General features: G+C 48.2%; 1 protein-coding gene across 1 annotated transcript; it reads right to left on the bottom strand.

The window, feature by feature from the left end:
- Positions 1-21,297: 21,297 nt before the first annotated feature.
- LOC139229706 (zinc-binding protein A33-like) lies at positions 21,298-56,511 on the bottom strand. Its single transcript, XM_070861235.1, has 6 exons — positions 55,903-56,511; positions 47,376-47,471; positions 47,049-47,282; positions 44,923-44,945; positions 44,719-44,834; positions 21,298-22,198 (listed from the first exon to the last, which is right to left on the bottom strand). Exons 1-6 carry the CDS (start codon positions 56,311-56,313, stop codon positions 21,666-21,668), a joined length of 1,413 nt encoding a protein of 470 aa, XP_070717336.1. The 5' UTR covers positions 56,314-56,511; the 3' UTR covers positions 21,298-21,665.
- Positions 56,512-71,111: the final 14,600 nt, after the last annotated feature.

Raw genomic sequence — 71,111 nt, 5'->3', positions numbered from 1 at the left:
TCCACAGGTTAACAACTCTCCTCATCTCGGTCCTAAATGGCTTACCCCTTATCCTTAGACTGTGACCCTTGGTTCTGGACTCCCCCGACATCGGGAACATTCTTCCTGCATCTAATCTGTCCCGTTTCATCAGAATCTTGTAAGTTTCTATGAGATCCCCTCTCGTCCTTCTAAACTCCAGTGTATAAAGGCCCAGTTGATCAAGTCTCTCCTCATATGTCAGTCCCGCCATCCTGGGAATCAGTCTGGTGAACCTTCGCTGCACTCCCTCAACAGCAAGAACATCATTCCTCAGATTAGGAGACCAAAACTGAACACAATATTCCAGGTGAGGCCTCACCAAGACCCTGTACAACGACAGTGAGACCTCCTTGCTCCTATACTCAAATCCCCTAACTATGAAGGCCAACATACCATTTGCCTTCATCACCGCCTGCTGTACCTGCATGCCAACTTTCGATGACTGATGAACCATGGCACCCAGGTCTCGTTGCACCTCCCCCTTTCCTAATCTGTCACCATTCAGATAATATTCTGCCTTCGTGTTTTTGCCACCAAAGTGGATAACCTCACATTTATCCACATTATACTGCATCTGCCATGCATTTGCCCACTCACCTAACCTGTCCAAGTCACCCTGCAGCCTCTTAGCGTCCTCGTGACAGCTCACACTGCCACCCAGTTTAGTGTCATCTGCAAACTTGGAGATATTACACTTAATTCCCTCATCTAAATCATTAATGTATATTGTAAATAGCTGGGGTCCCAGCACTGAGCCCTGCGGCACTCCACTTGTCACCGCCTGCCATTCTGAAAAGGACCCATTTATCCCAACTCTCTGCTTCCTGTCTGCTAACGAGTTCTCTATCCATGTCAGTACATTACCCCCAATACCATGTGCTTTAATTTTGCACACCAATCTCTTGTGTAGGACCTTGTCAAAAGCCTTTTGAAAGTCCAAATGCACCACATCCACTGGTTCTCCCTTGTCCACTCTACTTGTTACATCCTCAAAACATTCCAGAAGATTTGTCAAGCATGATTTCCCTTTCATAAATACATCCTGACTTGGACCAATCCTGTCACTGTTTTCCAAATGCGCTGCTATTTCATCTTTAATAATTGATTCTAACATTTTGCCCACTACTGATGTCAGGCTAACTGGTCTATAATTACCTGTTTTCTCTCTCCCTCCTTTTTCAACAGTGGTGTTACATTAGATACCCTCCAGTCCATAGGAACTGATCTACAGTCGATAGACTGTTGGAAAATGATCACCAATGCATCGACTATTTCAATGGCCACTTCCTTAAGTACTCTGTGATGCAGACTATCAGGCTCCAGGGATTTATCGGCCTTCAATCCCATCAATTTCCCTAACACAATTTCCCACTTTATAAGGATATCCTTCAGTTCCTTCGCCTCACTAGACCCTTGGTCCCCTAATATTTCCAGAAGGTTATTTGTGTCTTCCTTCATGAAAACAGAACCAAAGTATTTGTTTAACTGATCCGCCATTTCTTTGTTCCCCATTATAAATTCTGTTCCCTATTATAAATTCTAGTTGGTTTCTTGACGTATTGGTCCAGAAAACCATCCCTTATACACTCCAGGAAATCCTCCTCCACCGTATTGCTACCCGTTTCGTTAGCCCAATCTATATGTAGATTAAAGACACCCATGATAACTGCTGTACCTTTATTGAAGCATCCTTAATTTCCTGTTTGATGCCATTCCCAACCTCACTACTACTGTTTGGTGGTCTGTACACAACTCCCACTAACGTTTTCTGTCCTTTAGTGCTCCGCAGCTCTACCCATACAGATTCCACATCATCCAAGCTAATGTCCTTCCTTTCTATCGCGTTAATCTCTTTAACCAGCAATGCTATCTCACCTCCTTTTCCTTTCTGTCTATTCTTCCTGAATATTGAATACCCCTGGATGTTGAGTTCCCAGCCTTGGTCACCCTGGAGTTTTGTCTCCGTAATCCCAATTACATCATATCCATTAACAGCTATCTGCGCAGTTAATTCATCCATGTTATAACGAATGCTCCTTGCATTGAAACACAGAGCCTTCAGGCTTGTTTTTTTTAACACTCTTTGTCCTTCTAGATTTATGTTGTAATGTGGCCCTTTTTGATTTTTGCCTTTGATTTCTCTGCCCTCCAATTTTCCTTATCTCCTTTCTACCTTTTGCTTCTGTCACCATTTTACTTACTCTGTCTCTCTACATCGATTCCCATCCCCCTGCCATATTAGTTTAAACCCTCCACAACTGCACTAGCAAACACTCCCCCTAGGACATCGGTTCTGGTCCTGCCCAGGTGCAGACCGTCCAGTTTGTACTGGTCCCACCTCCCCCAGAACTGTTTCAATGTCCCAGGAATTTGAAGCTCTCCCTCTTGCACCATTCCTCAAGCCATGTATTCATCTGAGCTATCCTGCAATTCCTATTCTGACTAGCATGTGGCACTGGTAGTAATCCTGAGATTACTTCCTTTGAGGTCCTACTTTTTAAATTTAATTCCTAGCTCCCTAAATTCAGCTTGTTGGACCTCATCCCATTTTTTACCTATATCGTTGGTACCTATATGCACCACAACAGCTGGCTGTTCACCCTCACCCTTCAGAATGCCCTGCAGCCACTCCAAAACATTCTTGACCCTTGCACCATCCTGGAGTCTCGATTGTGGCCTCAGAAACGCCTATCTATTCCCCTTAAAATAGAATCCCCTACCACTATAGCTCTCCCACTCTTTTTCCTGCCCTCCTGTGCAGCAGGGCCATGAACTTGGCCACTGCTGCCTTCCCCTGATAAGCCATCTCCCCCAACAGTACCCAAAGCGGTATATCTGTTTTGGAGGGAGATGTCTGCAAGGGGACCCCTGCACTACCTTCCTACTCCTGCTCTGCCTGATGGTCACCCATTTCCTATCTGCCTTTGTAACCTTTACCTGCGGTGTGACCAACTCACTAAACGTATTATTCACGACATCTTCAGCATCGTGGATGCTCCAGAGTGAATCCATGCGCAGCTCCAGTGCCATCATGTGGCCTGACAGGAGCTGCAGCTGGACACACTTCCCACACACTTAGTAGTCAGGGACACTAGACGTGTCCCTGACTTCCCACATAGCACAGGAGGAGCATGACATGGGTCTGAGCTCTCCTGCCATGACTTAACCCTTAAATTAACTTAATTTGGCAACAATGCCAAAGGTTTATTAATGCCTTGGATAACACAATAGAGAGTCATACATCCGAGTTTGTCAATGACACAATGATTGGTGACATAGTAAGTAGTATAGATGGGAGCATAAAATTATAAAGAGACAGTGAAGGATTACATGAGTGGACACAACTGTGGCAGGTGGATTTCAATGCAGTTAAGTGCCAGGGCATCCATTTCGGACCAAACTGACAGATCCGAGTTTTATTAAATGGTGTAAAGCTGGAACAGTTTCAAGAATCTCTTTGTGAGATCTTTAATTCCAAATGGTTCGACATTTGACGCGTATTGGTGACAGTGGTTAAACAGTTATTCAGCACAAGCAAGGAACAATACAATGCATTTCATCAGCAGTTTACACGCTATAATTAAGAGATATACTACCTCATTTGTCCCTTTGGAAAAGTCGCAGTAAGAGTTGTCTGTACTCCTCTGACCAAGCCTCAGGCCTGTATTCGCCTCTGAATGTCTCAGAGAATTACTCGAATTCTCCTCAGCCTTCTTCTACACTTAACCCATGCGGCTGTCCCTTTCTTAAACCAATTCGTTCCATTCAAACCTATGGAGCTTCCCTCAGATCTGTCACTCAATTTATCTTTCTCCTCTGATCTCACACTGTCCCTCACCTTCTGTTACTTTCCACAGAAAATCACCTATTACAAGAGATGTTATCATGGCACACGGACCCTTCTTAGTGAAGCTCCCTTATCAGTCCAGTTTCTATGGTTGCATGAATGCCAGCCCCATCTAAGCCTTGTTTTTCTCAAGTTATTAAACTCCTCCCTTTCCAGGTTTTGAGACTTCATGCTTTTTGATTGTGTTTTGTTCATCGACAGTCGACTGTGATAAAGATGTCAAGCTGATCAGTGCTTTCCCCATCAGTCTTTTCGCAAAGCTGTTTACTTTACCTTGTAAGTTAATCCAATTGTATGCATGTTGTGTATAAGTATTAATAAACAAATTAGTAACTGTAGGCATATATATGGAAATAAAGAAAATAATAGAGAAATAAATAAGTGAATCAACTATAATGTTACTCAGTGGAAAACCAAATAGAGTTCGGGGTCCATGCACACAGACACTAAAATGTAGTGGTCAAGAACAAAAATTAATCAAAAAAGCTCATAGATTGTCAGTATTTATAACCAGACGGGTAGAATATAAAGGGGAGGACACTTTGAGGATTTTGATAAGGCAGTACTCCAGTCTTATCAAAGTGCTGATAAAATTGCTGTACTGTGTACAGTTCTGGACAACACACCTTGGCCTTCGAAAAAATACAGTGTTGATTCACCAGGGCTCCAAAGGTTAAGTTATAAGGAGAGATAACATAAAATAGGATCGTATTCCCTAGAATATAGAAGGTTAATGGGGATTTGATGTAGGTTTTTATGATTTTGAACTGATTTGGAGGGTTGATTGAGGGAAACATTTTCCACTGCGGGGGTGGGGGCGGGGGGGGGGAAGAGGACGGGGTGAGGAGTCGAGACAAGGGGCACATAACCATCATGTCAAGTCATTCAGGAGAGATGTTGGGAAACATTTCTTCATGCAAACAGCAGTAGTAATGTGGACGTCTCTCTCACAAATGTAGCAGATGCTAGTTCAATTAATGATGTTTAAATCTGAGGTCGATGCTATTATGACTGTAAGCAACTCCACTTGAACTGTGGTGACCTTAGTCCACTTATTACAACTCCTGAGTGAGAGTACAGCATGGTGAGCTCCTTTTTATACCTGGTTACCTGTCGTGTACAGGTGACCCCGAGGTCTCCACCAGTTGCACCCTCTGGTGGTACATGCATAGTGTATACAGTGTGAAGGTACATCCAGTAGTCTTATGTAACTGTACATTGAGTGTACAGGGAGAATACTTATGTTATACATACATAACATCACTCTCCCCTAAGTTTTGTGCCACTGGCCTTTGCATTGTGTGCTCTGGCCCTAGACTTGAGTGCCCAAAGCCCTTGCACTTTGTCTATGCTTTGGCTAGGCTCTCTCCCTGTTGACCCTCAAGTCCTTATTGCCACAACATTGGGAAATGGTCAGCAGTGGACGGTTTGAGATTGCAGTGGGGGTTGAGTGGGTTCTGGTGTGATCCATGTGTGTCCATGGCTACATACATTCATTCCCGCCCCACCCCCGCTACCCCCATACATAGACCATGTGTGTGGCTCAACACCTGCATGAGCATACATGTACAGAAAGAACAAAAAAAAGCATAGGATTAATTACATCACTGTTTGGGTTCTGCAGTAGTGGAACAAGTACATTTTACAGGTAAGGTACATACGTGGTATCACAGACTTTCCCCTGGGTTGTGTAGGTGCAGGTGGGTGAGGACGCTAGTTTCAGAGTGACCGGACTGTGTCCACGTTGTTCAATGCTGGCGCTGCACCCCCTGCCAGCTGGTGGGCTCGGATCGCTCACCTGGCTGAGTCTCAGGGCCTTTGCCGTTGCCTAGTGGTGGGTGGAGCCACAGGAGTGTGTGGCCTCCCTGTCCTCCTTTAAGGGCTGCGGTGTCTCTTTGCTGCTCTTCAGCGATAGTGGGAGCCTGGTCAACCCAGGTCCCATTGGGAAAGCTGGAGGGTGCTAGCCTCTTGCTCCCGGTACTGACTCTGGTGGCCAGAGAGGCAGAGCCAATCAGGGGCAGGGTACTGGTAGTGATGCCTTTGCTGTACACTGGTCGCTGGCCCTGCAGCTGGTATGCTCCCTCTGTGTGTGGCCATGCTCCCTGGGGCATCATATTGATCCCAGAGGCGCAGGCTACATGATCGGGTAGCCCGCTGGACCCTGGGTGCTTCCGACGGGAGGTTGCCCTTGGTTTTGTCGGCATGCATGTAGAACCCGGCATCGCACATCATCACTTCCTTTACTCTTACAATGCATTGGTTCCGACCGCAATCGCCCGACTTATCATGGTTAGTTACATTTACAAACTTGAAATTGTCAGTTTCATCTTTTACATATGCATCACTGGCATCGCTGTATAAAGAGTGGAACTGTCCCTTTAATTGTGATGGATTGCCGGTCTCCTTTAAGAGGGCCTTGCAATCTTTACCCCAATCCGGTTCACTGCTCGGCATCATGTGTTGCTCCATCAACGCTGCCCCTCGTGGTCTGGCCGCCGCCATCTTTACTTCAGGCGCTTCACCTCGTGGTTCAGGCGCCATCTTCTTTCTCTCCACGAGGTAGGCTGCGGCGATCCTTTTCTCCCCAGGTTCTGCCATGGAAGCAGGGAAGTTGCCTTCTGCACCGATTTTCTTCCTCCGGAGTCCTGCCACTGGAGCCTGGAAGGTGAGGTCAGGTCGTTTCGGCTGGGTCATCTCGCAGTTGGGTTGAGCGGTCTGGGTCGTCTCCTCGCAGTCAAGTTGAGCTGCTGGTTTTTCAGGTGCTGTGCTCGATCCAACTTTGGGGCCACGGAGGATGTCGATCGCTGGAGGTTGGAGGTTTTTCCAGTTCCAACGGATCTTTTTCATCCATCTTCTTCCTAATAGCGTAGGTAACTTGTGCATCGCGCCATCATGGGACACCTGGACATCCACGCTGCCAATGACTGGGATAGTGTCGTTTGTGTAGCTGAGCAGCTTCACTTGGATCGGGATCATTTTAGGTCGTTTGACTGGATTATCACAGAGTTTCTCAAAGACCACCTGATTCATCAGTGACTGGCTCGCCCCTGTGTCCACCTCCATTGTGACTGGAACACCGTTGATTTCGACTTCCATTTTCAACGGGGAACTCTTGGTGGTGCAGGTAAACACTCCGTACACCTCATCGTGGGGCTGAGCTGCCTCATGGACGTTTTCTTCATCATCGTGGAGTCCAGATGATCGACCAACTCTTCATCGACTCGGTGAGTACAATTTCTCTTGCACATTCACTGGAGGTGGCCCTTCATGTTACAGCCTTTGCATGCATAGTCTTTATAACGGCACTGGTGGGCCCTGTGATTTCCTCCACAGCGCCAGCATGGGGCTAGCCGGTTGGCCCCATGTGGCGGACTCAGGGTTGCGGGACTCGGAGTTCTGTTCTCTCTTCCCTGAGAGAGACTGCTTGCAGCAGCCCTGCCTCTAAAAATCACCAGTCAGTTCACAGTACTTGCCGGATTAGAATCCTGGGGATGAGACATCAGCTTGGAATCTCAGGCCGAGAACATGAACGCCTGGCTCACGTTAATTGCCTTCTGCAGGTTGACCATGGTGTCCGCAGAGAGCAGCTTGTGGAGAAGGCCCTCATGGTTGATTCCAGTAACGAAGATGTCCCGCAGTGCTTTGGTGAGGTGGTCGCCAAAATCACATGGTGCAGCCAATTGTCTGAGGTCTGCAGAATATGTTGCGATTTCTTGGCATTCGGGCCGCCGGTGGGTGTAGAACCGTTGTCTGGCTGTGAGGATGCTCTCTTTAGGTTTGAGCTGTTCCTGTATCATCGTTACGAGCTCCACATATGTTTTGGTCATTGTCTTCGCTGGGGTTAGCAAGTCCCTGACGAGGACACAGACGGTGGGCCCACAACTGCTGAGCAGCTCTGCGCTTATCAGCCAGCGAGGTCGGGTTGTCTCCCACCAGGTCGTTCGTAATAAAGAAGTGTTCGATCCTTTCCACAAAGGCCTCCCAATCTTCCCCATCGGCGAATTGTTGAAACGTACTAAGGTTAGCCATTTTCGCATGGAAATTCGTAATCTCGGCGCCAGTTATTCTGTCTGTAAGCACTCTAGTAATAACTCCACGAGGCGAGGTATTGTACTTGAACTGTGGTGACCTTAGTCCATTTACTACAACTCCTGAGTGAGGGTACAGCATGGTGTGCTCCCTTTTATACCTGGTTACCTGTCTTCCTTGGGGAAGAGTGACCATAATATGGTGGAATTCTGCATTGGGATGGAGAATGAAACAGTTAATTCAGAGACCATGGTCCAGAACTTAAAGAAGGCTAACTTTGAAGGTATGAGGCGTGAATTGGCTGGGATGGATTGGCGAATGATACTTAAGGGGTTGACTGTGGATGGGCAATGGCAGACATTTAGAGACCGCATGGATGAACTACAACAATTGTACATTCCTGTCTGGCATAGAAATAAAAAAGGGAAGGTGGCTCAACCGTGGCTATCAAGGGAAATCAGGGATAGTATTAAAGCCAAGGAAGTGGCATACAAATTGGCCAGAAATAGCAGCGAACCTGGGGACTGGGAGAAATTTAGAACTCAGCAGAGGAGGACAAAGGGTTTGATTAGGGCAGGGAAAATGGAGTATGAGAAGAAGCTTGCAGGGAACATTAAGACGGATTGCAAAAGTTTCTATAGATATGTAAAGAGAAAAAGGTTAGTAAAGACAAACGTAGGTCCCCTGCAATCAGAATCAGGGGAAGTCATAACAGGGAACAAAGAAATGGCGGACCAATTGAACAAGTACTTTGGTTCGGTATTCACGAAGGAGGACACGAACAACCTTCCGGTTATAAAAGGGGTCGGGGGGTCTAGTAAGGAGGAGGAACTGAGAGAAATCCTTATTAGCCGGGAAATTGTGTTGGGGAAATTGATGGGATTGAAGGCCGATAAATCCCCAGGGTCTGATGGACTGCATCCCAGAGTACTTAAGGAGGTGGCCTTGGAAATAGTGGATGCGTTGACAGTCATTTTCCAACATTCCATTGACTCTGGATCAGTTCCTATGGAGTGGAGGGTAGCCAATGTAACCCCACTTTTTAAAAAAGGAGGGAGTGAGAAAACAGGGAATTATAGACCGGTCAGCCTGACATCGGTAGTGGGTAAAATGATGGAATCAATTATTAAGGATGTCATAGCAGTGCATTTGGAAAGAGATGACATGATAGGTCCAAGTCAGCATGGATTTGTGAAAGGGAAATCATGCTTGACAAATCTTCTGGAATTTTTTGAGGATGTTTCCAGTAGAGTGGATAAGGGAGAACCAGTTGATGTAGTATATTTGGACTTTCAGAAGGCATTCGACAAGGTCCCACACAAGAGATTGATGTGCAAAGTTAGAGCACATGGGATTGGGGGTAGTGTACTGACATGGATTGAGAACTGGTTGTCAGACAGGAAGCAAAGAGTAGGAGTAAATGGGTACTTTTCAGAATGGCAGGCAGTGACTAGTGGGGTACCGCAAGGTTCTGTGCTGGGGCCCCAGCTGTTTACACTGTACATTAATGATTTAGATGAGGGGATTAAATGTAGTATCTCCAAATTTGCGGATGACACTAAGTTGGGTGGCAGTGTGAGCTGCGAGGAGGATGCTGTGAGGCTGCAGAGCGACTTGGATAGGTTAGGTGAGTGGGCAAATGCATGGCAGATGAAGTATAATGTGGATAAATGTGAGGTTATCCACTTTGGTGGTAAAAACAGAGAGACAGACTATTATCTGAATGGTGACAGATTAGGAAAAGGGAAGGTGCAAAGAGACCTGGGTGTCATGGTACATCAGTCATTGAAGGTTGGCATGCAGGTGCAGCAGGCGGTTAAGAAAGCAAATGGCATGTTGGCCTTCATAGCAAGGGGATTTGAGTACAGGGGCAGGGAGGTGTTGCTACAGTTGTACAGGGCATTGGTGAGGCCACACCTGGAGTATTGTGTACAGTTTTGGTCTCCTAACCTGAGGAAGGACATTCTTGCTATTGAGGGAGTGCAGCGAAGGTTCACCAGACTGATTCCCGGGATGGCGGGACTGACCTATCAAGAAAGACTGGATCAACTGGGCTTGTATTCACTGGAGTTCAGAAGAATGAGATGGGACCTCATAGAAACATTTAAAATTCTGACGGGGTTAGACAGGTTAGATGCAGGAAGAATGTTCCCAATGTTGGGGAAGTCCAGAACCAGAGGTCACAGTCTAAGGATAAGGGGTAAGCCATTTAGGACCGAGATGCGGAGGAACTTCTTCACCCAGAGAGTGGTGAACCTGTGGAATTCTCTACCACAGAAAGTTGTTGAGGCCAATTCACTAAATATATTCAAAAAGGAGTTAGATGAGGTCCTTACTACTAGGGGGATCAAGGGGTATGGCGAGAAAGCAGGAATGGGGTACTGAAGTTGAATGTTCAGCCATGAACTCATTGAATGGCGGTGCAGGCTAGAAGGGCCGAATGGCCTACTCCTGCACCTATTTTCTATGTTTCTATGTCTATGTGTACAGGTGACCCCTAGGTCTCCACCAGTTGCACCCTCTGGTGGTACATGCATAGTATATACAGTGTGAAGGTACATCCAGTAGTCTTATGTAACTGTACATTGAGTGTACACTTGTGTTATGCGTACACAACAGATACATTATTCCTAACCAAGGGTATTGAAGGATATGGAGCCAAACTAAGGGTATTAAAGGATTTGGAATACTCGATCTCATTGATTGGTCAAACAAATTCTAAGGGCCGGATGTCCCACTCATGTCCATAAATTCTTATGATCCAGCTCCACTATAGAGACTGGGCCAGCCCTGCTCTGACACCACTTAAGTGCCCCCCGCCTCTCATAATTACTGTCCCACACCAAACCCCCCCTCCACAAACACTGCCCTCTCCCTCTCCTGATCACTGCCCCCTCCCTCTCCCGATCACTGCCCCCTCCCTCTCCCCATCATTATCCCCTCCCTCTCCCCATCACTGTCCTCTCCCTCTCCCGATCACTGCCCCCTCCCTCTTCCGATCACTGCTCCCAATCACTGTCCCTCCCTCCACATCCCATCCACTGACCTCAGGAGGGAGAGAGAAAACAGGGAATTATAGACCGGTTAGCCTGACATCAGTGGTGGGGAAAAAGCTGGAATCAATTATTAAAGATTTAATAGCAGCGCATTTGGAAAGCAGTGACAGGATCGATCCAAGTCAGCATGGATTTATGAAAGGGAAATCATGCTTGACAAATCTTCTAGAATTTTTTGAGGATGTAACTAGTAGAGTGGACAAGGGAGAACCAGTGGATGTGGTGTATTTGGACTTTCGAAAGGCTTTTGACAAGGTCCAACACAAGAGATTAGTGTGCAAAATTAAGGCACATGGTATTGGGGGTAATATACTGATGTGGATAGAGAACTGGTTGGCAGTCATGAAGCAAAGAGTGGGAATAAACGGGTCCTTTTCAGAATGGCAGGCAGTGACTAGTGGGGTGCCGCAGGGTTCAGAGCTGGGACCCCAGCTATTTACAATATAGATTAATGATTTAGACGAAGGAATTGAATGTAATATCTCCAAGTTTGCAGATGACACTAAGCTGGGTGACAGTGCAAGCTGTGAGGAGGATGCTAGGAGGCTGCAGGGGGACTTGGATAGGTTAGGTGAATGGGCAAATGCATGGCAGATGCAGTATAACATGGATAAGTGTGAGGTTATCCACTTTGGTGGCAAAACCAGGAAGGTAGATTATTATCTGAATGGTGACAGATTAGTAAAAGGGAGGTGCAACAAGACCTGGGTGTCACAGTACATCAATCATTGAAGGTAGGCATGCAGGTACAGCAGGCAGTAAAGAAAGCAAATGGCTTGCTGGCCTTTGTAGTGAGGAGATTCAAGTATAGGAGCAGGGAGGTCTTGCTGTAATTGTACAGGGCCTTGGTAAAGCCACACCTTGAATATTGTGTACAGTTTTGGTCTCCTAATCTGAGGAAGGACATTCTTGCTATTGAGCGAGTGCAAGCGAAGGTTCACCAGACTGATTCCCGGGATAACAGGACTGATATATAAAGAAAGACTGGATTGACTCAGTTTGTATTCAATGGAATTTAGAAGAATGAGAGGGCATCTCATAGAGATATATAAAATTCTGACGGGATTGTACAGGTTAGATGCAGGAAGAATGTTGCCGATGTTGGGGAAGTCCAGAACCAGTCTAAGGATAAGGGGTAAGCCATTTAGGACCAAGATGAGGAGAAACTTCTTCACTCAGAGAGTTGTGAACCTGTGGAATTCTCCACCACAGAGAGTTGTTGGGGCCAGTGCATTAGATATATTCAAAAGAGAGTTAGATGTGGCCCTCATGGTTAAAGGGATCAAGGGGTATGGAGAGAAGCATGAATGGGGTACTGAAATGCATGATCAGCCATGATCATATTGAATGGTGGCGCAGGCTCGAAGGACCGAATAGCCTACTCCTGCACCTATTATCAATGTTTCTATGTTTCACCAATCGCGCGATCCCGCGCAGGCCGATCCCCAGCTCCTGCCGTGGAATAGTTTCCGGCAGTGCAACAAAGGGATTGCATGCAGATAACATTAGAGGGAACATTACATAAACATTGCATGAACATAAATTCAGATCGTAGTCAGGTACTATTTTACATACAGAACATGTATTGGATACTGCTTATAAATAGATCAAAGATAAAAGTTGAAAATATTGTATCTTCTGGTCTCTGTAACTCAGTGCTGTGAAATAGAACTGTTCCCTCTTTAGAGCCTGTGTTAGCATCAATTTCCCACCTCAGGCATCCTCATGTCCCGCTGCAAAGATGACTAATGCAGTCCCAACTGGCGCCAGATGAGAACTCCCCTGCCGTCGTACTCTGGATACAGGGAGAGGAAAGATGCAGCGCGGTGAAAGAGTTGTGGAGATGAGCAGCCATGACTAAAATAGATAGGTCATATTCTAGTGCGTAGTGCATTCTGGAAACCGACGTCCGCCATTGGGGCCCAGCCTCACGGAACGGATCCATTTAAGATCGGCTCAGGGAGAATCGCTTTTGCGAATTATTAATTTGAATGAAGTATTACTATGGTTTTTCCTTGGCTGCAGTTCGGGTCTGTCTCTGACCGATCAGAAGTGAAAGTGGATAGATGAATGTACAGCTCGAACTCCGGCTCGCGTTCTACTTCTGTCCCACCCAGCGGGCCGGCGAGAATGACTTCGCGGACCGGATATGGGCCGCGGGCCGTATTTTGCCCAACACTGCTCCAGACCCAACTCGCTGCCGACTACAACCCGTCTGGTGAAACATGGTGTGAGGTCGAGATCCATAAACGGAATCGTGTTAATGATTGCAGCCGCTCACCCTAAAACACAAAGTGCCTAAAAATGTCAAGCAGCTGGAAGCCATGACCAGTGTCAGTACTTCCTGATTGAAATTGCTGGTGTCCTGTTTCTGTGGGTGGATCCAGACCCGGTTCCCAGTCACAGATCACTCTTTGAGTCCCTGGAAGTGCTGCTCACATTTGGATGAAATACTATTAAATTCACAAAGAGAAAGCAGTCTGTGACGTTTCATTTTGCACCTTGGATCAGACTGAGAGACAAATAAGAACATAAGAAATAGGAACAGGATATATGGCCATATGGCCCCTCGAGCCTGCTCTGCCATTTAATAAGATCATGGCTGATCTGATCATGGACCCAGGTCCACGTCCCCCGCCCACTCCCCATAACCCCTTATCCCCTTATCCTTTAAGAAACTGTCTATTTCTGTCCTAAATGTATTCAATGGCCCAGCTTCCACAGCTCTCTGAGGCAGCGAATTTCACAGATTTACAATCATCTGAAAGAAGAAATTTCTACTCATCTCTGTTTTAAACAGGCGGCCCCTTATTCTAAGGTCATGCCCTCTAGTTCTGGTCTCCCCCATCAGTGGAAACATCCTCTCTGCATCCACCTTGTCAAGCCCCCTCATAATCTTATACATCTCCAATGAGTAGAGGCCCAACCTACTCAACCTTTCCTCTTAAATCAACTCCCTCATCCCCTTTCGTAACTATGGAAACCGAAACTGCACGCAGTATTCAAGGTGTGGCCTCACCCAATACATTATAGAGTTGTAGCAAGACTTACCTGCTTTTATACGCCATTTCCTTCGCAATAAAGGCCAAGATACCATTGGCCTTCCTGATCACTTGCTGTACCTGCATACTATACTTCTGTGTTTTATGCACAAGTATCCCCAGGTCCCGCTGTACTGCGGCAGTTTGCAATCTTTCTCCATTTAAATAATAACTTGCTCTTTGGGTTTTTTTCTGTCAAAGTGCATGACCTCACACTTTCCAACATTAAACTCCATCTGCCAATTTTTCCCACTCACTTAGCCTGTCTATGTCCTTTTGCAGATTTTTTGTGTCCTCCTCACACATTGCTTTTCCTCACATCTTTGTATCATCAGCAAACTTGGCTACATTACACTCAGTCCCTTCTTCCAAGTCGTTAATATAGATTGTAAATAGTTGGGATCCCAGCACTGATCCCTGTGGCACCCCACTAGTTACTGGTTGCCAACCAGAGAATGAACAATTTATCCTGACTCTCTGTTCTTTGCTAGTTAGCCAATCCTGTATCCATGCTAACCCTGTGAACTTTTATCTTGTGCTGTAACCTTTTATATGGCACCTTGTCAAATGCCTTCTGGAAGTCTAAATACACCACATCCACTGGTTCCCCTTTATCCACTCTGTTCGTTACATCCTCAAAGAACTCCAGCAAATTTGTCAAACATGAGTTCCCCTTCATAAATCCATGCTGACTCTTCCTGACCGAATTTTGCTTTTCCAAATGTCCAACTACGTTGCACTTTGCACCTTGGATCAGACTGAGAGACAAATGGGCATTGTGCTGAGCGTGGGGGGAGGGCGGGGCGAAAGGAGGGGATCAGACAGGAGACCAATGCTGATTTGAAATAAATCGATCTTTTGCATTGATTTTTTATGCAATGCCATCATGCAAAATGGTCCATTTGGGTCTTCATATCCAACATTGGAATGGTTGTCGTCTTTACCATCCGATATTCCGGGTCACCTGAGCGGAGAGCATAAAGGAAAATATTGCTCAGCGGATCATACCCCGGTAACTGAACACAAATTAATTTCAACTGAAATGAATGGGATGAAATCAGGTGGTTTCTGTTATCAGCATACGATCGATCCTCTGTGCCACAGTTTTCATTGTGCGCTTTGACAAGCAACACATAACACCCAGGCGAGAAAGACTAAAATCTACTTCATTGTATGCTGGAACATGCTTTCACCAATTGTATATAATTTTGGCAAATGTTGAGGTAAATCTGGGAAACATTTAGGTCTTGAAATTCAAAGGCATCTTCGATAGAATCTTTGCATGTTGTCACACACAATCTGACCATTCAGCGAATGGAAACCCTTTCTGTTGAGGGGTAAAATGTAGGGGTTTACCCAGCAATGTGGGCACCATCTGTGTACCTGGGAAAGCCAGTAACCTCATAAAACAGGGTGGCTATCTAGCTTTTGCCTTGCTGTGAAGTTAACATGAATTCATCTGTCTTTTTAGACCGGTCAGCCTGACATCGGTAGTGGGTAAAATGATGGAATCAATTATTAAGGATGTCATAGCAGTGCATTTGGAAAGAGGTGACATGATAGGTCCAAGTCAGCATGGATTTGTGAAAGGGAAATCATGCTTGACAAATCTTCTGGAATTTTTTGAGGATGTTTCCAGTAGAGTGGATAAGGGAGAACCAGTTGATGTGGTATATTTGGACTTTCAGAAGGCGTTCGACAAGGTCCCACACAAGAGATTGATGTGCAAAGTTAGAGCACATGGGATTGGGGGTAGTGTACTGACATGGATTGAGAACTGGTTGTCAGACAGGAAGCAAAGAGTAGGAGTAAATGGGTACTTTTCAGAATGGCAGGCAGTGACTAGTGGGGTACCGCAAGGTTCTGTGCTGGGGCCCCAGCTGTTTACACTGTACATTAATGATTTAGATGAGGGGATTAAATGTAGTATCTCCAAATTTGCAGATGACACTAAGTTGGGTGGCAGTGTGAGCTGCGAGGAGGATGCTGTGAGGCTGCAGAGCGACTTGGATAGGTTAGGTGAGTGGGCAAATGCATGGCAGATGAAGTATAATGTGGATAAATGTGAGGTTATCCACTTTGGTGGTAAAAACAGAGAGACAGACTATTATCTGAATGGTGACAGATTAGGAAAAGGGGAGGTGCAAAGAGACCTGGGTGTCATGGTACATCAGTCATTGAAGGTTGGCATGCAGGTGCAGCAGGCGGTTAAGAAAGCAAATGGCATGTTGGCCTTCATAGCAAGGGGATTTGAGTACAGGGGCAGGGAGGTGTTGCTACAGTTGTACAGGGCATTGGTGAGGCCACACCTGGAGTATTGTGTACAGTTTTGGTCTCCTAACCTGAGGAAGGACATTCTTGCTATTGAGGGAGTGCAGCGAAGGTTCACCAGACTGATTCCCGGGATGGCAGGACTGACCTATCAAGAAAGACTGGATCAACTGGGCTTGTATTCACTGGAGTTCAGAAGAATGAGAGGGGACCTCATAGAAACATTTAAAATTCTGACGGGGTTAGACAGGAAGAATGCAGGAAGAATGTTCCCAATGTTGGGGAAGTCCAGAACCAGGGAACACAGTCTAAGGATAAGGGGTAAGCCATTTAGGACCGAGATGTGGAGGAACTTCTTCACCCAGAGAGTGGTGAACCTGTGGAATTCTCTACCACAGAAAGTTGTTGAGGCCAATTCACTAAATATATTCAAAAAGGAGTTAGATGAGGTCCTTACTACTAGGGGGATCAAGGGGTATGGCGAGAAAGCAGGAATGGGGTACTGAAGTTGAATGTTCAGCCATGAACTCATTGAATGGCGGTGCAGGCTAGAAGGGCCGAATGGCCTACTCCTGCACCTATTTTCTATGTTTCTATGTTTTAAAATGCATGTGTGATACAAATCTGATCTCATGGCTTCCTCTTTCCTTTTAAAATTCTTGTTACCACAACCAAACTTCAGACAACACCAGAGGGAGATTACCACAGGCTCTTTATTGATGTACAGGGGGATTACAATTATCGAAGTCAGTTAATAGATTTCGAGTTTACTTTAGTTGAGAAATCATTTTACAATATTTACATCAATTATGATGAAAATAATTGACATGCAAAAAGGAGACACAATGAACCACGACATTCAGTAAATGGGTGAAAACAGAGTGTGATCCGATAGTGGGAGCAGGGTTTGAAATCCTTACCATTTACCTGTCTAAAGAGAGCAAAGCAAATAAAAAATACCAGAGAGCTGGCCTGTATAATCACGCAATTTCCTGATAATATTTTCATTACTAACTCCTAGATGCAACATCAGGACAAACCAGCAAGATAGCTGTGGGCGTGGTGGGAGAAAGTTCACGGGCGCTGTTGTTGGCCACACATTGAGATCCGGATCTTACTCAGGCCAACAGGGGCAGGTAAAGGAGAGAGGAAAGGAGCATCACTCACACAGAGGCATGAAGTTTCCCAGCAGAACCAGGGTGTATTCCAGCAGATGCAAGAAGCACACAGCAGAGGCAATAAGCATCCCAGCAGAAGCAGAGCGCTCACATGAGAGTCAAGACGCATCGCAGCGCAGGCAGGGAGGTAAAGAAATAAAACAAAGATGCTCTCATCTCCTGTATCTGCTCACAGCAGGTTACATTTCTGTATTAGCAGAGGCTCAATGCCGAGAGCATGCAGAAATCAAGGGCAGACAGCGGAAAGAGCGTGCGGCAAACAAGTCCCACCCACCCCTTCCCTCAACGACTATCTGCCCCATCTGTGACAGAGTCTGTGGCTCTCGAATTGGACTGTTTAGCCACCAAAGAACTCACTTCAGGAGTGGAAGCAAGTCTTCCTCGATTCCAAGGGACGGCCTATGATGATGATGATTGAGTAAAAGCAACTGAGATTTATCAAGTAAATTACATTCTGTTACAAAGAGTAATACTTAAAAATGATAGTCACAGCCTGTTCCCGATAGCGTCCTCTCGAGAGACCATGGCGCCGACCCCTTATCTCCTGTTGTCTTGATTCGCACCATCTTCCTGGTAGAAGAGCTGTTACTTTATACCCTTTTCCTCCCATTCAAATGCTATGAAAATCTACAGCTGTTTCAGCCTCACAATAGATCATATTGAGTCTACTGTTTTTTACCTTCTATGTTATCTCTATCTCCCTTCCCTCTCTGTGGCAGGAATACTTCTCTAGGAACAATTATACAGACCATGTCACACAGAATTATACTGAGCTTGGCTTTAAAAAATTACGGTAAGAAATAGTACATGCTGCATACCTTTATCTTATTGATTAATAATTTTGGCCTTGATCATTCAAGTTCTAAATGAAGCTGTATCAGCAGTTACAAAAATGGTTAACATAATAATGGCCCAATTTACCATGATGCTTTGCTTCTCAGCCTTAGGCCATTTTAAAGCCCAATTTATGTTATACGGCTATTTTCTATCATTTATAAGCGAGTTTTACATACAATCAATGCATGTAAATGAAGTTCCAAACATAAAGGTTATTCATTAATTAAAGACGTGTAAAATAAGCTTCTTAATTCTAACGTCTAACATCTGGCAATAGGCAATATCTTACAGGTGAGAATGTGGAACTCGCTCCCCTCGGATAACCATAGTATCCCCACCACTGTTCTGTGTGAGACCAGTTAACTCTGCACGGCTCAGTACCACATCAGGCTGTGCCACACACGAGGAATTCCAAAAACTAAACTGTAATCAAATAGTAGGAACTGATCCAATCTGCTCAGAGAGACGCCATAATCATCTCATCTCTCTCTCTCTTTTGAAATAAAATGGAACCGCGACCATATGCTATGATGGAGGGGGCCACCAATAGATAGTGGAAATGGGTGGATAATCCAGCACCCCATACTTACACTGACACTGAGTTTTTTACCCTTTGGTTTATTTTGATTCCACAATCAAGTTGAGCGTATGCACACAAGATGTTTCCATTTTAAATGCAAAATGCATTTCCATGAAATCGAGTGTTGGCAACCTGACACTACTGGTCTCAGACATGAAACTCATTCCCCTGGTGTCCTGAATTGACCACAATACAGGAACAGTAAATTCCATCCGGTACTGGCCATCCAGATAACAACTACTTATCCTATTTATTTGCTTTAGTCAAACCCAGCCTGACTCCCACTAACTTTTTTGTAGATTACCGAGATCCCACAGTAAATTTTAAGATCATTTACTGAAAACCCCATCAACGTACCATGTCAGCTTTGTAAATAATTGCATGTTCCATTGCTCCAAACTGATCCAGACCAACTGATTGCAGAAGGAATGTTGGCCGGGACATGGGTAAACGGCCTGCCCTTATTTGAATAGTGTCTCCTGATCTTTAACATCCAGTTGATCAGTCAGACAGGGTCTCCAACAATTCAACCTAAAGATTGTGCCTCGAAATAATAGTGACTGCACTTCACTGCGCTGTGACGTGTTGTGGGATGTCTTGAGATCCTGAAGGACCGATTTGAATGCGAGCTCCTTCCTTCTGATTGTTTCAGTATTGCACTGGAGGGTCAGCTCAGCTCAGAAAGGTGAGGGGCTTTAATAACAGCTTACCAGGCCCCTGTTTATTTTCTGATCCAATTATCTTTCAGTTCTGAAGAAAGGTCTTGCCTGAATTGTCAAATCAGCCGAGTGTTGTTACATCTATTGGTATTTCCGCAGTACTGATTTACACCAGCAGGTGGTGATATTGCACTGTAAAACTTTACAGCTCTTTGTACAGCTCGCCATCACCATCTCCTGGCTGAAAGTGGCACTACAATGACCTGCAAGGGAACGTTAAACACTCTGGGGTGAATTTTCACTTTTACCCATCATGGAAACGTAGAAAATAGGTGCAGGAGCAGGCCATTCGGCCCTTCGAGCCTGCACCACCATTCAATATGATCATGGCTGATCATGCAACTTCAGTACCCCACTCCTGCCTTCTCTCCATTCCCCCTGATCCTTTTATCCGTAAGAGTCACATCTAACTGCCTTTTGAATATGTCCAAAGAACTGGACTCAACAACTTTCTCTGGTAGAGAATTCCACAGGTTCACAATTCTCGGGGTGAAAAAGTTTCTCCTCATCTCGGTCCTATATGGCTTATCCCTTATCCTTAGACTGTGATCCCTGGTTCTAGACTTCCCCAACATCGGGAACATTCTTCCTGCATCTAACCTGTCCAATCCTGTCAGAATTTTATATGCTTCTATGAGATCCCCTCTCATTCTTCTAAATTCCAGTGAATATAAGCCTAGTCGATCCAGTCTCTCCTCATATGTCAGTCCTGCCATCCCGGGAATCAGTCTGGTGAACCTTCACTGCACTCCCTCAATAGCAAGAATGTCCTTCATCTGATTAGGAGACCAAAACTGCACACAATACTCAAGGTGTGGTCTCACCAAGGCCCTATACAACTGCAGCAAGACCTCCCTGCTCCTATACTCAAATCCCCTCGCTATGAAGGCCAACATGCCATTTGCTTTCTTAACTGCCGCTGTAACTGCATGCCTACTTTCAATGATTGATGTACCATGACACCCAGATCTCATTGCACCTCCCCTTTTACTAATCTGTCACCATTCAGGTAACAATCTGCCTTCCTGTTTTTGCCACCAAAGTAGATAACCTCACATTTATCCATATTATACTGCATCTGCCATGCATTTGCCTACTAACCTGTCCAAGTCACCCTGCAGCCTCTTAGCATCCTCCTCACAGCTCACACTGCCACCCAGCTTAGTGTTCTCTGCAAAGTTGGAGATATTACATTCAATTCCTTTGTTTAAATCATTAATATATATTGTAAATAGCTGGGGTCCCAGCACTGAACCTTGCGGTACCCCACTAGTCACTGCCTGCCATTCTGAAAAGGACCCGCTTATTCCCACTCTTTGCTTCCTGTCCTCATAGGTAGTCCCTTGGAATCGAGACTTGCTCCCACTCTTAAAATAAGTCCTTAGGTGGCTGAACAGTCCAATATGAGAACCACAGTTCCTGCCACAGGTGGACAAATAGTCGTTGAGGGTAAGGGTGGGTGGGACTGGTTTGCCGCACGCTCTTTCTGCTGTCTGCACTCGATTTCTGCATGCTCTCGGCGAGGAGACTCGAGGTGCTCAGCGCCCTCCCTGATGCACTTCCTCCACTTAGGGCGGTCTATGGCCAAGGACTCCCAGGTGTCAGTGGGGATGTTGCACATTATCAAGGAGGCTTTGAGGGTATCCTTTGAGAGTAATATTTCCTCTGCCCACCTTTGGTTCTTTTGCCGTGAAGGAGTTCCGAGTAGAGCGCTTGCTTTGGGAGTCTCGTGTCTGGCATGCGGACAATGCGGCCAACCCAACAGTGCTGATCAAGTGTGGTCAGTGCTTCGATGCTTGGGATGTTGGCCTGGTTGAGGACACTAATGTCACTTTTACCACTGGGAACAACTCAGGTGTTAGCGGATGGGCCGCCAGTTTTACAGCCCGCAAGGCAGTAAAAGGGAACATTCAGCCCTTTAAAGCGAAGATTTACAAACTCCCCTCTATTTGAAGAGAGATAGTTTGTGTATTTCTCATCACCAATTGTGTGTGGTGCTGAACACCTGAGGAATGTGCTCATTTGTGCGGGGTCAAGTCATTGTGAGGTCATGGAAGATGCGGGCTGGCCTGAGGCCCCTCCCCTTTTACAGACCCGGATTGGAACCGGAGCAGATTCTCAGCCACTTGTTCTCATCCCAAGGCCGGAAGAAAGGATAAAGTTTCTCCGTGAATTTATTCCCAGTGAAGGTGTGGAGATGGGACTTGGTGTCCGCGCTGTAAAATGAAACTGTCCCGGACTCGTAACTGAGATAAACTCCCACCTTCCCGGGGATCTGACCGGCAGGGAGAGGGGATGGAGGGGAGGAGTTTACATTAAACCGATCTTCAACCCGCTCGATGCTCCACAATCCATTCTCCGGGCTCAGTCTGACCCGTCCCTTCCTCCCCACAGACTCAGTGGCGACTCCCAGTCTCCAGCCCCGATTCCCCGCCACTTCCACCTCCCAGTAATGTCTCCCCGATGTGAATCCCTCCAATCCCAGCACACAAGGCCAGACTGTAAATCTCTTCTCGGTGTCAGGGAACTTCCTCCGGGTCCGGGTCAGTCTCACGCTCTTCAGATCCTCAGACACCTCGAGATATGGATTCGCTGTTTCCACATCCAGGGTCACAGAGACTGGGAGAAAAAGCAGAGAGTTAGAGAGATTCGTCTAGGATTAGAGAGATTCCCCTGGGATTAGAGAGACTCGCCGGGGATCGGGGGGAGAGGCTCGCCGGGGATCGGGGGGAGACACTCACCGGGGATCGGGGGGAGACACTCGCCGGGGATCGGGGGGAGAGACTCGCCGGGGATCGGGGGGAGAGACTCGCCGGGGATCGGGGGGAGAGACTCGCCGGGGATCGGGGGGGAGAGACTCGCCGGGGATCGGGGGGGAGAGACTCGCCGGGGATCGGGGGGAGACACTCGCCGGGGATCGGGGGGAGAGACTCGCCGGGGATCGGGGGGGAGAGACTCGCCGGGGATCGGGGGGGAGAGACTCGCCGGGGATCGGGGGGAGACACTCGCCGGGGATCGGGGAGAGAGACTCGCCGGGGATCGGGGGGAGAGACTCGCCGGGGATCGGGGGAGAGAGACTCGCCGGGGATCGGGGGGAGAGACTCGCCGGGGATCGGGGGAGAGAGACTCGCCGGGGATCGGGGGGAGAGACTCGCCGGGGATCGGGGGGAGAGTCTCGCCGGGGATCGGGGGGAGAGACTCGCCGGGGATCGGGGGGAGACACTCGCGGGGGAGACACTCGCCGGGGATCGGGGGGAGAGACTCGCCGGGGATCGGGGGGAGAGACTCGCCGGGGATCAGGGGGAGACACTCGCCGGGGATCGGGGGGAGAGACTCGCCGGGGATCGGGGGAGAGACTCGCCGGGGATCGGGGGGAGAGACTCGCCGGGGATCGGGGGGGAGACACTCGCCGGGGATCGGGGGGAGAGACTCGCCGGGGATCGGGGGGAAGAGACTCGCCAGGGATCGGGGGGAGACACTCGCCGGGGATCGGAGGGAGACACTCGCCGGGGATCGGGGGGAGAGACTCGCCGGGGATCGGGGGGAGAGACTCGCCGGGGATCGGGGGAGAGAGACTCGCCGGGGATCGGGGGGAGAGACTCGCCGGGGATCGGGGGGAGAGTCTCGCCGGGGATCGGGGGGAGAGACTCGCCGGGGATCGGGGGGAGACACTCGCGGGGGAGACACTCGCCGGGGATCGGGGGGAGAGACTCGCCGGGGATCGGGGGGAGAGACTCGCCGGGGATCAGGGGGAGACACTCGCCGGGGATCGGGGGGAGAGACTCGCCGGGGATCGGGGGAGAGACTCGCCGGGGATCGGGGGGAGAGACTCGCCGGGGATCGGGGGGAGAGACTCGCCGGGGATCGGGGGGAGAGACTCGCCGGGGATCAGGGGGAGACACTCGCCGGGGATCGGGGGGAGAGACTCGCCGGGGATCGGGGGGACAGACTCGCCGGGGATCGGGGGGAGAGACTCGCCGGGGATCGGGGGGAGAGACTCGCCGGGGATCGGGGGGAGACACTCGCCGGGAATCGGGGGGAGACACTCGCCGGGGATCGGGGGGAGACACTCGCCGGGGATCGGGGGGAGACACTCGCCGGGGATCGGGGGGAGAGACTCGCCGGGAATCGGGGGGAGACACTCGCCGGGGATCGGGGGAGACACTCGCCGGGGATCGGGGGGAGAGATTCGCCGGGGATCGGGGGGAGAGACTCGCCGGGGATCGGGGGGAGAGACTCGCCGGGGATCGGGGGGAGAGACTCGCCGGGGATCGGGGGGAGACACTCGCCGGGGAGACACTCGCCGGGGATCGGGGGGAGAGACTCGCCGGGGATCGGGGAGAGAGACTCGCCGGGGATCGGGGGGAGAGACTCGCCGGGGATCGGGGGGAGAGACTCGCCGGGGATCGGGGGGAGACACTCGCCGGGGAGACACTCGCCGGGGATCGGGGGGAGAGACTCGCCGGGGATCGGGGGGAGAGACACTCGCCGGGGATCGGGGGGAGAGACTCGCCGGGGATCGGGGGGAGAGACTCGCCGGGGATCGGGGGGAGAGACTCGCCGGGGATCGGGGGGAAGAGACTCGCCGGGGATCGGGGGGAGAGACTCGCCGGGGATCGGGGGGAGAGACTCGCCGGGGATCGGGGGGAGACACTCGCCGGGGATCGGGGGGAGACACTCGCCGGGGATCGGGGGGAGAGACTCGCCGGGGATCGGGGGGAGAGACTCGCCGGGGATCGGGGGGAGAGACTCGCCGGGGATCGGGGGGAGAGACTCGCCGGGGATCGGGGGGAGAGACTCGCCGGGGATCGGGGGGAGAGACTCGCCGGGGATCGGGGGGAGACACTCGCCGGGGATCGGGGGGAGAGACTCGCCGGGGATCGAGGGGAGAGACTCGCCGGGGATCGGGGGGAGAGACTCGCCGGGGATCGAGGGGAGAGACTCGCCGGGGATCGGGGGGGAGACACTCGCCGGGGATCGGGGGGAGAGACTCGCCGGGGGATCGGGGGGAGAGACTCGCCGGAGATCGGGGGGAGAGACTCGCCGGGGATCGGGGGGGAGACACTCGCCGGGGATCGGGGGGAGAGACTCGCCGGGGATCGGGGAGAGAGACTCGCCGGGGATCGGGGGGAGACACTCGCCGGGGATCGGGGGGAGACACTCGCCGGGGATCGGGGGGAGAGACTCGCCGGGGATCGGGGGGAGAGACTCGCCGGGGATCGGGGGGAGACACTCGCCGGGGATCGGGGGGAGAGACTCGCCGGGGATCGGGGGGAGACACTCGCCGGGGATCGGGGGGAGAGACTCGCCGGGGATCGGGGGGGAGACACTCGCCGGGGATCGGGGGGAGACACTCGCCGGGGATCGGGGGGAGAGACTCGCCGGGGATCGAGGGGAGAGACTCGCCGGGGATCGGGGGGGAGAGACTCGCCGGGGATCGGGGGGAGAGACTCGCCGGGGATCGGGGGGGAGAGACTCGCCGGGGATCGGGGGGAGAGACTCGCCGGGGATCGGGGGGAGAGACTCGCCGGGGATCGGGGGGGAGAGACTCGCCGGGGATCGGGGGGAGAGACTCGCCGGGGATCGGGGGGAGAGACTCGCCGGGGATCGGGGGGGAGAGACTCGCCGGGGATCGGGGGGAGAGACTCGCCGGGGATCGGGGGGGAGAGACTCGCCGGGGATCGGGGGAGAGACTCGCCGGGGATCGGGGGGAGACACTTGCCGGGGATCGGGGGGGAGAGACTCGCCGGGGATCGGGGGAGACACTCGCTGGGGATCGGGGGGGAGAGACTCGCCGGGGATCGGGGGGAGACACTCGCCGGGGATCGGGGGGGAGAGACTCGCCGGGGATCGGGGGGAGAGACGCGCCTGGGATCGGGGGGAGACACTCGCCGGGGATCGGGGGGAGAGACTCGCCGGGGATCGGGGGGAGAGACTCGCCGGGGATCGGGGGGAGAGACTCGCCGGGGATCGGGGGGAGAGACTCGCCGGGGATCGGGGGGAGACACTCGCCGGGGATCGGGGGGAGAGACTCGCCGGGGATCGGGGGGAGAGACTCGCCGGGGATCGGGGGGAGAGACTCGCCGGGGATCGGGGGGAGAGACTCGCCGGGGATCGGGGAGAGAGAATCGCCGGGGATCGGGGAGAGAGAATCGCCGGGGATCGGGGAGAGAGAATCGCCGGGGATCGGGGAGAGAGAATCGCCGGGGATCGGGGAGAGAGAATTGCCGGGGATCGGGGAGTGATGCTATCACAGAGATCCCCCTTTCTGACTGATTTCCTGTTTCTCAACAGGAGAAACGAGCCGCACCGAGGGGAGGAAACGAGGATCTGACAACAGCAGAAAACATCGGGACTTCCAGGGAGGGAGGTCACAGCTTCTGAAAATATCAAACATTAACCCACCTGCCGCAACACTTTGGTATTTTGTCAGGATATAAAAAAAATGAACACAAGCCGGAACTGGAGTCTCATTGTACCACGAAACACTGTTCACAGTTTAATGCACCACAAAGTGGGGTTAAACACCTTCCATTCTCAGCAACAAGAACAGAAACAACTTGTATTTATATAGCACCTTTAACATAGTAAAACGTCCCAAGGTGCTTCACAGGAGTGTTATAATACCAACATTTGTCACTGAGCCACATAAGAAGAAATTACAGCAGATGACCAAAAGGTCAGAGATAGGATTTAAGGAGAGTCTTAAAGGAGGATAGAGCAGTAGAGAGGTGGAGAGGCTGAATCAGACTGTTCGCAACCTTGGAGTCATATTTGACCCTGAAATGAGCTTTCGACCAGGTATCCGCAGTATAACTCAGACCGCTTATTTTCACTCGCACCAAGTCCCGCTCACCCATCATGCCTTTGCTCGCTGACCTACATTGGCTTCCGGTTAAGCAACGCTTCGGTTTGAAAATTCTCATCCCTATTTTCAAATCCCTCCAAAGCATCGCTCCTCCCTATCTCTATAATCTCTTCCAGCCCCACAATCTCCCCCGCCACTGCCCCCCCCCCCCCCCATCCCCACCTGTGAGATGTCTGTGCTCCTCAAATTCTGCCCTCTTGAACATCCCTGATTAGAATCGCTCAGTCACTGGTGGCCCTGCCTTCTGTTGCCTAGACCCCAAGCTCTGGAACTCCCTGCCTAAACTTCTCCCCCTCTCTACCTCTCTTTCCAAAACAAATGTACATCCCTGTCTGGTGTAAGAATAAAACGGGGAAGGTGGCTCAACCGTGGGTAACAAGGGAAATTAGGGATAGTGTTAAATCCAAGGAAGAGGCATATAAATTGGCCAGAAAAAGCAGCAAACCTGAGGACTGGGAGAAATTTAGAATTCAGCAGAGAAGGACTAAGAGTTTAATGAGGGGTAAAATAGAGTAAGAGAGTAAGCTTGCAGTGAACATAAAAACTGACTGCAAAAGCTTCTATAAATATGTGAAGAGAAAACGATTAATGAAGACTAATGTAGGTCCCTTGCAGTCAGAATCAGGTGAATTCATAATGGGAAACAAGGAAACGGCAGACCAATTTAACAAATACTTTTGTTCTGTCTTCACTAAGGAAGACACGAATAACCTCCCGAAAATACAAGGGGACCGAGGGTCTAGCGAGAAGGAGGAACTGAGGGAACTGAGGGAAATCCGTATTAGTCAGGAAGTAATGTTAGGGAAATTGATGGGATTGAAGGCCGATAAATCCCCAGGGCCTGATAGTCTGCATCCCAGAGTACTTAAGGAAGTGGCCCTAGAAATAGTAGATGCATTGGTGGTCATTTTCCAATATTCCATGGACTCTGGATCAGTTCCTATGGATTGGAGGGTAGCTAATGTAACCAGGAGTGAGAGAGAAAACCGGGAATTATAGACCGGTTAGCCTGACATCGGTAGTGGGGAAAATGTTGGAATCAATTATTAAAAATGTAATAGCAGCTCATTTGGAAAGCAGTGACAGGATCGGTCCAAGTCAGCATGATTTATGAAAGGGAAATCATGCTTGACAAATCTTCTAGAATTTTTTGAGGATGTAACTAGTAGAGTGGATAAGGGAGAGCCAGTGGATGTGGTGTATTTGGACTTTCAAATGGCTTTTGACAAGGTCCCACAGACGAGATTAGTGTGCAAAATTAAGGCACGTGGCATTGAGGGTAATGTACTGACGTGGATAGAGAACTGGTTGGCAGACAGGAAGCAAAGAGTGGGAATAAACGGGTCCTTTTCAGAATGGCAGGCAGTGACTAGTGGGGTACCGCAGGGCTCAGTGCTAGGACCCCAGCTATTTGCAGTATACATTAATGATTTAGATGAAGGAATTGAATGTAATATCTCCAAGTTTGCAGATGACACTAAGCTGGGTGGCAGTGTGAGCTGTGAGGAGGATGCTAAGAGGCTGCAGGGTGATTTGGACAGGTTAGGTGAGTGGGCAAATGCATGGCAGATGCAGTATAATGTGGATAAGTGTGAGGTTATCCACTTTGGTGGCAAAAACAGGAAGGCAGAATATTGTCTGAATGGTGACAGATTAGTAAAAGGGGAGGTGCGACGAGACCTGGGTGCCATGGTACATCAGTCGCTGAAGTAGGCATGCAGGTACAGCAGGCAGTAAAGAAAGCAAATGGCATGTTGGCCTTCACAGCGAGAGGATTTGAATATAGGAGCAGGGAGATCTTACTGCAGTTTTACAGGGCTTGGTGAGACCACACCTTGAGTATTGTATGCAGTTTTGGTCTCCTAATCTGAGGATAGATATTCTTGCTATTGAGGGAGTGCAGCGAAGGTTCACCAGACTGATTCCCGGGATGGCAGGACTGACATGTGAGGAGGGACTGGATCGACTAGGCTTATAGTCACTGTTGGAATTTAGGGAATCTTATAAAAGCATATAAAATTCTGATGGGATTGGACAGGTTAGATGCAGGAAGAATGTTCCCGATGTTGGGGAAGTCCAGAACCAGGGGGTCACAGTCTAAGGATAAGGAATAAGCCATATAGGACTGAGATGAGGAGAAACTTCTTCACCCAGAGAATTATGAACCTATGAAATTCTCTACCACAGAAAGTTGTTGAGTTCAGTTCATTGGATATATTCAAAAGAGAGTTAGATGTGGCTCTTACGGCTAAAGGGATCAGGGGGTATGGAGAGAAGGCAGGAGGAGGACACTGAAGTTGCATGATCAGCCATGATCATATTGAATGGTGGTGCAGGCTCGAAGGACCGAATGGCCTGCTCCTGCACCTATTTTCTATGTTTCTATGTTTCCTCCTTCAAGACGCTCTTTAAAATCTACCTCTTTCACCTGCGCTAATTTCTAAGTATGCTGCTCGGTGTCAATTTGTTTATCTCGCAATACTCCTGTGAAGCGTGTTGGGATGTTTCACTAAGTTAAGGGCGCTATATAGATACAAGTTGTTGTTGTTGTGTTTGAGTGTGAGTGTGTTTGTGTACATGGGTTCCTAAAAGTAGAAAAGTCACCTGGTCCGGATAGGATGCATCCTAGGTTACTGGGGGAAGTAAGGGTGGAAATTGCAGAGGCTCTGGCCACAATCTTCCAATTCTCCTTGGATCTGGGGACTGGCAGATTGCAGATGTCACACCGCTGCTTTAAATAAGGGAGGGTGGATAACCTCACAACTACAGGTCAGTCAACCTAACGTCAGTGGTGGAGAAACTTATCGAGACAATAATCTTGGGCAAAATGTATCGGCCTTTGGATAATATGGGTTAATAAATGAAAGTCAGCATGGATTTGTTAAAGGCAAATTGTGTTTGACTAACTTGATTGAGTTTTTGGATGAAGCAACAGAGAGAGTGGATGAAGATAGTGTGGTTGATGTGTGTATAGACTTTCAAAACAAACAAGAGACTTCTTAGCTAAGTTAAACCCCATGGGATTAAAGGGACAATGGCAGCATAGATATAAAATTGGCTAAAGGACAGAAAGCAGAGAGTAGTGGTGAACAGTTGTTTTTCAGACCGGAGGGAATTTTACAGTGGTGCTCCCCAGGATCCTTATTAAGACCACTGCTTTATTTGATATATTAATGACCTGGACTTGGGTATAATTTCACAGTTTTCAGATGATACAAACTCTGTAAATGTCATAAACAATGAGGAGGATAGTAACAGACCTCAGGAGGACATAGACAGCCTGGTGAAATGGCCAGACAAATGATAGACGAAACTTAACGCAGAGAAGTGTGAAAAGATACATTTTGGTAGGAGAAATGAGGAGAGACAATATGAACTAAATGGTAAAATTTTTAAGGGGGTATAGGAACAAAGAGACCTGTGGGTATGTACACACATTTTTGTAGGTGGTACAACAAATTGAGAAGGCTGTTAAAGAAAGCATATGATATCCTGGGCTTTATTAATAGAGGAATAGAGTATAAAAGCAAGGAGGTTATATTAAACCTTTATAAAACACTGGTTAGGCCTCAGCTGGATTATTGTGTTCAATTCTGGGCACCGCACTTTAGGAAGGGTGTCAAGGCCTTGAAGAAGGTGCAGAAGAAATTTACTAGAACGGTGGTACCAGAGATGAGGGACTTGAGTTATGTGGGGAGACTGGAGAAACTGGAGTTGTTCTCGTTAGAGCAGAGAAGGTGAAGAGGAGATTTGATAGAGGCCCAACCTACTCAACCTTTCCTCATAAGTTCCTCACAACGAGTTGTTGTGATCTGGAATGCACTGCCTGAAAGGGCGGTGGAAGCAGACTCAGTGGTAACAGTCCAGAGAGAAATAGATAAAGAATTGAAGGGAAATAATTACAAGGTGACGGGGAAAGAGCAGGGGACAGGGATTAATTGAATAGTTCTACCAAAGAGCTGGCACAGACCCGATGGGCTGAATGCCCTCCTTCTGTGCTGTATCATTCTATGATCACACAAAATAAGCATTTTATTAAGAGCCTCTAGTCCTCCACCAGTAAGTAATTTGATTTCAATTCACTGAAAATGACTTCAAAAACTGTACTAAACCATTTATTAGTTTCATTGGTGTACCTTAGTAAGTTTTAGTAAATTAAATATTTTTTAATATTTAAAAACTTTTACTACGTGCCGTCTTGTGCCTGTGTCCCTAAAAACGTGTTGAATTTGAAGAGCCTCCTCAAACGGACACAATGGGCAGAAACTGGCCATGCTGATTATCCCGATCTGGGGATGTGGCCAGGTTTATAGGCGGGTCAATAAATGTTACAACACACAAAAGCTCAGAGGGACTTGAACTGCTAGCTTCGACCAGTGGACGGAGATGAGAACTACACGCTTAAACTTTTCCTGATAAGTCCTCCTGCCTGTAGCAGTGTAAGGATCCTGAGAAATCCCCATTTCATATTCCCACTACAGCAACGACGACTTACATTTATATATTACCTTTAATGTAGCAAAAATGTCCCAAGGTGCTTCACATGAGTATTACAAGAAAAACACCGGACCAGAAATCCCGGTCTCCTCAGGTCCGTACAGAGTTTCTACGGACCCGGGAAGGCATTGGAAAAGCCGTTTTCAGCGCAATACGTGCATGAATCGAAAGCTGGCTTTTCCGATCTGTCAAGTTTCTGGCTTGACAGATCTCGCGCATATCGGAAGCGAGGACAAGATTGCGGGATTTACGCATATCTTGCCCAGCAAATGTCCTCAAAACTCTTGCGCCTGATAAATACCCTCCCTCCCCACTATGCTAACTTTATTTTAAACCATAATTTAAAAAACTTTTTAAAAAATCAGAAAAATATATATTATTTAAATACATAAATAACTTTAATTTAAATTAATAAAAATATGTTGTGCATTTTTTTCTAGCTTTTATTATTGCATATTAGCGTTTTTGAGGCTGTTTCTCATTCATTATAATGAGAACTCCAACTTACGGAGTTCCCATTATTATGAATGAGAACGCACTTTACCTGATTGGCTTCCCAGAGCCATGTGACTCCAGCTCCAGGCCTGCGCACGTCCCAACGTGAACGCGCTCAAGAAGAGGAGGCCTCGACTCCGGGATCTCAGGTGAGCATTCAACCAAAAGGAAAGTGTATATCTTCTGTCCTATTTTTTCCCGCGGGAAGAAGAAACCAGGATTTCTGAGCCTTTTATTTTGACACCGAGCCAGGTAAAAAGAAATTACAACAGATGACCAAAAGCTTGTTCAAAGAGTTAGGTTTTAAGGAGCTTCTTGAAGGAGGAAAGAGAGGTGGAGAGGTTTAGGGAGGGAGTTCCAGAGCTTGGGGCTCAGGCAGCTGAAGGCACGGCCACCGATGTTTGAGCAGTTAAAATCAGACATGCTCAAGAGGGCAGATATCTTGGGGGTGGGGGGTGAGGCTGAAGGAGGTTAAAGAGATAGGGAGGGTCGAGGCCATGGAGGGATTTGTAAACAAGGATGAGAATTTTTAAATCAATCCATTGTTTAACTGGGAGCCACTGTAGATCAGCGAGCACAGGGTGATGTGTGAGTGGGACTTGGTGTGAGTCAGGACACGGGCTGCACAGTTTTGGATCACCTCTCATTTACGTAGGGTAGAATGTGGGAGGACAGCCAGGAGTGCGTTGGAGTAGTCAAGTCTGGAGGTAACAAAGACATGGGTGAGGGTTTCAGCAGCAGAAGAGCTGAGGCAGGGGCAGAGATGGGCAATTATACAGAGTGGAAATAGGCGGTTTTAGTTATGCTGCGAATATGTGGCCGGAAGCTCATTTCAGGGTCAAATATGGCACCTAGGTTGCGAACAGGCTGGTTCAGTCTCAGACAGATGCTAAGGAGGGTGACTTGGACAGGTTAGGTGAGTGGGCAAATACATGGCAGATGCAGTATACTGTGGATAAATGCAAGGTTATTCATTTTGGGGGCAAAAACACGAAGGCAGAATATTATCTGAATGGCGGCAGACTAGGAAAAGGAGAGGTGCAACGAGACCTGGGTGTCATGGTTCATCAGTCACTGAAAGTGGCATGCAGGTACAGCAGGCGGTGAAGGCGGCAAATGGTATGTTGGCCTTCATAGCTAGGGGATTTGAGTATAGAAGCAGGGAGGTCTTACTGCAGTTGTACAGGGCCTTGGTGAGGCCTCACCTGGAATATTGTGTTCAGTTTTGGTCTCCTAATCTGAGGAAGGACGTTCTTGCTATTGAGGGAGTGCAGCGAAGGTTCACCAGACTGATTCCCGGGATGGCTGGTCTGTCATATCAGGAGAGACTGGATCAACTGGGCCTTTATTCACTGGAGTTTAGAAGGATGAGAAGGGACCTCATAGAAACATACAAGATTCTGACAAGACTGGACAGGTTAGATGCGGGAAGGATGTTCCCGATGTTGGGGAAGTCCAGAACCAGGGGACATAGTCTTAGGATAAGGGGTAGGCCATTTAGGACTGAGATGAGGAGAAACTTCTTCACTCAGAGAGTTGTTAACCTGTGGAATTCCCTGCCGCAGAGAGCTGTTGATGCCAGTTCATTGGATATATTCAAGAGGGATTTAGATATGGCCCTTACGGTTAAGGGGATCAAGGGGTATGGAGAGAAAGCAGGAAAGGGGTACTGAAGGAATGATCAGCCATGATCTTATTGAATGGCGGTGCAGGCTCGAAGGGCCGAATGGCCTACTCCTGCACCTATTTTTCTATGTTTCTATGTTTCTAAGGAGAGGGATGGCGTTGGTGGCTAGACAATGCAGTTTATGGCTTTGGTCTTCCCAAATTTATTTGGAGAAAATTTCTGCTCATCCAGTACTGGATGTCGGACTAGCAGTCTGACAATTTAGAGACCGAGGAGGGGTCGAGAGAAGTGGTGGTGAGGTCGAGCTGTGTGTCGTCAGGGCACATGTGGAAACTGACACTGTGCTTTCGGATGATGTCGCCAAGGGGCAGCACATCAATGAGAAATAGGAGGGGGCCAAGGATAGACCCTTGGGGGACACCAGATGTTACGATGGGGGAAGAGAAGCCATTTCAGGTGATATTCTGGCTACGATTAAATAGATAAGATTGGAACCAGGCGAGTGCTGCCCCACCCACGATGGCGGGGAGACGTTGGAGAAGGATGGAGCGGTCAACCATGTCAAAGGCTGCAGAGACATCGAGAAGGACGAGAAGCGTTAGTTTACATTTGTCACACTCACAAAGGATGTCATTTGTCACTTTGATGAGAGCCGTTTCGGTACTGGGGCAGAATCCAGTTTGAAGGGATTCAACCATGAAGTTCCGGGAAAGGTGGGCACAGAATTGGGAAGCGACAACACATTCAAGCACTTTGGAGAGGAAATGGAGGTTGTAGATGGGGCGGTAGTTTGCAAGGAGAGAGAGGTCAAGGGTTGTTTTTTTTTGAGGTGACGGGTGATGACATCAGATTTGAAGGAGTGGGAGACTGTACCTGAGGAGAGAGAACCCTTAACAATGTCAGCTAATATGGGAGTCAGAAAAGGAAGTTGGGTGGGAACAGGTTCAAGGGAGCAGGAAGTGGGTCTCGTGGACAAGATGAGGATGGAGTGGTCAAGAGGGGAGATCAGAAAGAAACTGGAGAAAGATGAGAGTTCAGGGCTAGGGCATGGCGAACCTCAGAGGAAATTTGGCCCGGTGGGCTAGGGGAAGGAAGAGAATTTGCAGAGGCAGCCGAGTGGATGGTCTCAGTCTTTCAGACAAAGAAGTCCATGAGTCCTAGCGAACACGGATGAAATGAAATAAGCATTATTAGTTGTAGGTTTAAGTTTGTATTTTTTTTTAATTTATTCGCGGGATGTGGGCGACGCTGGTAAGGCCAACATTTATTGCCCTCCCTTAATTGCCCTTGAGTTACTTTAGGCCATTTCCCAGGGCAGTTCAGAGTCAACCACATTGCTGTGGGTCTGGAGTCACATATAGGCCAGACCGGGGTAAGGATGGCAGATTTCCTTCCTAAAGGACATTAGTGAACCAGATGGGTTTTTACTACAATCCGATAGTTACATGGTCACCATTACTGATACTAGCGTTTTATTCCAGATTTATTTAACTGAATTTAAATTCCACAGCTGCTATGGTGGGATTTCAACTCACATTCCCTGATCATTAGTCCAGGCCTGCTGGATTACTAATACAGAAATATTAGAAACATAGAAACATAGAAAATAGGTGCAGGAGTAGGCCATTCGGCCCTTCTGGCCTGCACCGCCATTCAATGAGTTCATGGTTGAACATGCAACTTCAGTACCCCATTCCTGCTTTCTCACCATACCCCTTGATTCCCCTAGTAGTAAGGACTTCATCTAACTCCTTTTTGAATATATTTAGTGAATTGGCCTCAACAACTTTCTGTGGTAGAGAATTCCACAGATTCACCACTCTCTGGGTGAAGAAATTCCTCCTCATCTCGGTCCTAAATGGCTTACCCCTTATCCTTAGACTGTGTCCCCTGGTTCTGGACTTCCCCAACATTGGGAACATTTTTCCTGCATTCTTCCTGTCTAACCCCGTCAGAATTTTAAATGTTTCTATGAGGTCCCCTCTCATTCTTCTGAACTCCAGTGAATACAAGCCCAGTTGATCCAGTTTTTCTTGATAGGTCAGTCCCGCCATCCCGGGAATCAGTCTGGTGAACCTTCGCTGCATTCCCTCAATAGCAAGAATGTCCTTCCTCAGGTTAGGAGACCAAAACTGTACACAATACTCCAGGTGTGGCCTCACCAAGGCCCTGTACAACTGTAGCAACACCTCCCTGCCCCTGTACTCAAATCCCCTCGCTATGAAGGCCAACATGCCATTTGCTTTCTTAACCGCCTGCTGTACCTGCATGCCAACCTTCAATGACTGATGTACCATGACACCCAGGTCTCTTTGCACCTCCCCTTTTCCTAATCTGTCACCATTCAGATAATAGTCTGTCTCTCTGTTTTTACCACCAAAGTGGATAACCTCACATTTATCCACATTATACTTCAGCTGCCATGCATTTGCCCACTCACCTAACCTATCCAAGTCGCTCTGCAGCCTCATAGCATCCTCCTCGCAGCTCACACTGCCACCTAACTTAGTGTCATCCGCAAATTTGGAGATACCACATTTAATCCCCTCGTCTAAATCATTAATGTACAGTGTAAACAGCTGGGGCCCCAGCACAGAACCTTGCGGTACCCCACTAGTCACTGCCTGCCATTCTGAAAAGTCCCCATTTACTCCTACTCTTTGCTTCCTGTCTGACAACCAGTTCTCAATCCATGTCAGCACACTACCCCCAATCCCATGTGCTTTAACTTTGCACATTAATCTCTTGTGTGGGACCTTGTCGAAAGCCTTCTGAAAGTCCAAATATACCACATCAACTGGTTCTCCCTTGTCCACTCTACTGGAAACATTATAATTATCTATCATTCCCTGTATCAGCGTGCGTTAGTCAGCACACGCCAATTCTTGAATAATCATGCTTATAAACTAGTGTAATATGCCTTGGGTGGACCCAGTTAGATTTTAACATCGAAGACAGAGGCGTTGGGCCTGCTTGACCAAATATTAAAAATGCATACTTTAACAAGCCTTGTTAGCAAAGTGAGAGTCAGTCTGTGAGAAAAGCTGAGAGAATTAATGGAATTCCAGAGACTGAGATAAGAGGCAAGCCTGGGCTGGATTTTTGGCTTTGTTCATTTCATAGAATCATAGAAGTTTACAGCACAGGAGGAGGCCATTTCGGCCCATCGTGTCTGTGCCGGCCAACAAGAGGCTATCCAGCCTAATCCCACTTTCCAGCTCGAGGTCCATAACCCTGCAGTTACAACAATTCAGGTGCACATCCAAGTACTTTTTAAATGTCGTGAGAGTTTCTGCCTCTACCACCCTTTCAGGCAGTGAGTTCCAGACCCCCACAACCCCCTGCGTGAAGGAATTTCCCCTCAAAACATTCTACCAATTACTTTCAATTTATGCCCCTGGTTGTTGACCCCTCTGCGAAGGGAAATAGGCCCTTTCTATCCACTATATCTAGGCCCCTCATAATTTTGTACACCTCAATGAGGTCTCCCCTAAGCCTCCTCTGTTCCAATGAAAACAAATCCAGCCTATCTAATCGGTCCTCATAGCTTGGATTCTCCACTCACGGCATCATCCTCGTAAATCTCCTCTGTACCCTTTCTAGTGCAATCACGTCCTTCCAGTAATGTGCTGAACAGAACTGCACGCATTACTCCAGCTGTGGCCTAACCAGTGTTTTATACAGTTCAAGCATAACCTCCCTGCTCTTGTATTCTATGCCTCGGCTAATAAAGGCAAGCATTCCGTATGCCTTCTTAACCACTTTATCTACCTGCCTGCTACTTTCAGGGATCTGTGGACATGCACTCCAAGGTCCCTTTCTTCCTCTCCACTTCACAGTATCCTACTATTTAATGTGTATTCCTTTTCCTTGTTAGCCCTCCCCAAATGCATTACCTCACACTTCTCTGGATTAAATTCCATTTGCCATTGTTCTGCCCACCTGATCAGTTGATTGATATCTTCCTGCAGTCCGCAGCTTTCTTCTTCATTTTTGTATCTTCTGCAAACTTCTTAATCATATTCAAGTCTAGATCATTGATGTATTCAAGTCTAGATCATTGATGTACAGGCAATTCTCGATTATCCATACACGGATCTAATGGAGAACCCTCTGCAACGGCACTTTTAAAAACTGTGATTCTGTCCCGTGTACAGCTGCACACGACCATTAAACCCACCCCTCAAACAGTTCTGCTCTGACCACTTTCTGCACCTGTCCGCCATTGAGCGTGCTGCCCGGCCTCGGGGGCAAGTAAAGCCGCATCTCATTCGACCTCCAGCTGTTGAAGCCTTTAGACTGGCCATTTCACCTTTCAGCCACGCCGCTGGGCCTGATCGCGGCACTAGCGGGGAATGAGCTCGGGTTTCTAGGCAGGATCTCGGGACGCTGCATGCTGGCACCGTCCTGCTTGTCTGCGCTCTTTCTCCGCCGACTGATGACTGCCGGAGGATTGGGGATTAGGCTAGTCGAGTTGGTGCTCTAACTAGTTTCAACATTGATTTGAGGGAGGGGTCGTTGACTCCAGCAAGTTAATCTCACATTAAAGTATAAATTTGGGACACAAACATTCTCGGCAAGTACGTGCACTCGCCCTAGCGGCAAAATCGTTTACCCGGAATAGCCCGATCCCCGAATGGCCCCGGATAATCGAGAGTTGCCTGTATATCACAAAAAGCAAGGGATCTAGTACTGAGCCCTGCAGAACCCCACTGGAAACATCCTTCCAATCACAGAAACACCCATCAAACATTACCCTTTGCTTCCTGCCTCTGAGCCAATTTTGGATCCAATTTGCCACTTTGCCCTGGATCCCATGGGCTTTTACTTTAGTGACGAGTCTGCCATGTGGGACCTTATCAAAAGCTTTGCTAAAATCCATATACACTACATCATACGCTTTGCCTTCATCGATACTCCTGGTTACCTCCTCGAAAAATTCAATCAACTCAGTCAGACACGACCTTCCCTTAACAAATCCATGCTGACTGTCCTTGATTAATCCGTGTCTTTCTAAGTGAAGATTTATCCTGTCCTTCAGGAATTTTTTCAATAATTTTCCCACCACTGAGGTTAGGCTGACTGACCTGTAATTACTCGGTCTATTCCTTTCTCCCTTCTTAAACAAAGGTACCACATGACATAAGAACGTAAGAACATAAGAAATAAGAGCAGGAGTAGGCCAAATGGCCCCTCAAGCCTGCTCCACCATTCAATAAGATCATGGCTGACCTGATCATGGACTCAGCTCCACGTCCCCACCCGCTCCCCATATCCCCTTTTCATTTAAGAAACTGTCTATTTCTGTCTTAAATTTATTCAATGTCCCAGCTTCCACAGCTCTCTGAGGCAGCGAATTCCACAGATTAACAACCCTCAGAGAAGAAATTTCTCCTCATGTTTTAAATGGGTGGCCCCTTATTCTAAGATCATACCCTCTAATTCTAGTCTCCCCCATCAGTGGAAACATCCTCTCTGCATCCACCTTGTCAAGTCCCTTCATAATCTTATACATTTTGATAAGATCACCTCTCATTCTTCTGAATTCCAATGAGTAGAGGCCCAACCTACTCAACCCCTCATCCCCGGAATCAACCTAGTGAACCTTCTCTGAACTGCCTCCAAAGCAAGTATATCCTTTCGTAAATATGGAAATCAAAACTGCACGCAATATTCCAGGTGTGGCCTCACCAATAACTTATATACCTGTAGCAAGACTTCCCTGCTTTATACTCCATCCCCTTTGCAATAAAGGCCATTAGCAGTTCTACAGTCCTCTGGCATCACACCTGAAGCCAGAGAGGATTGGAAAATGATCGTCAAAGCCTCTGCTATTTCCTCTTTGGCTTCGCGTAACAGCCTGGGATACATTTCATCCGGGCCTGGGGACTTACCCACTTTCAAAGCTGCTAAACCCCTTAATACCTCCTCTCTCACTATGTTTATTTCATCTAATAGTTTACACTTCTTCTCCTCGATAGTAGTGTCTGCATCACCCTCTCTTTTGTGAAAACAGACACAAAGAATTCATTAAAAACCATACCCACATCTCCCACCTGCACACACAGGTTACCCTCATGGTCTCTAATAGGCCCTACCCTTTGTTTGGTTATCCTCTTGCTCTTAATATATTTATAAACATATTTGGGTTTTCCTTGCCAATAATTTTTCATGCTCTCTCTTTGCTTTCCTAATATCTTTTTTTAATTTCACCCCTAGACTTTCTATTCTCCTCTAGAGATTCTGCAGTATTTAGCTCTCGGTATCTGTACTAAGCCTCCCGTTTTTTCTTTATCCTATCCTGTATGTCCCTCGACATCCAGGGGACTCTAGATGTGTTAGTCCCCCCCTTTTTCTTTAAGGGCACATATTTGGCCTGAACCCTACAGATCTCCTCCTTGAAAGCTTCCCACTGCTCCGACACTGATTTACCTTCAAGTAGCTGTTTCCAATCCACTATGGCTAAATAACCACTCAGCTTAGCAAAGTTGGCTTTTCCCCCATTAGAACTTTTATTCCTGGTCTATCCTTGTCCTTTTCCATAACTACCTTTAATCTAACTGAATTATGGTCGCTAGCACCTAAATGCTCTCCCACTGATACCCCTTCCACCTGCCCAGCTTCATTCCCTAAAACTAAATCCAGAACCCACCCCTCCCATGTTGGGCTTGCTACATACTGGCTAAAAAAATTATCTTGAATGTATTTTAGGAATTCTGCACCCTCTATACCCTTCACACTAATTTTGTCCCAGTTAATATTAGGATACTTGAAATCCCCTACTATTACTGCCTGAAGGTTTTTGCACTTCTCATAAATTTGCCGATATATTTGCTCCTCTATCTCCCTCCCACTGTTTGGGGGTCTATAATATACGCCCAGCAGTGTGATCACTCCTTTTTTGTTTTTCAGTTCGACCCATATGTTTGATGATCCCTCTAATATATCATCCCTCCTCACAGCTATAATAGGTTATTTAATCAATACCACGACACTCTCCCTCTCTTTTTACCCCCCTCTCAACCCGCCTTAAGATCCTGTAACCAGGAATGTTGAGCTGCCGTACTGTAATAACTATAATATCATACTCCCAAGTGTCTACCCATGCTCTCAGCTCATCTGCCTTATTTGCTGTACTCCTTGCATTGAAGTATATACCATTTAGTACAGCCAGACGTCCTTGTTGACTACTTTATAGTCCTTGTTTCCTCTGTCCTTCAAATTCACTTTCTACATTTTTGCTTCCCAATTCCAGCTTTACTCCCCTCCCTACTGAATCTATTCTCAGGTTGCCATCACCCTGCCGGGGCGGTAATGGCGGTGGGACGGTCCAGATACCGCCCGGGAACAGATGTGCCCTCAGTGCGGGGTGGAGCACTAAGGGAGGCGTTGCACACCTCTCTCAGGGCACTAGGCCGGCTGAGCACGCAAAAATCCCGAGCTAAACAACCAGCCTCCGAGCGCTCTGAGAGAGGCCTGGGGCAGGAAAAAATATCTGACGAAAACCCACCCAAAACATTCCCAATAAGTAACTCACACCACCACAACATAAATCGCAACAAAAGAAAATTAAAAACAAGCTCACTTACCTGAGGCGGACACTCCTTGCCTCACTGCGGCTGCTACACAGGCGGTCCCAGCAGGGCGTTCGACGGAGCGCTACGGATCGGGCTGGAGCCAAAAATCGAGCCGGTGTTACAACCAGGGGTGTTGTAAACCGGCTCGCCTCTTCCGGACGGTGGTGCTCCCGTCCCGTAAAAACCAGCTCCGAAAACCGCAGCGGGGCGCTTGAAGCTGTCTGCCCGCCCGGAAGAGCTTACCGTCGCCCCTCCGGGGCAAAAACAGAGGCAGCAACAAGTGCAAAATACAGCACAGGGACTGTAAGATTGTTATGAATTATATGTTGTTATTTTTTTGAATACTTGCATTGATATCGTATACCATTAATTTCTTACAATCATCAGTATTATATCCATAATTGTGTGTAAGGATTAAATGTAGTAGAAGTCTGTAATCTTCAACTTTATGCAATGATAACCTGAATTATATATAAAATGTAACTGTTTTTCTTATGCTTAAACATCTGTGAGTAAAGCTGTAACCAGACAACCTGGGGTGAGAAAGAGATTGCCATGGTCGAACAGACTGCAGTTAGCCTGGGAACTCACATCCACCGTTAGTTATAAACACAAAGGCTACAGCAGGGGCCGTATCTCAACCTATGGAGACATATTCCTTTTGTATTATTATAACTACCCCAGATATGAGTCTTGATGGTCAAAAGCAGACGATGTAAGCATGTCATATGACTAAAACATGTAGGCCTGTCATAAGACATGATCTTATTGAATGGTGGAGCAGGCTCGAAGGGCCAAATGGCCAACTCCTGCTCTGATTTCTTATGTTCTAAAACGCTGCCTAAGCCAGGGTTCGATGAACGTGGCACCTTTATGATTGAATTTTGATTTGGGTGTCAGCCAGTGATTGGTTCAGGAGGACTCCGTAGGTTTTGAATGAGAGTAAAGGGTATAAGAAGATTTCAGGAGTAGAAGATTTCAGCGACACGGTAGAAGATTTCAGGAAGAATCAAGGAGACACCCAGGAGAAGAGGAGAGATGAGAGACAAGAGACACAGGGTGCAGCTTAATCACGGTTATGGATTCTACCCAGTTAGTAGAAATGGCGGGCTTAACAGAAGTGGAGCATGCCATGGATAAGGAGCTGAGAAAATTATGTGTAGCTGATTTAGTATCTTTTCTGCCGATTCCAGAAGCAGACTCATATCAGAGGCAATAGAGAGGGTCCCGAGCCAAGTGTCTCTGGGAAAGGTCGCATTAGACAAAGGGAAGCACTGGTCAGGCTATGCAGCCCAATTCTGTGCACAGCGTAGTGAAGTAAGGAAAGAGAAACATTTAGAAGCACAGAGAAGGGGAACATTTGGTAATGCAGAAAATAATAGAGTGGGGAAAAGAAGGCCAAGGAGCCAGAAAGCAGGAGTCTGGGAACTCAGCAAAGGAAGGAAAAAACAGGGAAAAACTGCTGAGACCACAATTTAAAAGGCGAAAATGTGAAACAAAGTTGTATGATCTCTCAGTACCAGTAATCTCATGGTCATCGTATGATCACTCTGTACCAGTAATCTCACAGTTACTGTATGATCTGTGTGTACCAGTAATCTCATGGTCACCATCATTGCTCATAGTAGAAAACTGAATGCCTTCTCAATGCTGACTAGAAAATATTGGCCAAGATCTTACCCTGCAAATATCAGCAGCCTGGTCCATACAAACAGACAGGCTTTATACTGGGCTGCAGGTGGAGAGAAAACACCAGCGGTTATTCAATGTGATGCACCACTGTCATGCCTCTACCCCAATGCTCTCCCTGGATGTATGAAATACTTTTGTCTATAGTGAGTGGAATGATTCAAAACAATTGACTAAATAAGCCTTGGTGACACTTTCAGGAAGTGACTGCATCTGTCTTCATAGTAGGAGACGCAAAATGCATACCTAAAATGATGGGAAAACCAAGGGTCTAATGAGAGTGAGGAATTTAACGTACTTAATGTAAGTAGAGAAAAAGTACTAGAGAAACTAATGGGACTAAAAGCTGACAAATTCCCTGGACCTGACGGCCTACATCCTAGATTTCTAAAAGAGGTGGCTGCAGAGATAGTGGATACATTGGTTTTGATCTTTCAACATTTCCTAGATTCTAGAACACTACCAGCGAATTGAAATGTAGCAAATGTAACACTGCCACTCAAGAAAGGCAGGAGAGAGAAAACAGGGAACTACAGGCCAGTTAGCCTGAGATCATTCATCGGGGAAATGCTGGAATCCATTGTTAAGGAAATGGTATCAGGGCACTTAGAAAATCATAACATGATTAGGCAGAGTTAACAGGGTTTTATGAAAGGAAAATCGTGTTTGACAAATTTATTGGAGTGTTGTGAGGATGATACTAACAGGGTAGATAAAGGGGAACCAGTGGATGTAGTATACTTGGATTTCTAAAAGCATTCAATAAGGTGCCAAGTAAAATATTATTACACAAAATAACGGTTCATGGATAGAGGATTAGTTAATGGACAGAAAACAGAGAGTAGGGATAAACTTGTCTTTTTCAGGTTGGCAGGATGTAACTAGTGTGGTGCTGGGGCCTCAGCTATTTACAATCTATATTAATTACCTAGATGATGGGAGACCGAGTGTAATGTATCTACGTTTGCTGACGATACAAAGCTAGATGGGACAGTAAGCTGTGAGGAGTACACAAAGTGACTGCAAGGGATATAGATAGACTAAGTGAGTGGGCAGTAAGGTGGCAGATAGTGTATAATGTAGGGAAATGTGAGGTTATTCATTTTGGTAGGAAGAATAGAAAAACAGAATATTTTTTAAATGGTGAGAAACATTTAAATGTTGATGTTCAGACAGATTTGGGTGTCCTTGTGCAAGAATACACAAAGCTAGCATGCAGTTACAGCAAGCAATGAGGAAGACAAATGGCATGTTGGCCTTTATTGCAAGAGGGTTGGAGTATAAGAGCAAGAACGACTTGCTACAATTGGTGAGACCACACCTGGAGTACTGGGCAGTTTTGGTCTCGTTATCTAAGGAAGGATATACTTGCCTTGGAGGTGGTACCAGAGGTTCACTGGATTGATTCCTGGGATGAGAGGGCTGTCTTATGATGAGAGATTGTGTAGAATGGGCCTGTACTATCTGGAGTTAGAAGAATGAGAGGTGATCTCATTGAAACATATAAGATTCTGAAGGGGTATGACAGGTTAGATGCTGAGAGGTTGCTTCCCGTGGCTGGAGTTTCTAGAACTAGGGGCACAGTCTCAGGATAAGAGGTTGGCCATTTAGACAAAAATGAAGAGGAATTTCTTCTCTCAGAGGTTTATGAATCTTTGGAAATCTCTGCCCCAAAGGGCTGTGGATGCTGAGTCTCTGAATATATTCAAGGCCGAGATAGGTAGATTTTTGGAGTCTCGGTGAATCAAATGATGTGGGGATCAGTTGAGAAAGTGCAGTTGAGGTTGAAGATCAGCCTTGATCTTATTGAATGGCGGAGCAGGCTCGAGGGACCGTAAGGCCTACTCCTGCTCCTATTTCTTATGTACTTATGTTCTTATTGCTATCCGGTCCTTGCTCCCCACGTCCACAGTGAGCACCAGCTGACTCCACACCCCTCACCACTCCTCGCTCAACAGGCAGACAAAGCCTCGTTCCCAGGCTTCCTGTCCCCACCTTAGTCATGGACATGGGTCTGGCACACAAGGTGGAGCTGCATCAGGAGGGTGAGTATTGTAGAGGAGGAAAGGTTCAGCTGGGAAGGGCAGTGGTTCCTCTCGCTGAAGTGTGCAAATTATCACTGGGTTCTGGAGTCTGTGGTTGATCTGAGGGTCCCGGTGTTGGTCATGTTCAGGGAGCTGACATTTTCAGCTGACCAGTTGAAGAGTTTGCTTTTTAGAAGGTAGATTTGCTGAATGAGTAACTCATGAATTACAATCAGGCCGCTTTTAACTACATTCCTCTGCAACTACTTAATACTAACAGATGCTCTCTATAGTATTTTCAAGTATAACGAATCACATTATGTGGTTATTAATCAGGACAAAGGAACCTGTATGAGTTTTACCGCGGTTAATGGTGTCCATCATTTCTCTCCACACTGTGAACAGTAAAGGACCGTCGAATTTTTCCATCGACAGGGCGGCATCTGCTAATGTCAGTCTATAACCGTCATCCCTGATCCTGCAAATATCAAACAATTGGTTCCAAATTGAACATAAACACTTTCAGAGTTATTTTACCAAACTGTGCATTAAAGAACATGTCCTACCTCCTCTTCTGACGAGATTCCTCCTGAAATAAATAAAACATAAATCTCAGTTGATTGAGACTGACCGTCTATATCCACACAGTAGAAATTATTTGATTGTGTTGTGATGTTAATAGCTGGGCTGGAAATTTGAATATTCTCTATGACATCAAATAAATCGGCTTGTTTCTCTTTAAAATTTAAAATTCTCACTGCTGCGGACACACAGATAGAAAGAGGATATTACAAAAAGGATATAGAAGCACAGGAGAAAGTATCAAAAAGATTTCGAAGAGTCATACCAGATTCTGTGGGAGTACAACTAACAGGCAAGTCTTTATCTCATTGCAACATATAAGAATATGAGGGGCACTGACAGGATAGAGGCAGAGAGGCTGTTTCCCCTGGCTGGAGGTGTCTAGAACTAGAGATAATAGTCTCAGGATAAGGGGGCGGCCATTTAAGACTGAGATGAGGAGGGATTGCTTCACTCGGAGGGTTGTAAATCTTCGAAACCGCATCCCCAAAGAGCTGCGGATGCTGAGTCGCTGAGTATATTCAAGGCTGACATAGATTTTTAGACACCAAAGGAATCAAATGATGTGGGGTTCAGTCGGGAAAGTGAAGTTGGGGTTGAAGATCAGCCATGATCTTATTGAATGGCGGAGCAGGCTCGAGGGACTGTGTGGCCTGCTCCTGCTCCTAATTCTTATGTTGTTATGTTCTTGTACGCTGATGACACCCAGCTCTACCTCAATACCTCTTCTCGCGATGTCACCCCTGTGCTCGCTGACCTACACTGGCTGCCAGTTAAACAACGCCTCGATTTCAAAATTCTCACCCTTGTTTACCAATCCCTCCATGGCCCTTGCCCCTCCCTATCTCTGGAATCTCCTCCAGCCCCACAACCCCGCGAGATGTCGGCGCTCCTCTAATTCTGCCCCCCTGAGCATTCCTGATTATAATCGCTCCACCATCGGTGGCCGTGCCTTCTGTTGCCTCGGCCCCAAGCTCTGGAATATCCGGCCTAAACCTTTCCGCCTCTCTACCTCTCTTTCGTCCATCAAGACACTCCTCAAAACATACTTCTTTGACCAAGATTTTGCTAATTTCTATTTATGCGGTTCGGTGTCAAATTTTTATCGTATAATACTTCAGTGAAGCACCTTGGGACATTTCACTACATTAAAGGTGCTATAATTATTGTTGTTCTTCTCCTTCTTAAAAGACTGTGGCACATTTCTCTAGAAAAGAGAAGACTGAGGGGCAACCTGATAGAGGAGTTTAAAATTATGAAAGAATTCGATGGAGTCGATGTCGTGAAGATATTTCTATTTGTGTTGTGGAGGTGTCCAAAACTAGGGCCCATAAATATACGCTCGTCACTAATAAATCCACGGGGAATTCAGGAGAAATCTCTTTAGTTAAGAGAGTGGTTAGAATGTGGAACTCAGTACCACATGGAGTAGCTGAGGCGAATGGTGTAGATGGGGAGCTTGATAAGCACATGTGTGAGAAAGGGACAGAAGGATATATTGATAGAGTGAGATGGAGTAAGGTGGGAGGAGGCTCGTGTGGAGCATAAACACCGACATAGACCTGTTGGGCTAAATGATTTGTCTGCGTGACGTAAAACGCTGTGTAATTCTATGTAAAATATATTTGAAAAACAGGCAACAGAAATTAGACCGAAATTATTAAAAGCAGCTAATAGAAACAGGATGTAGCTGATCAATGTTAATTGTGTCAGATACTGGAAATTACATCAGCCCCACTCACAGACACAGTGCCTCTCACACCCACCGTGCCACACACAGCCACACACTCACAGCGTAGAACTGGAACTGGATTGCAATGGGACTTTCAGGAGAATATTAAAGTTGGGCCCCACAAAAATAATTACAAGCTGAGTGTGACGATCAGGGCAAGTCATTCCCGGGGGGGTTGCGGGTATTCCCGGGAGTCTGTAGATATTGTGGGAGGCCGATTAGTTCGATGACAATCGCAGATCCATTCCGGAATAGACAAACAATCGATCGATTTAAATCAGCTCTGAATTATTGGGAAATGCTGCATTTATATCAAAATTATCACCAGTCATTTTATGACTGAACTTTCACTGAACTAAACTGAAATATAAGCCTCACCTTCAGAAATATCAGTCCATCTTTTTGCTCCATCTGTTTTTGCAGCTTTACGAGCTTCTCCTGAATAGAATTTAAATTCTCTTGAATTTGTCGAAGGTTTTCCTCCATTGTTTCCAGAATCCTCTCCTCTTGTTCCCCGAGATCTCGGATTAAACGCTGCTCTTTCTCAGTGAGAATCTGGTGCATTTTAGTGAACTCGGATGTGATATGTGTCTGCAGACTGCTCGACTGTTCCTACCAAATGAAATAAAAAATGTAATATTTTTCTGCAATAATGCAAAGAAAATACCCAAATCAAATTTTGAAAATCAGTACCAGGAGATTTACCTTAATTTTGAAAATCTTCTGTTTCTGCTGTCGTGCAGTTTCAAGAACCGCCGATTTATTCCTTGTGAGAGAATCTAAGGAAGATTTCAGCCGATCCTGGGATTGGGAGAGAACACCACAGAATGAAAGTGTTAGACCATGAAAATGTGATAAAATGATCAGGTGATTGTCATGTATCCTACATGGTTACTGCTTGTACTATTACAAGGTGTGCCACTAGGGGGCACCTCAGTGGGAGACTTGTAGGTTACCTGTATAGGTGTGCCAGGCATAGTATAAAAGGCAGGCCACCAGGTGTGATCCTCAGTCTGAAGTTATCAATAAAGGACTAAGGTCACGATAGATCAAGTACAACACATTGCCTCATGGAGTCATTATCAGAGCATCAAACGACATAACAATTGGCGACGAGATTACGGGCCTTCATGCGAAAATGGCTACCAGTTGCAGCAGTTTGCCGATGGTGTTGATTGGGATGCCTTTGTGGAGAGGCTCGGCCATTTCTTCACAGCAAACGACCTGGAAGGCGACAATCTAGCCCACTGGCTGATAAGCGCAGATCTATCCTGCTAACCAGTTGTGGGCATTGTCTATGGCTTCATCAAGGACTTGCTGGCACCAGCGAAGACAATGACCAAGACATACGAGGAGCTTGTGTCGCTGATCCAAGGACAACTCAAGCCCAAAAAGAGCATCCTCACAGCCAGACACCGGTTTTACACCCACCGACAGCCCGAAGGCCAGGAAATCGCGAAATATGCTGCAGACCTCAGTAGGCTGGTGGCACCATGTGATTTCGGCAACCACCTCACCAAAGCGCTGCGGGATATCTTTGTCATTGGAATCGGCCATGAGGACCTTCTTCATAAGCTACTGTCTGCGGATACCACAGTCACACTACAAAAGGCCATCTCCGTGAGCCAGGCATTCGTGACCTCGACCTGCGGCTCTAGGCAGATGTCTCATCCTCAGGACTCAAACCTGGCAAGTACTGTGCACAGAGTCGCCTTTTAGAGGCTGTACAGTAGAACATGAACTTCTCAGGGAAGAGAGAACAGGCCTCCGAGTCCCTTAACTCAGAGTCCGCCAAGGGGGGGCTAACCGAGTAGCTCCTTGCTGGCATTACGGAGGGAATCACAGGGCTCACCAGTGCCGCTTTAAAGACTATGTGTGTAAAGGCTGCAGCACAAAGGGCCACCTCCAGCGAATGTGTAAAAGAAATATGACTCTCTGTGTTGATGAAGAGTCTGCAGATGGCCATGAATCCAGCGCGGATTATGAAATGATAGTCAGAGAGGTAGCTCAGCCCCACGATGAGGTATATAGCATGTTGACCTGCATCACCGAGCGTTCCCCGTTGAGGATGGAAGTCGAGATAAATGGCGTTCCAGTCTTCATGGAAGTGGACATGGGGGTGAGCCAGTCAGTAATGAATCAAGAAGCCTTTGAGAGACTATGGGACAATCAAGCTGAACGACGCAAGTTGGGCCCAGTTCAGGCAAAGCTGCGCACCTACACTAATGAACGTATCCCAGTCGTTGGTAGTGCGGATGTAAAGGTACTCCATGATGGTGCAGTGCACAAGTTACCCCTGTGGCTTGTTGCAGGTGATGGACCAACAGGTTATTTACTATGAGTAATGAAACTTTGCGTGATGTAGGATTTCAATTGCATACAGTCAATGCAGCGGGCAAACACCCATCGGGAGCACAGAGGTCCAGTGAGCTACCCAGTGTAATAGGGACCAGAGTTATGCACCATGGAGTGTGGCCACAAGCAGCCAATACATACAAGCTGCAGAGCAAGCGATCTCAGGAGGGCAATGGCACCGGTATCGACACCCTGCCCCTGATCGGCTCCACCTCTCAGGCACCCGATAGCACCAACCGCCATGAGCCTGAAAGAGCAAACCGCGCTAAGGCACAGCCCCCTATCATCACCAAGGCTACACCCGGGAACGAAGGGTCACTCGCAATGATTCTCCCAAATCAGACTGGGGCAGATAAGATTACAAACCAAATAACGCCCAGGCAAGCGAGTCAACAGTTTCCTGCGCACTGCCAGACGACTGCTCCTCAGGGGGCAGCAGCGATCCAGGGCGCAAGGAAAGGACAGTGAGGTCACAGGCATCTGTGAACCTGCCCGACGCTAGCAGCAATGGCAAAGGCCTCGAGAGCAGGCAACTTGAGCCAACTTGAGCCCACCATCAGACTACCTGGACACCATCCAGCAGTTCCAAGTATATATCACGTATGTACCTCACCAGTCAAATGTACTTGCCTCACAACTCTACCACAATGTAATGATGTAAATGCAACTTTTTTTTCTGGACTTGAATGTATATGAATGTAATGAGCATAATCTATATTTGGTGGGGGGGGGGGGGGGGGAAGAGAATGAAGGGTCATGGACCCACCAGCACCTCCACTGCCAACGAAACGCCACCTACTCACCCAAGATGTAAACGGCACTGAGGCTCGACAATTGGCCTCGGGCATGCTTGGGCATGCATATGCTAACTGACTATTTGCAGAAACTCGTCTTTCCAGTTTGGCTGGGTCTGGCCTTTTGGCTCGCGCCAAGCACCAATTGGAGAGAAGAAGAAATCTGCGTGTCGACCGACCAATGGCCGGACCAGGAGGTCCGCCAAGGTGCCGGACTGGCACCACACAAGATTGAAGGCTTCGGCCAAAACACAAGCCGAAAGGAGGAATCTGCAACCCGGATGGCGGCCAACCGAGCGGCAAACCAGGGCGTCCGAAACACCATCCGAGTGACGGTAAAGAAAGTGGAAGGACAGACGATGATGCACCGGGACATTTTCGTGAAGAAAATTCTGCTTGAAACCTGTGGCATGAAAATAACGCGGATGTCTTGGCCTTGCAGGACGTCCCGAAGAGAGGTTACACTTTGATGTAACCTTCAGAAACGTCAGCCAATGCCTGAAATTCCTGAAGGGATTGAAAGAGGCGAGTGAACCACTGTGCTCAATGCTGACTTGGGAACCACTGTTCACCCTCCCATCGCAGAGGAAGCACACTATCACAGTGAACACGTACAACCCCCACATCCCGGTCATTAATGTGCTGACATTCCTCGCCAGGTATGTCGATGGGGCAGGAAACAGCATCGACCTGAAGGATTTCCATGGGATTTGAACTCGCAAGCACCAGATCCAGGTCACCTTAAAAGTGGACCCCAACGGAACCATCCTGCACCCCCCCCCCTCCAGCTTTGCCATTGGAGGAAGTCAGGGCTACATAGTGTACGCCAGACAACCCAATGTGTGCCGAACCTGCGGGAAAGCAGGCCACGTGGCGGCAAGCTGCAAAGCAATCATTTGCCGCAAGTGCAAGAAGGAAGGACACCAGACAAAGGACTGCAAAGAGAGCAAGTGGTGCAACCTTTGTGGTCAGGCTGGACATCTGTACAAGGCCTGCCCCAAGCGCAGTTTCAGCTATGCGCAGGCGGCAAAGAGCATGGTGACATGTGAGGAGAAAGCTGAGGAAAGCAACGCCCCAGAGGAGACCAACACCTCCCTCCCCTCAAAGACACCGTGCGAAGAAACCACCGCCCTAGTCGACACTGACCGAGAGGAGGAAGGGAAGTCTGCCACGGCAAGCCGCCAGACACTAGCACCCAGCAGTGAAACTCCACCCCCCTCCCCTCCCCTCCCCCACCCCCCCGAGACCATGGAAAAGGAGGGAGCAGAAGCAGAAGAGGAACAGGAATGGCAGCGTGTCACCAGGAAGGCGGCGGCCCGCAAGTCAAAGGAAAAGAGGCCTCCTGCAGAAACGAGAGGCAAAAGACGGCTACCGTCCACGCCGGACAGCAGTGGCTGCAGCTCTTCCGATGACGAAGGGTGAGGCAAAAGCCCCCACCACCACCAGCAGAAGAGGCAAAACGCCAATGCGACCAGCGCAGCCCAGCTCCAGAACACCAGGAGCAGTGATGTCACCGATGCACCCCTGCTCCGGATTTCCGGGAGCGACAAAGCAATGGATGAAACCCAGTTCCGGATTTCCGGGAACAAAGAAGCAACCAATGCACGCCCGCTCTGGATCTCCGGAGCGACGAAGCGACAGATGCACCCCAGCTCTAGAACGCTGTGAGCGATGACACCACAGGGGATGCAGACAAGGAACAACCAACACCAGGGCAGCCCAGTTGACAGGGAGGAACCCCCGTCCACACTGCTGGCATCCCCAAGGCAGACGACAACCCATACCTCAGCCAAGGTGCAGTAGAAAAGTTTAAAGCTAACCTATGTATATGGGAACAGGCCACAGGGCCAAAGGACTGCATGTTCGAAATGTAATAGTTAGATTGTAATCACCAACTTAAAAATGGGTTTAAAGATTGCATCCATTAACGTGCGTAGCATTAAGTCGACTACACGATGTGTTTCCATCTTGGGGTACCTCACCAAATCAAGGCAGACCTGCTATTCTTGTAGGAGTGCGGTCTACCGCATTTCAGCAGTTACTGGCAGTGGTGGTCCCACGGACCATCCGTCTGGTCAGGAGGCAACGATTGTCGTTCCTCCGGCCTGGGCATTCTGCTGCGGGGAGACCACTTCACCATCATCGAAGTTAAGGAGGTGGTGGGCGGCCGCCTCCTCGTAGCAGATGTATTGTATAAAAATGTTCCTCTAAGGCTAATTAACGTGTATGCCTCGCCTCTCAGAAGCGAGCGGCTGGCCCTCCTCCAGCAGCTCCCACTGCTGCTGGCGACATCCAGACCGGTCGTTCTGGGCGGTGATTTCAACTGCATCATCGATGCGGCTCGACGATCCAGCAGAGCTGACAGCAAACTGGACACCACGTCAAAACTCCTGATGGACGCGGTAAAAGATGCCAAGCTGTGCGACGTCTTCAGCAACCCTGCAGACGGAGCACCGCGCAGATACACCTGGTCGAGACCAGACGGGTCCGTCCGTTCCAGAATGGACTTCCTCTTTGTGTCCCACTCGCTCAAGGTCAGATCCACCGACATCACGCCGGTGTTCTTCTCTGACCACTGCCTCCTACTGGCCGACTGCCTCCCACAGGAAGATCAGAAAGTTGGCAGGGGGATATGGAAGCTCAACGTGAAACTGTTGACCCCGGAAAATGTTGAGGAACTCGAGAGGGATTACAAAGGTTGGAGAATCGTAAAACCCCTCTGTGATTCCCCGATGAACTGGTGGGAAACAAACATCAAGAGGTTCTTCATCCTCAAAGGTGTTCAGGAGGCGAGAGGGAGACAGAGGGAATTGTCCCAACTCCAGAAGAGTATGCAAAACCTGCTCCTGCTTCAGTCGATGGGGGTCGACATTGCAGAGGAACTCCAAGAGGTGAAGGGCCAGCAAGCCTCGCTCTTTGCCTCAGAGTCCTCCAAAATCATCTTCCACTCCAGAGTCCGCTCCGTCGAGCAGGATGAAAGGTACACGGGGGAGCTTTGCGATCACTAGCCTAAAGGAAGAAGATGGTTCTGTGATGTCTTTGTAGCCCGACATGCTGAGGATCAGCAAATCCTTCTATGCCAGGCTGTACGACGTCAAGCCCACAGACCGTGTGGCCTCCCAGTCTTTCTTGTCGTCTATCTCAGAGGTCTTAGACGACAGCGAGCGGGAGAGTCTGGGCCACCCGCTAACTCTGGACGAGCTGACAAAGGCCGTCCGGTCCCTCCCGGAAGTGACGGCTTACCGGTCGAGTTGTACTCGGCTCTGTGGGACTGGATAGGCCCGGACCTGCTGGAAGTGTACGGGGGTATGCTTCTGGCCAGCAGCATGTCAGAATCAATGAGGAAAGGCATCATCACCCTCATCTACAAGCAGAAGAGGGAGAGGGAGGAAATCAAAAACTGGCAGCCCATTTCGCTGCTCAATGTGGACTACAAGATCCTGTCAAAGGTCATCGCAAACTGGGTCAAGTCTGCTCTGGAGCTGGTGATTCACCCGGACCAGACCTGCGCTGTCCCCGGCAGGAAGATCTCTGATAGCCTGGCGCTACTAAGTGATACGACTGCCTACGTGTGGGACAGGAGGGTAGACACCTGTTTAATCAGTCTGGACCAGGAGAAGGCCTTTGACAGGATATTGCAAACATATCTGATGGACATGCTCTCCAAGATGGGGTTTGGGGAGGGTATCCGCAATTGGATCCAACTGCTCTACACAGAGATCAGTTGCACAGTTCTAATCAACGGTTGGGAAACTGAAAGCTTTCCGATCAGGTCTGTAGTCAGCCAAGGCTGTCCCCTCTCCTCTGTCTTGTTTGTGTGCTGTATCGTGCCCTTTGCCGAGTCCATCAGAAAGGATGCAGGCATTAGGGACAATCCCAGGCAGCAGAGGCGCTCAGGTCAAGACCTCTCTGTACATGGACGACGTCGCCGTCTTTTGCTCGGATCTGCAGTCGGTCCACGGATTGCGTACAATCTGTCACCACTTTGAACTGGCCTCGAGAGTGATGGTAAATCACAGCAAAAGCGAGGCCATGTTCTTTGGAAGCTGGTCCGACCGATCCTTTATTCCCTTCACCATGAAGTCAGATTACCTGAAGGTTTTGGGAATATGGTTCGGAGCGGACGGGGCGTGCGCCAAAAACTGGAAGGAGCGTATCGCTAAAGCGAAACATAAACTGGGATGGTGGAAGCTACGCTCACTCTCCATTGCAGGAAAGAACCTGGTCATCGGGAGTGAGGTGCTCTCGCTGTTGTTGTACGTGCCGCAGGTCTGGCCCATACCCCGCTCCTGTGCTGTGGTAGTCACCCGAGCCGTCTTCAACTTCGTCTGGAGATCGAAAATGGACCATGTCCGCAGAGACTCGATGTACAAGTCTCTGGACAAGGGGGGAAAGGACGTTCCGAACGTGGCCCTCATCCTGAGGGCCACCTTTGTGTGCAGCTGCATCAAGCTGTGCATAGACCCTTTGTACACAAACGCCAAGTGTCAGAACGTGCTGAGATTCTATCTGACCCCAGTGTTGCAAAGGATGGGTCTGGCCAGACAGCCGCAGAATGCTCCGAGCAGTTGGACTATGCCTCAGCATCTGTCCTTCGTGGAAAAGTTTTTTAAGAAAAACATCTTTGACAACAAGGCCATAAAGCAGTGGTCGACACGCAAGGTCCTGGATGCCCTACAAAAGGAGATGATGGATCCTGTCGGACGGTTCCCCGAGCAGACTGTCGAACTCGTTTTGCAGAATGTCTTGTCGCCAGAGCTTTCACACAAGCACCAAGACGTAGCTTGGTTGGCGGTGTGAAGGGCCCTACCCGTCAGATCCTTCATGCACAGCCGGGGTTTCAGAGACACGGCCCTCTGCCCTCGAGTCGGCTGTGGTGCGGACGAGACTGTCATCCATCTCCTTCGGGATTGCCCCTTTGCAAGGCAGGTCTGGAAGGAGATGCAGTGGTTGCTGTCGAGGTTCATCCCAAGCAGCTCCATAACACAGGACTCTGTGCTCTACGGGCTGTTCCCAGGGACACACACCGAGACAGACGTCATCTGCTGCTGGAGGGCCATCAACTCAGTCAAAGACGCACTTTGGTCTTCTCGAAACTTGCTGGTCTTCCAGAGCAAGGAGATGTCCACGGCCGAGTGTTGTAGACTGGCGCAATCCAAGGTCCAGGAGTACGTGCTGAGGGACGCACTAAAGTTTGGTGCAGTCGCCGCAAAGGCACGATGGGGAAGGGCCACAGTTTAAGGCCCTTCTGCCACAGTAAACCCAGGGGCAGGAATCAGTATAAAACTCCCCTTGGGCTGTACTTGTTAATCTGCTTGTATACATAGAGCACCATGTACTGAAAAGCACCTGTGTTGTGCCATGTACAATGAAAGCCTCTGCACTGTTTAGTAATTTGTAAAGAAATGTAAATGAATCCCCATCCAATCCATGTACTGCATTTTTCTGCATAGTGCTACATGTAACATGATTCGTGATCTGTATTGAAATGTATCCTGGAATCTAATGTAAACCTGTTCTCATCTGCGCCATGTAATACCCTCATTTGCACAGTACTACATGTAATGTGATTTATGGATTGTATTAAACTGTATCTTGAAATGAAATGTACACTAGTGCATTGTATGGAACTGCTGTCAGCATCCAAATGAATTGCTGACCGCAAGGTACTGAGCTATTTTCCAGTGTATTGTGAAAATTTTATATGAAAAAGTATATTTTTGAAAAAAAAATGTAAACGACCCTCCAAGGGTCAACCAGATAGAGCTAAGCCCAGAGCACAGTCAATGCATGAAGGCGATTTGCACTAAGGACTTGAGGGAGGGTGATGTCATTATCCTACATGGTTACTGCTTGTACTATTACAAGGTGTGTCACCAGAGGGCACCGCAGTGGGAGACTTGTAGGTTGCCTGTACAGGTGTACCAGACCTAGTATAAAAGGCAGGCCACCATGTGTGATCCTCATTCTGGAGTTATCAATAAAGGACTGAGGTCACTACAATTCAATTACAACATATTGCCTCTGGAGTCATTATCAGAGCATCTAAAGACATAACAGTGATCAAATCTGTTGCCTTTTACCTTGTAGATTCCCACAGCTTCTTTAATGGGCATGAAGCGGTGCTCTCTATGTTCCGCATCTCTACAAGTGTAACAGATCAGTTTCCTGTCAGTTTCACAAAACAGCTTCAGGTCGTCCTGATGTTCCTCACAGTGAAGTTTACTTTCCTTCTCTTTCGGGTTCACGTTTAATTTTCGAGCTTTTTCGGCCAGATTCGCTGCCACCCGATTTACCCTGAGGTTTCTTTCCGGAAACTCCTCTCTACATTCCGGGCAGGAGTTTATCTCCTTCTTTTCCCAACACTGTGTGATACAGGAGCGGCAGAAGTTGTGCCCACACTCCAGTGAAACCGGGTCGGTGAAGAAATCCAAACAAATGGGGCAAATTGCCTCCTCGGTAAAACTCTCCGCCTGCTCTCTGAAAGAAGCCATGTTCACACTCAGCACTTCCTGATCCAAACCGCTCTCAGTCTCTGTGTTTACTGAGCTGCCCAACAACCTCAGTTCAGCGATTTCCCGACTAAATTCACTGCAATGCTCAGGGAATTATTACTATACACCAGTCTGTGTCCAATCGACGATTACACGGGGAGACAAAACCTAGAGCAGTATACAGGACAAACAGGGTTAAAGGGCGGGGAGGGTGAGGGTCCGTGGGGTGGGAGTGGTTTGAGGGAGGGAGGAGGCAGAGATGGGCGGGGCTCGAGATTCCCGTGCACGTTGCTCCAGACTGAACTCACTGCCGACTACACAGCCTCTGGTGAAACTCGGTGTGAGATAAACAAACTGAATCGTGTTAATTGTCGCAGCCGCTCACCCTAAAACACAAGTTGCAGGAAATGTCAGTGAGCTGACTAGAAGCCATGCCCAGTGTCAGTACTTCCTGATTGAAACTGCTGGTGTCCTGTTTCTGTGGGTGGATCCAGACCCGGTTCCCAGTCACAGATCACTCTTTGAGTCCCTGGAAGTGCTGCTCACATCCGGATGAAATAGAATCGCATTCACACAGAGAAACAAGTCTGTGACCTTTCGGGATGATCCCACCGTCATACTGGGAGTCAAACGGGCATTTTACTGCGGCTGGGAAGCGGGAGAGGGGAAATGAGGTGGGCAGGGGAGAGATTGATGCTGATTTGGAAGAAATGGTTTTATTTTATAGATTGTGTATGCAATGCAATGATGCACAATGTTCCATCCCTGTCGTCATATTCAGCATTAGGGGGATTTTAGTCTTTACCATCCGGCATTTGGCATCACATGGGCGTGGAGCAGAATGAAAATCTGGTCGGCGGATCTCACGCCGGTAACAGAACCCACAATATATTTCTACTGCACTCAAGGGAAGGAAAGTCAGGCGGGTTCTGTGATCAGCGCCTCTGTGCCTCGTGTTCCTTCCTGTGCTGTGTCCAAGTGACCCTCTCCCGGTCACAGCCCACTCCCTCCGAACCAATTCCCCTCCCCTCGGAGCTAACTGAGAATGTACAGCAGCTTTCTGCAGCTCGGCAGTTACATTTCATTCTCTCTTGCCAGAGAGGAGCGAGCAGGCAGCTTCACCGGGATAGCAGGCTCCTGTGGTACTGGGTGTCATTGACTGACACATGTCGCTCTGTGGGTGCCGCGTCTCAATTCGGTGATGTACCGCACCCACTCCCTCAATATCCAGCCGGTGTGTGACCATATACAGCACATCATGCAAGTTAATGCTCGGTATCCTGGCAGCAGTCATGTTGCCTTCATTCTGCGGCAGTCCGCTGTACCATCAGCATTTGAGTCACCACGACAAACCAGAGGGTGACTACTGGGCGACAAGGGCTATCCACTGACCCCCTGGCTCATGACTCGGCTTACACTACACATGGGCAGCGTGCGTGTCATGAGGGCCATGCCGCCACATGGAATCTGATAGAGCAGTCCACTGGCATCCTTCATCAATGCTTCCTCCTACCATTTGTCTCTCCTCTCTCCGCTCCTTCCCCTAGCCTTACAGAGGTCCTTGCAGATCGTTCAGTTCCCAGTTCCCCTGCAGGGTGTGTACCTGAAATGCTCACCTGTCCATTATATAACATAATATTGATTATATCTGCATACACCTCTGCACCATTGTTGCAGAATGATTGCATTTTTTTTAAATACAGAAAACCTCTGCATTTCGTTTTGCATTTCCTGCTTCGATTTCGAACTATTGGCGAGAGCATCCCCGGAAATTTCAGCTCAAGTTCCTATCGCTCCCAAGGAACGAGACTGGCCGGGGTGAAATTGGTCTTTCACACCTGCTGATTTTATGGAAATTTTGCATTCCTGCCCGAGGCCAATTTCACTCCAGAATTTCTTCATTGATTTTTTTTGTTCTGAATGAAAATGCATGCAACCAGCGATCACATGAGTTTAGAGCGGTTTCACCATCTTTAATACTCCCATTAATCTAACAATTCATATAAAACAAATGAAAAGAAAAAAACAGACATGCCAGACAACAACTCTGAAGCAGGAAGTCGAAGCCCTGGTTACTGGTCTATCACTAACTGCATTGCTGGTCACTACAATATCACAGTGACCATTTAGAAAAATAGTCCCAATGGATGGGTTTGCTCTGGTTAAATTGCAGAACTGACCAACAGTGGGCGGTTGTTTCTGTGTTCTGCCAAGTGAGCTAAGGCTGTAAAACACTTCCTGAGCTCGTGGAAGGCGCTATATAAATGCAAGTCTTTCTTTTTATAGTCATGGCCACTAACTTTATTAATCTGAGATAGTTGACAAAATAAAATCAGATAATAATCATGTCGGTAAATTATTGAATTACAGAAAACTTCTGCAAAGAGCCTGCATTACCTCCTGTTCTGAAAAGATGCCTTCTAATCGAACAATCATCATCATAGGCAGTCCCTCGGAATCGAGGAAGACTTGCTTCCACTCTAAAAGTGAGTTCTCAGGTGGCTGTACAGTCCAATACGGGAATTACAGACTCTGTCACAGGTGGAGCAGACAGTCGTTGAAAGGGTGGGTGGGACTGGTTTGCCGCATGCTCCTTCCGCTGCCTGCGCTTGATTTCTACGTGCTCTTGGCGACGAGACTCGAGGTGCTCAGCACCCTCCCGGATGCTCTTCCTCCACTTAGGGCGGTCTTTGGCCAGGGACTCCCAGGTGTCGGTGGGCACTTCATCAAGGAGGCTTTCAGGGTGTCCTTGTAACGTTTCCTCTGCCCACTTGCCGTGTCGGAGCTCTGAGTAAAGCGTTTGCTTAGGAAGTCTCGTGTCAGGCATGTGGACGATGTGGCTCACCCAATAGCACTGGTCGAGCGTGGCCAGTGCTTCAATGCTGGGAATGTTGGCTTGAGCGAGAACACTGACATTGGTACCTCTGTCCTCCTAGGGGATTGGCAGGATCTTGCGATGGCAAAGCTGGTGGTACATCTCATCACCAAGAGCATGCAGAAACCAAGTGCAGACAGCAGAAGGTGCAGAAAGCTTCTGCAAAGAGACTGCATTACCTCCTGGTCTGATAAGATGTCTTCAAATGTAATAAACACAGACTGTCACTCACACTGATTGTTCTGTGCTTAATAGATTGTCAGACATGTGGTAGCAAGACTAATCATATCAATGCCTCGATAGTCTTGCAGCAACAAGGACAGAAACAAAATAGATCTGGAAAAGTTACATTTCTAAGTAGTTATGGACATTGACAGGAAGTTAGTCCCACTGACATTTGGAAACAGACATGGGAACCAAAACAAGATTCCAAGAGCATTACTGATGAAGGAAGCCATTCTGCCCATCTTGATGCATCAGAGAGATCTTCACATCATCCCATTGTACAACTGACTTGTTTGTTAAATGATTCCAGGGTCTGTGTCTTCATCAGTCTATCTGGAACATCACTCCATCTTGTGATGACTCTGGGGTGGGGGGGTGGGGTGGGGGGCGGGATTTTCAAGCCTACCACTGCTGGAAACAAGATGGCAGTACCATAAAAATGTTCTGACCTCTGGTGGCCACTGTGAGCCTGATCCCCTACAAGGAGCCCTGCAGCCCCCCGGTCTCCTGCAGTTCTCAGCGGCGGCAAAGTGATCCAGGGGCCTCAGTAATACACAAGGAACTGGCACCAAGAGGCTCCAACAGGGCTTGGAGACACAATCTCCACCCGGAGGCATCACCCCGGATATCCCCACATCACCAATCAGCACGACTGATGAGGGAGAGGGGGAAAGATACACACACCAGACCAAATGAAAGAAAGGAAGAAAAATATTAAAAGTAGAAAAAAGCAAGGCAAGGAGCTGCTGCAGAAGGGAAGAGGGAACCAAGAGGGAATGGTGAGAAACTAGATTTACATGGATGATATCAGAACTCAGTGGGTACAGACATCACCAAAGTTTAAACAGGCTGGGCACTTTTCCCTCGATAAGGGAAGACTGAGAAATATCCCGATTAAGGTCTTTAAAGTTATTATAGATTTTGGTAGCATAGATGTGTCACTCACTGCCCCTTCGCTCTCCCATTCATTGCTCCCTCCTTCTCCCGATCACTGCCCCTCCCTCTCCCGATCACTGCCCCCTCCCCTCTCCCGATCACTGCCCTCTCCCTCTCCCGATCACTGCCCCCTCCCCTCTCCCGATCACTGCCCCCTCCCTCTCCCGATCACTGCCCCCTCCCTCTCCCCATCACTGCCCCTCCCTCTCCCGATCACTGCCCCCTCCCTCTCCCGATCACTGCCCTTTCCCCTCTCCCGATCACTGTCCCCTCCCTCCACATCTCATCCCCCGACCCCAGGACATTCCCAGGAAAGCACAGAAGGCTTATGCTGCTCGGCAGTCACATTTCGGTAAAGACTGAGTCCCAATATTTGAAAGGTCATTGACCTAAAACATTAACTCTCTCTGTGTCTCCAAAGCTGTCACCTGACCCACTGAGTCGTTGCAGCATTTTCTGACATTATTTCAGATTTCCAGCATCCGCAGTATTTTGTTTTTGTATTTGAAACTGGAGTAATTCTGACCATTGAATATCATTTCAATTGGCCTGCCCGTGTGTGTCAGGAAATCCAATGGGCGGTGAAATAGATGGACTGTGCCCAGACCCAAATTCCCCCTCACTCCCCCCAACCCTACCCATTAATTACCAGAGGGAGAGTGGGAGGTCCCAGCCCAGGGATTTGAGGCTAAACTCCACTGGTTTATATACTGCATCTCCAGATAATCTTACCAGAGTCAACGGAGCCGCTGGTAACTTTGTCGTGGCATAAATCGCACCGTTAAACTTTGCCAAATTTGAGTGTCTCACACCACTGTTTATGTTATGTATGTACGTAAACCTCACCAAAACATAAGACTTGCCACTAGGGGCACACCTGTGGGAGAGCTAAAGGTCACCTGTGCACCCATGGGCAAGCAGGTATAAAAGGTGATTCACCATGCTGCTTCTCCACTCTGGAGTCAGAATAAAGAGACCAAGGTCACAACAGTTTGAGCTTGCAATACAGTCCTGTGGATTTATTCTGAACATAACAAATTGACAACGAGGCTGGGATCACGAACTTTCACACGGTAATGGCTGCTGTTGGTATTTGTTGAGGGTGATGATTGGGAAGCCTTCGTTGAGCGCCTTGGCCAGTACTTTGTGGCCAATGAGTTGGACAAGGCTGAGACAGTGATCAAGCGCAGGGCGATTCTCCTCACCGTATGTGGGTCTCTTCAAATATTTGCTGGCACCGGTCAAACCAACGGACAAGTCTTACACAGCACTGTGTATGCAGGTTAGGAAACACCTCAACCCAAAAGAGAGCATCTTGATGGCCAGGTACCGCTTTTACACACACCATTGCTCTGAAGGCCAGAACGTGATGAGTTTAGTCGCCGACCTAAGATGCCTTGCAGGGCAGTGTGACTTTGCAGGATCCTTGGGGCAAATGTTGCGGGACTTTTTCGTGCTTGGAATTGGCCACGGGTCATTCTTCGCAAACTGCTGTCTGCCGAATCCCTCGATCTGAGCAAGGCTATCACGATAGCTCAATCCTTCATATCCACGAGCGATAACATGAAACAGATGTCTTCACAGAATCGAAGCTCACCGGCAAGTACTGTGCATAAAATAATGTTTTCAGCAGGCAGAGCGGCACAGGGCAGGACCCACCAATTGCAGAGGCCAGACTTAGGCCTAGAGTGACTCAGAGTCCACCGTGGGGCATGAATGCTTATCCATTAGCACCTTTTTGCTGCTGCGGAGGCAGCCATAGAGCTCATCAATGTCGATTCAAGCCCTATGTGTGAAAGGGCTGTGGAACAATGGGGCACCTCCAGCAAATGTGTAAACGATCTCTGACTCACCACGTGGCAGAGTCAAGAGAGGATGACCAATCCAGCGAGGATCATGATGAACGAGCAGGAGAGGCAACTCAACCTGAGGATGAAGAGGAAGTATATGGGATACACACCTTCACCACCAAAAGCCCTTCGATAATGTTAAAAGTTGAACTTAATGGCACTCCAGTCTCCATGGAACTAGACACGGGGAAGAGTCAATCAGTTATGAGCCAGAAGGCATTTGAGAGGCTATGGGGCGATGAAGCACAGCGACCTGAGCTGATCCCGATTCAGGCAAAGCTGCGCACCTACACCAAGGACCTGATACCAGTTATTGCTAGTGCGGACATAAGAGTATCCCATGAGGGAGCAGTGCACAAATTATCACTGTGGATTGTTTCAGGTGATGGGCCAACGCTGCTTGGCAGGAGGTGGATGGGGAGGATTTGATGGAACTGGGAAGACCTCTGCATACCTTCTCCGGTGAATGAGGCCTACCCTTCTCAAACACTGAGCAAACCCCCACCTTCAGATGAAACATGCATCGAAGTGCAGATCCATTTGTGGATCCCCAAGGCACAGGCCGCTCATCACGACCATGAGGAGGTGAAGATCAACCAAGCAGCATTATAGGCGCAGTATCCACCACCCGAAGCAGACGACCTCTTCGCAGCAATGGAAGAGGCTCCAGCTCGACTGTGCAGAGTGGGATTCTGGCCGAAATGATGCAAATGCATCTCCTCAATGACAGTGGCCAAATCCCTGGGGAGGAAGATCGCGGCAGTCGGCATCACGCACACAGACGAGAGGGCGTCCAGACCACGGGACGGGAGTGCATCCAGACCACGAGGCAAAGGTGCGTCCAGACCATGGGATGAGAGAGCGTCCAGACCATGGGATGAGAGAGCGTCCAGACCACGGGACGAGAGAGCGTCCAGACCACGGGAGATCACCACAATGGAACGGAGGAATGTGTCACCCAGCAAGGAAGATGACTGGGTTTGGGGCAAAGCTAAAGGAGCGGCCACTGAGAAGGCCAGGAACCCACTACGTTCCAATAAGTTGTTTACACTATGTAACCCTTGTGAGCATTCTTTCACGGCCAATGATGTACCATTATATGGGGTCGGGGGTAACTTACAACAAACCAAAGAAGCGGGCGAACACCAAGCGTTCGTGTATGTATCTGACAAAGTAATTGTAACAAGTGATGTGTTACCACATGGGGTCGGGAGTGTTGTGCAGCAAGCAAAAGTAGAGGGCGAGCCCCAAACTAGTGAACATGTATCCAATAAGTTAAACAAAGCAGCAACTTGTGTTCACGGGACTAAAGAGACGTACCAAAGAGTGTCCCAATATGTGTTCGAGTCAGACAAGCTGCTCATCCCACAAGCTTGGGAGAGCAGAGGCACCATTATCGATGCATTGTTTCGAGAATGTCTAATACTGTCTGTGCACTGTAACATGATCCGCCACGGGCCAGGCACTGAGAACGGCACTAATGCCCGCAGTTGACCACCGTTGACCACCACCGGGGTGGAAACTGCGCAGCCTGCAGACCCACTTGTGGTCGTGGAAATGCTAGAAAGCGAGGGGTCAACCATAACAGCCCCCCAGCTTAGGACCTGGACCAGCCAGGATCCCATGTTACCGCCTGCCAAAGGTGAACTGCTAGACGGGATGTGGCAACCCATCCGTCGCAGAGACAAAAGGTCCATCCCAACGTTGCAAAGTAAGGCAGGGCGGCTACACACAGTCGGTAGTCCGGGGGGCCCTCATACTACGGCCCAAGGTCCACGTGGACCACTAGGCCTCTCGCCACTACCGAAAGTCTCAAGGCCATTGTGGCCATCCTGGGCTTGCTAGACCTCAGGGTCAGCGACAATAGCCCAGAGCTGGCAGCCCAAATCACTAAACCTAGCACCACGCGTGTCACGGTAGACTCCCTACAGACCCGGCTATCCTGGGTGCTATGCAGTCACCAGACAGAATCACTCAGAACCGAGCCTTCCGCACGCCATCAGCAGAGAATGCACCATGACCACACAGCCCCTCCAAGCGACACCAGAATAGATGATGTAGACCAAGTTCAGGGCCCCAGTTGGGCTGCTAGCACTGCATTAGCCAAGGGGGGTAATGGAATGTATGTGATGAAAACGGAGTGTTTGATTGTGAAACCATCTACCGGGCTAATGTGTAAAGCATTTGGATAAGACCAAACTGCGAGCTACAGATTACCAGGAACCATTGCGAAAGGACCTGGCCCCAACGACCCACTAACACAATGTGCAAAGTTAAAGCACATGGTATTGGGGGTAATGTACAGATGTGAATAGAGAACTGGTTGGCAGGCAGGATGCAGAGAGTCGGGATCAATGCATTCTTTTCAGAATGGCAAGCAGTGACTAGTGGGGTATCGCAGGGTTCAGTGCTGGGACCCCAGCTATTTACAATATACATTAATGATTTGGATGAGGGAATTGAATGTAATATCTCCAAGTTTATAGATGACACTAAGCTGGGTGGCGGTGTGAGCTGTGAGGAGGAAGCTAAAAGGCTGCAGGGTGACTTGGACAGGTTAGGTGAGTGGGCAAACGCATGGCAGATGCAGTATAATGTGGATAAATGTGAGGTTATCCACATTGGGGGCAAAAACACAAAGGCAGAATATTATCTGAATGGCGGTAAATTAGGAAAAGGGGAGGTGCAATGAGACCTGAGTGTCATGGTACATCAGTCGTTGAAAGTTGGCATGCAGGTACAGCAGGCGGTGAAGAAGGCAAATGGTATGTTGGCCCTCAAAGCTAGGGGATTTGAGTATAGGAGCAGGGAGGTCTTACTGCAGTTGTACAGGGCCTTGGTGAGGCCTCACCTGGAATATTGTGTTCAGTTTTGGTCTCCTAATCTGAGGAAGGACCTTCTTGTTATTGAGGGAGTGCAGCGAAGGTTCACCAGACTGATTCCCAGGATGGCAGGATTGACATATGAGGAAAGATTGGAACAACTGGGTCTGTATTCACTGGAGTTTAGAAGGATGAGAGGGGATCTCATAGAAACATATAAAATTCTGATGGGACTGGACAGGTTAGATGCAAGAAGAATGTTCCCGATGTTGGGGAAGTCCAGGACATAAGAACATAAGGACATAAGAATTAGGAACAGGAGTAGGCCATCTAGCCCCTCGAGCCTGCTCCGCCTTTCAACAAGATCATGGTTGATCTGGCCGTGGACTCACCTCCACTTACCTACCCGCTCCCCATAACCCTTAATTCCCTTATTGGTTAAAAATCTATCTATCTGTGATTTGAATACATTCAATGAGCTAGCCTCAACTGCTACCCTGGGCAGAGAATTCCACTGATTCACAACCCTCTGGGAGAAGAAATTCCTTCTCAACTCGGTTTTAAATTGGCTCCCCTGTATTTTGAAGCTGTGCCCCCTAGTTCTAGTCTCCCCGACCAGTGGAAACAACCTCTCTGCCTCTATCCTGTCTATCCCTGTCATGATTTTAAATGTTTCTATAAGATCACCCCTCATCCTTCTGAACTCCAATGAGTAAAGACCCAGTCTACTCAATCTATCATCATAAGATAACCCTCTCATCTCCGGAATCAGCCAAGTGAATCATCTCTGTACCCCCTCCAAGGCCAGTATATCCTTCCTTAAGTAAGGTGACCAAAACTGCACGCAGTACTCCAGGTGCGGCCTCACCATCGTCTCTCACAACTGCCCTGATATCATCCTTTATTAACAGAGCTACCCCACCTCCTTTCCCTTCTTGTCTAACTTTCTGAATCGTCAGATACCCCTGTATGTTTAATTCCCAGTCTTGGCCACCCTGCAAACATGTTTCTGTAATGGGCACCAAATCATACCCATTTGTAATGATTTGTGCCGTCAACTCATTTACTTTATTTCGAATGCTGCGTGCATTTAGGTAGAGTGTTTTAATCCTAGTTTTTAAACCATGATTTTTAGTTTTGACCCCTCCTGCAGCCCCTTTATATTCAGTGGCCCTTTTTGTTTTTTGCCTTGGGTTTCTCTGCTCTCCATTTTTACTCATCTCCTTTCTGTCTTTTGCTTTTGTCTCCTTTTTGTTTCCCTCTGTCATCCTGCATAGGTTCCCATTCCCCTGCCATATTAGTTTAACTCCTCCCCAACAGCACTTGCAAACACTCCCCCTAGGACATTGGTTCCGGTCCTGCCCAGGTGCAGACAGTCTGGTCTGTACTGGTCCCACCTCCCCCAGAACCTGTTCCAATGCCCCAGGAATTTGAATCCCTCCCTGCTGCACCACTGCTCAAGCCACGTATTCATCTGCGCTATCCTGCGATTCCTACTCTGACTAGCACGTGGCACTGGTAGCAATCTCGAGATTACTACTTTTGAGGTCCTACTTTTTAATTTAGCTCCTAGCTCCTTAAATTCGTCTCATAGGACCTCATCCCTTTTTTTACCTAGGACCAAGGGACATAGTCTAAGGATAAGGGGTAAACCGTTTAGGACTGAGATGAGGAGAAACTTCTTCACTCAGAGAGTTGTTAACCTGTGGAATTCTCTGCCGCAGAGAGTTGTTGATGCCAGTTCATTGGATATATTCAAGAGGGAGTTAGATATGGCCCTTACGGCTAAAGGGATCAAGGGGTATGGAGAGAACGCAGGAAAGGGGTACTGAGGTGAATGATCAGCCATGATCTTATTGAATGGTGGTGCAGGCTCGAAAGGCCGAATGGTCTACTCCTGCAACTATTTTCTATGTTTCTATGACATCGCCGTCAACCATGAGGATGAATCCATCATGTCAGGACTTCAACCCAGGCGATCGACCCGGGGCCACAGGTCGCCAGATCGCCTCAACTTGCAAACAACTTGTACATAAGACTGTGGGGGTTATGTATGTATGTAAACCTCACCAAAATGTAAGATTTGCCACTTGGGGGCATACCTGTGGGAGACCTAAAGATCACCTGTGCACCCTGGGGCAAGCAGGTATAAAAGGTGATTCACCATGCTGCTTTCCTCACTCTGGAGTCTGAATAAAGAGATCAAGGTCACAACAGTTTGAGCTTGCGATATAGTCCTGTGAATTTATTCTGAACATAACAGTTTAATTTCAACAAAATATATCAGACAATTTAATCTGTACACTCTGGTCTGTGGTATAGTATCTGCTATTTAAAGAGAGTTTAGCACTGTCGGAGGAGACTAGATTGAATGCAGTCAGTAAATTACTGCTACGGAGGTTTCTGTTAATGCTCCAGATGTGCGCTGCTGTGAGGAGCAAATGGGAAAAAGTGACAACATCTGGATCGGAAGGGGGAACATCTGTTTACAGCAGGGGCGTGGGATCAGACCCTGGAACAGGTTCATCCGGCCCGCGGACTTACCCTCAGAGGCGGACTGACTCTCGGCAAATGTCCCCAAGTGTCCCCCGGGACCCCCACCGATGGATTTGGACTCTGGATCTTTCTAAAGTCGGTCTTTCCCGGGGCTCTCAGGTTCCCCGAGCTCCCCCCTCCCCGCTCTTCAGCCACCTTCACTCACCCTGCAGCGCCCCTCTGCTCTGCAGTTAAACACCGATTAAAATGAGACAGATCTGATAAGGTTGGGCTCAGAACTCATCATTGACAAGATCATTGTCACTGGACGCGGGCTTTTCTATTTCAGCCTCTGAATCTCACACAGCCGGGTCCCAGAACAGACTCCGGAATTGTTCATTCAAGGAACCTCCATCTGGCTCCCTCCCTCCGAGAGTGAGTGAAGCTGGCGGCCCCTGGGGAAGTGTGGCCAATGGCCATGGTGGTAAAGCAGCTGGAGTGACCCGGACAGCGGCAATCCACCTGAGACACGGCGGTGTAGCGCCACCTTCCGCCTGTGGAGCAACATTACAGCTCACAGGGTTCCTGCAGCTCACAGCTCACTCTGGGACATTTTGAACCGCCGGCCAAGACGAGTTTTATCCCCACAATTCATTCATTGTTTTTTTTATGTACCTAATGAATTTGCATTGAATCAGTGATCACGTGGTTTTAGAGCTGTCTCGCCATCTTTATTACTTCCATTAATCTAACAATTGAAATAAAGAAAATGACAAGAAACAGTCTTGTCAGTCAAAGACTAAAGTAGGAAGTCCAAGCGCCGTTCACTGGTCTGTCAGCAGCAAGATACCTGTGGGTGTGGTGGGAGAAAGTTCACGGGCGCTGTTGTTAGCCACACATTTGAGATCCAGATCTTACTCAGGCCAACGGGCAGGTAAAGGAGAGGGAAAAGGAGCATCACTCACACAGAGGAATGGAGTTTCCCAGCAGAACCAGGGTGTATTCCAGCAGATGCAGGAAGCACACAGCAGAAGCAGAGAGCTCACATCAGAGTCAAGACGCATCCCAGCACAGACAGGGAGGTAAAGAAATAAAACAAAGGTGCTCTCGTCTGCTGTATTTGCTCACGGCAGGTTACATTTCTGTATTAGCACAGACCTGGTGTGAACGATAATATAAAAACAAAATCTACGGATACAATAAATCTGAAATAGAAAAGCTAATTGGTGTTTCAGGTGTATAACGCCTCATCATGAGTTATGATGAAGATTGTAAGTGTGATGTATGTAGCACTCAAATCATTGACTCCACACAGTATGGTGTTGTAGTAACTGCTGTGACCATGGTCCTTTATTGTGTAACTCCAGAGTGCCCCTCAGGTGTGGTGGGCAGCCTTTTATACTCTGTCTTGCAGGCACTTTTGGGTCTCCCACCACAGTGCCCCTTGTGGCGCACCATTGTAACTGTATATTTAATGTACCTAGACAATACATAACATCTCACGTCCCCGTCCCCCCCGCAGTTCCAAAAGCACATTGCCGGTAACCTCGGCCTAACATAAAATCAGAAATCGCATTAATCCATTCGTCATGTTAGTCACAGATCCATGAACCCTTTCAACTCTGCATTGTGATATTAACTCTTTTCACCAATCGTACCAATCATTTTAATCACAGAAATCATTTTAGCATCAAATTATTAACTCGTCATAAATCACATAATCATACAAATCACAGTAATCATTTTGACTCGCTCTTGCCCTTAAAAAAGTCTCTTTGTGGGGACTGCCAATGGTGTAAGGCCCCTTTAAGACTCCCAGGTACATTTCCCTTTTAAGACCCCATTTTGTTCTTCCCACAAGGTTTCGACTGGGCGCCGCCATTTCAGTGCTCTGCTAGTCCTGCCTGCCTCTCTCTGCAGAACTCTGCTGCCACGAGCTCGCTGCTATCTTGAACTCGCTGTGCTGCTGCCTACTCTCCCTCTCTCTCTCGAGATCCGCCACACACACACACACACACACACGTCCTCCGGAGCCGACCTCCTCACTGCCGTAGCCGATCCAGGACTAGCCTTGCTCCTCGGAGCACCGGCCCTCACCACGTCGCCGAGCAAGTCCCAAACAGTAGTAGTGAGGTTGGGGACAGCATCAAACCAAGAAATAAGGGATGTGTGCAATAAAGGTACAGCAATTATCATGGGCGACTTTAATTTACATATAGATTGGGCTAACCAAACTGGTAGCAATGCGGTAGAGGAGGATTTCCTGGCGTGCATTAGGGATGGTTTTCTAGACCAATATGTCAAGGACTCAACTAGAGGGTGACCATCCTAGACTGGGTGATGTGTAATGAGAAAGGACTAATTAACAATCTTGTTGTGCCAGGCCCCTTGGGGAAGAGTGACCATAATATAGTAGAATTCTTTATTAAGATGGAGAGTGACTTCAGAGACTAGGGTCCGAAACTTAAGGAAAGCTAACTTCGATGGCATGAGGCGTGAATTAGCTAGAATAGACTGGCAAATGATACTTAAAGGGTTGACAGTGGATAGGTAATGGCAACCATTTATAGATCACATGGATGAACTTCAACAGTTGTACATCCCTGTCTGGAGTAAAAATAAAACAGGGAAGGTGGCTCAACCGTGGCTAACAAGGGAAATTAAGGATAGTGTTAGATCGAAGGAAGAGGCATATAAATTGGCTAGAAAAAGCAGCAAACCTGAGGACTGGGAGAAACTTAGAATTGAGCAGAGGAGGACAAAGGGTTTAATTAGGAGGGGGAAAATAGAGTACGAGAGGAAGCTTGCCGGGAACATAAAAACTGACTGCAAAAGCTTCTTCAGATATGTGAAGAGAATAAGATTAGTGAAGACAAACGTAGGTCCCTTGCAGTCGGACTCAGGTGAATTAATAATGGGGAACAAAGAAATGGCAGACCAATTGAACAAATACTTTGGTTCTGTCTTCACGAAGGAAATGGTATTGGGGGTAATGTACTGGCGTGGATAGAGAATTGGTTGGCAGACAGGAAGCAGAGAGTCGGGATAAATGGGTCATTTTCGGAATGGGAGGCAGTGACTAGTGGAGTGCCGCAGGGCTCAATGCTGGGATCCCAGCTCTTTACAATACACATTAATGATTTGGATGCAGGAATTGAGTGTAATATCTAAGTTTGCAGATGACACTAAACTGGGTGGCGGTGTGAGCTGAGGAGGATGCTAAGAGGCTGCAGGGTGATTTGGACAGGTGAGGTGAGTGGGCAAATGCATGGCAGATGCAGTATAATGTGGATAAATGTGAGGTTATCCACTTTAGGGGCAAAAACACGAAGACAGAATATTATCTGAATGGCGGCAGATTAGGAAAAGGGGAGGTGCAACGGTTCATCAGTCATTGAAAGTTGGCATGTAGGTAAAGCAGGTGGTGAAGAAGATAAATAGCATGTTGGCCTTCATAGCTAGGGGATTTGAGTATAGGAGCAGGGAGGTCTTACTGCAATTGTACAGGGCCTTGGTGAGGCCTCACCTGGAATATTGTGTTCAGTTTTGGTCTCCTAATCTGAGGAAGGACTTTCTTGCTATTGAGGGAGTGCAGCGAAGGTTCACCAGACTGAT

This window comes from Pristiophorus japonicus, chromosome 19 (genome assembly GCF_044704955.1).
Source record: "Pristiophorus japonicus isolate sPriJap1 chromosome 19, sPriJap1.hap1, whole genome shotgun sequence".
In the NCBI taxonomy this organism is placed as follows: domain Eukaryota; kingdom Metazoa; phylum Chordata; class Chondrichthyes; family Pristiophoridae; genus Pristiophorus; species Pristiophorus japonicus.
Note: the sequence above shows the minus strand (reverse complement) of the source record. Positions and strands in the feature narration are given on the sequence as shown.

Excerpts from the sequence above, each read along its gene's own strand:
- LOC139229706 (XM_070861235.1), bottom strand. The coding sequence starts at position 56,313 with ATGGCTTCTTTCAGAGAGCAGGCGGAGAGTTTTACCGAGGAGGCAATT. Across the intron at positions 47,472-55,902 it reads AAGCTGTGGGAATCTACAAG|GATCGGCTGAAATCTTCCTT; the intron begins GTAAAAGGCAAC and ends TCCCAATCCCAG. Across the intron at positions 44,835-44,922 it reads GAATCTCGTCAGAAGAGGAG|GATCAGGGATGACGGTTATA; the intron begins GTAGGACATGTT and ends TGATATTTGCAG.